The following is a 72,089-nucleotide window of genomic DNA, read 5'->3' on the forward strand; positions in this document are numbered from 1 at the left end:
CTTCAGGATGAATACACTATAAATAGGTATAATTTGGTGTGTTCCATGGAGGAAGTGAGTTCAGGGTCTTCCTACATTGCCATCTTAGACTAGAGCCATTATTCACATCATGCAAGATCCATTCTGGGATGCCTGGGTGGCTCAGTCAGTTAAACATCTGACTTTGGCTCAGGTCACGATTTCAGAGTCCTGGGATTGAGCCCTGGGTCTGTCTCCCAGCTCATCAGTGAGTCTGCTTCTCCTCCTCCCTCTACCCCTACCCTCATTTGTGCTTGCACTCTCTTTCTCTCAAATAAAGAACCATGATTTTTTAAAAAGTCCATTTTGACTATTTTAAAACACACAACTGAATGGCTTTGAATATGTTCACACTATTATGAGTGGTTATGTGGGTATGTGGGTATACTGTACAAACATCAGTACTATCTAAGTCCAGAACATTTTCTCACCCTAAAAGAAATGCCATATTACTCAACTCCCACAGTCACCATCCCTGATGACCACTAAACTATTCTCTGTCTCTATGGATTTGTTTATTCTGAACAATTCATATAAAATGGAATCCTGTATTATGAGACATTTTGTGTCTGGCTTCTTTTACTTAGGATAATATTTTCAAGGTTCATCTATGGGTATCATGTTCAACCAATTCATTCCTTTTATGGCTGATAATATTTTATTGTATGGCTATAGCACATTTAGTTTAACCATTCATTAGTTGATGGAGGTTTGAGTTGTTTCCACATTTTATTTTGAATAATGCATCTATTAATATTTGCGTTCTTTGTGTGTGTGTGTGTGTATGTTCCTATGGTTTTAGTTCTCATGTATATGTGGAATTGCTGGATCATACAGTAACACTATTTTTAATTTAATTTTCTGATGAGCCACAAAAGGTTTTCTACAGTGGTTGTCCCATTTCACATACCCACTCATAATAAATTAAGGTTCCAACATCACATGCTTGCCAATAATGCTGGGTTTTTTTCATTGTTTTAGCCATCCTAGTGGATATGAAGTGGTATCCTGTGGTTTCGGTTCACATTTCCCTAATGATCAATGATGTTAATCATCTTTTAATGTTCTTACTGATTATCTGAAAACATTCTTTGGAGATAAATCCTTTGTTCTTTTTAAAAATTGGATTATTGAGGCGCCTGGGTGGCTTAGTGGGTTGAGCCTCTGCCTTTGGTTCAGTCATGATCTCAGGGTCCTGGGATCAAACTCTGCATCAGGCTCTCTGCTCAGCAGGGAGTCTGCTTCCCCTTCTCTCTCTGCCTGCCTTTCTGCCTACTTGTGATCTCTCCTCTCTGTCAAAATAAATGAATAACTGAATAAATAAATAAATAAATAAATAAATAAATAAAATGTTAAAAAATTGGATTGTTTGTGCTTATATTGTTGAGTTGTATTATTTATATATTCTGGTTATAAGTCCATTATCAGAAATGTGATTTGCCAATATTTTCTCCCAATCTGTTGGTTGTTTTTTTTTTTTTCATTTTCTTGATGATATCCTTTAATGCATAAAAGTTTTTAGTTTTGATAAAGTCCAGCTTATCAATTTTTTTTAATTTTCTGTCTTCTGTTTTTTGTTATAGTATCTAAGAAACCACTGACTGATCTAAGGCAACAGACTTACCCCTAAATTTTCTTCAGAGTCTTATAATTTTAGCTCTTAGATTTAGGTCTTTTTTTGTTTGTTTCAAAATTTTCATTAAATTCTTGTTATCCGGGGCACCTGGGTGGCTCAGTGGGTTAAGCCGCTGCCTTTGGCTCAGGTCATGATCCCAGGGTCCTGGGATCGAGCCCCGCATCGGGCTCTCTGCTCAGCCAGGAGCCTGCTTCCTTCTCTCTCTCTCTGCCTGCCTCTCTGCCTGCTTGTGATCTCTCTCTCTCTGTCAAATAAATAAATAAAATCTTTAATAAAAAAAAATAAATTCTTGTTATCCATCTACATCATTACAACTGACAAGACTTCACTCTTTTGATGGCTGAGTAATATTGCATTGTATATATACATCAGCTCTTCTTTATCCATTCATCATTTCATTGACTTTTTGGGGTCTTCCCATAATTTTGCTATTGTTGACAATCTTGCAATAAACATCAGGGTGCATGTGCCCCTTCAGATCAGTATTTTTTTACCCTTACAGTAAAATTGCTGGTCAGTAGTTCAATTTTTAATTTTTGAGGAACTTCCATACGGTTTTCCAGAGTGGCTGCACCAGTCTGCATTCCCAGCAACATTATAAGAGGGTTCCCTCTTATCCACATCCTTGTCAACATCTACTGTTTCCTGAGTTGTTAATTTTAGCCATTCTAACTGTTGTAAGATGATATCTCATTGTGGTTTTGATTTTATTTCTCTGATGATGAGTGATGTTGAACATCTTTTCATGTGTCTGTTGGCCATCTGGATGTCTTATTTGGAGAAATGTCTATTTATATCTTCTGCCCATTTCTTAACTGAATTGTTTGGTTTTTTGAATGTATTGATTTGATAAGTTATTTATAGAATTTGGATACTAACATTTTATCACATATGACATGTGCAAATATCTACTATTCTGTAGGTTGACTTTTGGTTATGTTAATTGTTTCCTTCACTGTATAGAAGATTTTATCTTGCTGAGGTCCCAATAGCTCATTTTTTTCTTTTGTTTCCCTTGCTTCTGAAGACACATCTAGTAAGAAGTTGCTATGAACAAGGTCTAAGAGGTTGCTGCCTGTGATGTTCTCTGGGAGTTTGATGGTTTCCTGTCTCCCATTCAGGTATTTCACCCATTTTGAATTTATGTTTGTGTATGGTGTAAGAAAGTGGTTCCATTTCATTTTTTGCATGTTGTTGGCCAGTTTTCTCAACACCATTTTTAAAAGGGACTGTCTTTTTTCCATTGGATATTCTTTCCTGCTTTGTCATAGATTAGTTGACAATATAGTCCATTTCTGGGTTCCTTATTCTGTTCCATTGATCTATGTGTCTGTTTTTGTGCCAGTACCCTACTGTCTTAGCAACTACACCTTTATAATATAGCTTGAAGTCTGGAATTGTCATGCGTTCAGTTTTGATTTTCTGTTTCAAGTTAGTTTTGGCTATTCAAGGCCTTTTGTCATCCCATACAAATTTTAGGATTTTTTTTTCTAGTTCTTTGAAAAATGCTGGTAATATTTTGATAGGGATATATTAAATGTGTAAATTACCTTGTAGTGCAGATATTTTAACAGTATTTGTTAAAAACAAATGGATTTGTACCAGTCCATAAGCACAACATGATTTTTCATTTTTTTTATTTTTTTAAAGATTTTATTTATTTATTTGACAGAAATAGCACAGCAGAGGGATCATCAGGCAGAGGGAGAGGGAGAAACAGACTTGATGAGTGGGGAGCACAATATGGGACTCGATTTCTGGACCCTGGGATCATGACTTGAGCTGAAAGCAGACACCACCCAGGTATCCCTGTTTTTTCCATTTCCTTGTGTCCTCTTCAGTTTCTTTCACATATATTTTATAGTAATCAGGGTACAGAAGTTTCACCTCTTGGGTTAGGTTTACTCCTAGGTATCTTATGGTTTTTAGAGCAATTGTAAATGGGATCTATTCCTTGATTTCTCTTCCTGCTGCCTCATTGTTATTATATAGAAATGCAACAGATTTCTGTACATTGATTTTGTGTCATGAGGCTTTGCTGAATTGGTTTATCAGTTCTAAATGTTCTTTTTTTTGGTGGAGTCCTTTGGGATTCCTACATAGAGTATCATGTCATCTGTGAATAGTGAAAGTTTGACTTCTTCCTTGCCAATTTGGATTCATCTTATTTGTTTTTGTTTTTTGATAGCTGAGGCTAAGACTTCAAGTAGTATGTTAAATAACAATGGTGAGAGGGGACGTCCTCACCTTGTTCTAGACAATGGAGGAAAACTTTATTTTTCTCCATTGAGGATGATATTAGCTGTTGGTCTTTCATATATGGCCTTTATGATGTTAAGTTATGGTCCCTCTATCCCTATGTTGTTGAGGATTTGTATCAAGAAAGGAGGCTATACCTTGTCAAATGTTTTTTTTTTTTTTTCTGCATCTATTGAGAAGATCACATAGTTATTATTCTTTCTTTTATTAATGTGGTGTGTCACATCTATTGATTTTCAAATTTTTAATCACTCCTGTAGCCCAGCAATAAATGCCACTCAATTGTGGGGATTAATTCTTTTAAGATAATGCTGCATTTGATTTACTAGTAGCTTGTGGAGATTTTTGTACCATTGTTCATCATGGAAACCAGCCTTTAATTCCCCTTTTTAGTGAGATCTATGTCTGATTTTGGAAACAAGGTGCTGATGGCCTCATAGAATGAGTTTGGATATTTTCCTTACATTTCTATATTTTGGAACAGTTTAGGAAGATTAGGTATTAACTTTTCTTTAAAGATCTGCTGGAATTACCCTGGAAAACCCTCTGGTCCAGGACTCTCATTTTTGGTAATTTCTGTTTATTGATTCAATTTCTTTGGTGGTTACAGGTATATTCAATATTCTATTTCTTCCAGCTTCAGTTTTTTCTGGTTTGCATGTTTCTAGGAATCTGTCTATTTCTTATAGATTATTCAATTTATTGGCATACAATTTTTTCATAATATATTCTTACAATTGTATTTCTGTGGTGTTGGTTGTTACTTCTCCTCTCTCATGTGTGACTATTTATTTGTGTCCTTTTTTTTTAATTTTTTCTTTTTGACAAGTCTGGCTAAGGGTTTATTGATTTTATTAATTCTTTTGAAGAGCCAGCTCTTAGTTTCATTGATATCTTCTGTGGGTGTTTTTGTATTTATATCATTTATTTCTGTTCTAATCTTTATTATTTCACTTATTCTGCTGGCTTTAGGATTTATTTGCTGTGCCTTTTCTAGCTCATTTAAGTGTAAGGTTATATCGTGTATATGAGGCTTTTCTTGCATCTTGAAGTAAACCTATAATGCTATGTACTAGCTGCCTTCCAAGATTTTGACTATCATATTTTCATTTTCCTTTGCTTCAATTTTTCTTTCAAATTTCTTCTTTAATTTTCTGGTTAGACCATTTGTTCTTTAGTAGGATGTTTTTAGATTCCACACATTTTTGTTTTTTTCCCAGTTGTTTCTTGTGGTTGACTTCAAGTTCCATAGCATTGTGGTCAGAAAACACACATGGTATGATTTCTATCTTTTTGTACTTGTTGAGGGCTGATTTTTTATCTAGTATGTAATCTATCCTGGAGAATGTCACATGTGCACTTGTAAAGAATGTGCATTCTACTGCTTTTGGATGAAATATTCTGAATATATATGTTAAGTCCACCTGGTTCAGTGTGTCATTCAAAGCCACTATTTACTTGTTGTTTTTCTGCTTAGATGATCTGTCCATTACTGTAAAGGGATGTGTTTGTGTGTGTTAAATCCCCCTACTATTATTGTATTATTATCAACGTGTTTCTTTATGTTTGCTATTATTTGCTTTATATATTTCATGCTCCTACATTGGCAAAATACATATTTATAATTGTTTGATTTTATTGGATAGACCCCTTTATTATGATATAGTGCTTTTATTCATCTCTTGTTACAGTCTTTGTTTTATTTTATTTTTTTTTAATTTTTAATATTTTATAAACATACATTTTTATCCCCAGCGGTACAGGTCTGTGAATCACCAGGTTTACACACTTCACAGCACTCACCAAAGCCCATACCCTCCCCAATGTCCATAATCCCACCCCCTTCTCCCAAACGCCCTCCCCCCAGCAACCCGCAGTTTGTTTTGTGAGATTAAGAGTCACTTATGGTTTGTATCCCTCCCAATTCCATCTTGTTTCATTGATTCTTCTTCTACCCACTTAAGCCCCCATGTTGCATCACCACTTCTTCATATCAGGGAGATCATATGATAGTTGTCTTTCTCTGCTTGACTTATTTCGCTAAGCATGATACGCTCTAGTTACATCCATGTTGTTGCAAATGGCAAGATTACATTTCTTTTGATGGCTGCATAGTATTCCATTGTGTACATATATATACCACCTCTTCTTGATCCATTTATCTGTTGATGGACATCTAGGTTCTTTCCATAGTTTGGCTATTGTGGACATTGCTGCTATAAACATTCAGGTGCACGTGCCCCTTTAGATCACTACGTTTGTATCTTTACGGTAAATACCCAGTAGTGCAATTGCTGGGTCATAGGGCAGTTCTATTTTCAACATTTTGAGGAACCTCCACGCTGTTTTCCAGAGAGGCTGCACGAACTTGCATTCCCACCAAAAGTGAAGGAGGGTTCCCCTTTCTCCGCATCCTCGCCAGCATCTGTCATTTCCTGACTTGTTTATTTTAGCCATTCTGACTGGTGTGAGGTGATATCTCATTGTGGTTTTGATTTGTATTTCCCTGATGCCGAGTGATATGGAGCACTTTTTCATGTGTCTGTTGGCCATCTGGATGTCTTCTTTGCAGAAATGTCTGTTCATGTCCTCTGTCCATTTCTTGATTGGATTATTTGTTCTTTGGGTGTTGAGTGTGCTAAGTTCTTTATAGATTTTGGACACTAGTCCTTTATCTGATATGTCATTTGCAAATATCTTCTCCCATTCTGTCAGTTGTCTTTTGATTTTGTTAACTGTTTCCTTTGCTGTGCAAAAGATTTTGATCTTGATGAAATCCCAATAGTTCATTTTTCCCTTGCTTCCCTTGCCTTTGGCGATGTTCCTAGGAAGACGTTGCTGCGGCTGAGGTTGAAGAGGTTGCTGCCTGTGTTCTCCTCAAGGATTTGGATGGATTCCTTTTACACATTGAGGTCCTTCACCCATTTTGAGTCTATTTTCGTGTGTGGTGTAAGGAAATGGTCCAATTTCATTTTTCTGCATGTGGCTGTCCAATTTTCCCAGCACCATTTATTGAAGAGGCTGTCATTTTTCCATTGGACATTCTTTCCTGCTTTGTCGAAGATTAGTTGACTGTAGAGTTGAGAGTCTATTTCTGGGCTCTCTATTCTGTTCCATTGATCTATGTGTCTGTTTTTGTGCCAGTACCATGCTGTCTTGATGATGACAGCTTTGTAATAGAGCTTGAAATACAGAATTGTAATGCCACCAACTTTGGCTTTCTTTTTCAATATCCCTTTGGCTATTCGAGGTCTTTCCTGGTTCCACATAAATTTTAGGATTATTTGTTCCATTTCTTTGAAAAAGATGGATGATGGTACTTTGATAGGTATTGCATTAAATGTGTAGATTGCTTTAGGTAGCATAGACATTTTCACAATATTTATTCTTCCAATCCAGGAGCATGGAACATTTTTCCATTTCTCTGTGTCTTCCTCAATTTCTTTCATGAGTACTTTATAGGTTTCTGAGTATAGATTCTGTGCCTCTTTGGTTAGGTTTATTCCTAGGTATCTTATGATTTGGGGTGTAATTGTAAATGGGATTGACTCCTTAATTTCTCTTTCTTCTGTCTTGTTGTTGGTGTAGAGAAATGCAACTGATTTCTGTGCATTGATTTTATATCCTGACACTTTACTGAATTCCTGTATAAGTTCTAGCAGTTTGGGAGTGGATTCTTTTGGGTTTTCCACATATAGTATCATATCATCTGTGAAGAGTGATAATTTGACTTCTTCTTTGCTGCCTTAGATGCCTTTAATTTCCTTTTGTTGTCTGATTGCTGAGGCTAGGACCTCTAGTACTATGTTGAATAGCAGTGGTGATAATGGACATCCCTGCCGTGTTCCTGACCTAAGAGGAAAAGCTTTCAGTTTTTCTCCATTGAGAATGATATTTGCGGTGGGTTTCTCATATATGGCTATGATGATATTGAGGTATGTGCCCTCTATCCCTACACTTTGAAGAGTTCTGATCAGGAAGGAATGCTGTACTTTGTCAAATGCTTTTTCAGCATCTATTGAGAGGATCCTATGGTTCTTGTTCTTTCTTTTATTGATGTGTTGTATCACATTGACTGATTTGCTGATGTTGAACCAACCTTGCAGCCCTGGAATAAATCCCACTTGGTCTTGGTGAATAATCCTTTTAATGTACTGTTGAATCCTATTGGCTAGTATTTTGTTGAGTATTTTCGCATCTGTGTTCATCAAGGATATTGGTCTATAGCTCTCTTTTTTGATTGGATCCTTGTCTGGTTTTGGGATCAAGGTGATGCTGGCCTCATAAAATGAGTTTGGAAGTTTTTCTTCCATTTCTATTTTTTGGAACAGTTTCAGGAGAATAGGAATTAGTTCTTCTTTAAATGTTTGGTAGAATTCCCCCGGGAAGCCGTCTGGCCCTAGACTTTTGTTTGTTTGGAGATTTTTAATGACTGTTTCAATCTCCTTACTGGATATGGGTCTGTTCAGGCTTTCTATTTCTTCCTGGTTCAGTTGTGGTAGTTTATATGTTTCTAGGAATGCATCCATTTCTTCCGGATTGTCAAATTTATTGGCGTAGAGTTGCTCATAGTATGTTCTTATAATAGTTTGTATTTCTTTGGTGTTAGTTGTGATCTCTCCTCTTTAATTCATGATTTTATTTATTTGGGTCCTTTCTCTTTTCTTTTTGATAATTCAGGCCAGGGGTTTATCAATTTTATTAATTTTTTCAAAGAACCAGCTCCTAGTTTCGTTGATTTGTTCTATTGTTTTTTTGGTTTCTATTTCATTGATTTCTGCTCTGATCTTTATGATTTCTCTTCTCCTGCTGGGCTTATGGTTTCTTTCTTGTTCTTTCTCCAGCTCCATTAGGTGTAGGGTTAGGTTGTGTACCTGAGACCTTTCTTGTTTCGTGAGAAAGGCTTGTACCGCTATATATTTTCCTCTCAGGACTGCCTTTGTTGTGTCCCACAGATTTTTTTTTTTTAAAGATTTTATTTATTTATCGGTGGGGGGGAGAGCAAGCACAGGCAGACAGAATGGCAGGCAGAGGCAGAGGGAGAAGAAGGCTCCCCGCTGAGCAAGGAGCCCGATGTGGGACTCGATCCCAGGACGCTGGGATCATGACCTGAGCCGAAGGCAGCTGCTTAACCAACTGAGCCACCCTTGTATTTTCATTATCTTTTGTTTCCATGATTTTTTTTCAATTCTTATTTAATTTCCAGGTTGACCAATTCATTCTTTAGAAGGATGCTGTTTAGTCTCCACGTATTTGGGTTCCTTCCAAACTTCCTTTTGTGGTTGAGTTCTAGCTTTAGAGCATTGTGGTCTGAAAATATGCAGGGAATGATCCCAATCTTTTGATACCGGTTGAGTCCTGATTTAGGACCGAGGATGTGATCTATTCTGGAGAATGTTCCATGTGCACTAGAGAAGAATGTGTATTCTGTTGCTTTGGGATGAAAAGTTTTGGATATATCTGTGATGTCCATCTGGTCCAGTGTGTCATTTAAGGCCTTTATTACCTTGCTGATCTTTTGCTTGGATGATCTGTCCATTTCAGTGAGGGGAGTGTTAAATTCCCCTACTATTACTGTATTATTGTTGATGTGTTTCTTTGATTTTGTTATTAATTGGTTTATGTAGTTGGCTGCTCCCAAGTTGGGGGCATAGACATTTAAAATTGTTATACCTCCTTGTTGGGCAGACCCTTTGAGTATGATATAGTGTCCTTCCTCATCTCTTACTATAGTCTTGGCTTAAAATCGAATTGATCTGATGTAAGGATTGCCACTCCTGCTTTCTTCTGATGTCCATTAGCATGGTAAATTCTTTTCCACCCCCTCACTTTAAATCTGAAGGTGTCTTCAGGCTTAAAATGAGTTTCTTGGAGACAACATATAGATGGGTTTTGTTTTTTTATCCATTCTGATACCCTGTGTCTTTTGACAGGGGCATTTAGCCCATTAACATTCAGGGTAACTATTGAGAGATATGAATTTAGTGCCATTATATTGCCTGTAAGGTGACTGTTACTGTATGTGGTCTCTGTTCCTTTCTGATCTACCACTTGTAGGCTCTCTCTTTGCTTAGAGGACCCCTTTCAATATTTCCTGTAAAGCTGGTTTGGTGTTTGCAAATTCTTTCAGTTTTTGTTTGTCCTGGAAGCTTTTAATCTCTCCTTCTATTTTCAATGATAGCCTAGCTGGATATAGTATTCTTGGCTGCATGTTTTTCTCGTTTAGTGCTCTGAAAATATCATGCCAGCTCTTCATGGCCTGCCAGGTCTCTGTGGATAAGTCAGCTGCCAATCTCATATTTTTACCATTGTATGTTACAGACTTCTTTTCCCGGGCTGCTTTCAGGATTTTCTCTTTGTCACTGAGACTTGTAAATTTTACTATTAGGTGATGGGGTGTGGGCCTATTCTTATTGATTTTGAGGGGCGTTCTCTGAACCTCCTGAATTTTGCTGCTCATTCCCTTTGCCATATTGGTGAAATTCTCCCCAATAATTCTCTCCAGTATACCTTCTGCTCCCCTCTCTCTTTCTTCTTTCTGGAATCCCAATTATTCTAATGTTGTTTCGTCTTATGGTGTCACATATCTCTCGAATTCTCCCCTCGTTGTCCAGTAGCTGTTTGTCCCTCTTTCGCTCAGCTTCTTTATTCTCTGTCATTTGGTCTTCTATATCACTAATTCTTTCTTCTGCCTCATTTATCCTAGCAGTGAGAGCCTCCATTTTTGATTGCACCTCATTAATAGCATTTTTGATTTCAACTTGGTTAGATTTTAGTTCTTTTATTTCTCCAGAAAGGACTTTTATATCTCCTGAGAGGGTTTCTCTAATATCTTCCATGCCTTTTTCGAGCTTGGCTAGAACCTTGAGAATTGTCATTCTGAACTCTAGATCTGACATATTACCAATGTCTGTATTGATTAGGTCCCTAGCCTTCGGTACTGCCTCTTGTTCCTTTTTTTGTGATAATTCTTCCGTCTTGTCATTTTGTCCACATAGGAGTATATGAAGGAGCAAGTAAAATACTACAAGGGTGGCAACAACCCCAGGAAAATATGCTTTAACCAAATCAGAAGGGATCCCAAATTGTGAGGGGGGAGAAATGGAATAAAAACAGGTTCACAAAGGGAGAAAGGAAAAAAAAGAAAAAAAGAAAAAAAAAAGAATTTAAAAAAAAGAAAATGAATAAAGAAAAATATAAAAAAGAAAAAATATATATATTAGATAAACAAGTTAAAAAACGTTAAAAAAGAAAAGGGTAAAAGTTAAAAAAAATTTACCACAAGGTGAGAAAAAAAAATAAAAAATGAAAAAGGAAAAATTAAATTAACTGCAAGACTAAAAAATATCACAGGGAGAAAGCCATGAGTTCTATGCTTTCCTTTCTCCTCTGGAATTATGCTGCTCTCCTTGGTATTTAAACCGCACTCCTTGGTAGGTGAACTTGGTCTCGGCTGGATTTCTTGTTGATCTTCTGGGGGAGCGGCCTGGTGTAGTGATTCTCAAGTGTCTTTGCTCCAGGCGGCATTGCACCGCCCTTACCAAGGGCCGGGGTGAGTAATCCGCTCAGGTTTGCTTTCAGGAGCTTTTGTTCCCTGAGAGCTTTCCATAGAGTTCCAGAGGACAGGAATACAAATGGCGGCCTACTGGTCTCCAGCCCGGAGGAGCCGAGAGCCTGGGTCCCCACTCCTCAGTGCGCCCTCAGAGAAGAGCGCCCAGTAACTCCCGTCTGCCTGACCTCCGGCCGTGCTCCGAGCTCACCGAGCCTGCGACCGGTTCAAGGTAACACCGAGCTGTGATCTTACTGTTGGCTCTGTCTCTGTAGCCGGCTTTCCTGTTCCAATACCCGCAAGCTCTGCGACACTCAGACACCCCCGATCCTTCTGTGACCCTGCGGGACCTGAGGCCACGCTGACGCCGCGTGGACTTCGCCCCGATTTAGCCTCTGGAGCGATGTCCCTCAGCGGAACAGACTTTTAAAAGTCCTGATTTTGTGCTCCGTTGTTCCGCTGCTTGCCGGGAGCCGGCCCCTCCCCCCAGCGTCTATCTTCCCGTCGCTTTGGATTCACTTCTCCGCCAGTCCTCCTTTCAGAAAGTGGTTGTTTTTCTGTTTCCAGAATTGCTGTTCTTCTTCTCTTCGATCTGCCGATGGATTTGCAGGTGTTTTCAATTTTTAGATAAGCTATCTAGCTGATCTCCTGGTAGCTGAAGTAGTCTCAGCCTGCTACTTCTCCACCATCTTGACTCCTCCTCCAGTCTTTGTTTTAAAGTCTGGTTTGTCTGATATAAGTATGCCTAGTCTGGCTTTCTTTTGGCATCCATTAGTGTACTAGATGGTTCTCCATCCCCTTGCTTTCAACCTGCTAGTGTCTTTAGGTCTAAGGTGAGTCTCTTGTAGGCAGCATATAAAAGGTCTTTTTTTTTTTTTTTTTAATCCGTTCTGATACCCTGTGTCTTTTGATGGGAGCAGTTAGTCCAGTTACATTCAGAGTGATTACTGATAGATATGAATATGTACCATTGTATTACCTGTAAAGTCATTGTTTCTAGAGTTTTTTTCTATTCCTTCCTAGTCTTTGTTGCCTTTGTTCTTTCTTTCCCATTCAAAGAACCCTCTTTGATATTTCTTGTAGCACTGGTTTAGTGTTCACAAACTCTTTTTGTTTGTCTGGGAAATTCTCTTTCTCCTTCTATTCTGAATGATAGTCCTGCTGAAAAAATTATTTTTGGTTGCATTTTTATTTTTCCTATCCACGTGATGAATATATCATGTCACTCACATCTGACTTGCCACGTTTCTATGGAGAGGTCTGCTGCTAACCTGATTTGTCTCCCTTGTAGGTTATGGATATATTTTCCTTTCTGCCTTCCCACCAATTTTTATTTAAATTCCTGCTAGTTAAAATAGAGAGTAATATTAGTTTCAGGTATAGAATTTAGTGATTCATCATTCCCATACAATACCCAGTGTCAAGACAATAGATTTGAATAATATAGTTAAGAAGCTTGACCTAATATTTTGACAACTACGTAGAATTATGTGCTCTAATGCAAAAGAACGCACATTCATATCTGTGTCTGAACAATTTACAAAAATTGATCCTGTTCTTTGCCCCCCCCACACATAGACAAATACATGTTAATAAATTCCCAAGTGAAGAACTGATAGCTCACATTATCTAATGAGAATGTTACAAAGCTAGAAATCAACAGTAAAAATACAACAAAAAGTAAACAAAAAATGGGATTTCTTTTTCCATACTTCTTTCAGGAATCTTTATCTACATACTTTGCACATTTTACTATGATATATGTTGATATTTGCTAGTTTTTGTTGATTTTAATGGGAGTTCTCTGTGCCTCCTGGATTTGGATGTCTATTTCTTTTTTTTTTATTTATTTTTTATTTATTTTCAGCATACAGTATTCATTATTTTTGCACCACACCCAGGGATCTATGCAATCCGTGCCCTCTATAATACCCACCACCTGGTACCCCAACCTCCCACACCCCTGCCACTTCAAACCCCTCAGATTGTTTTTTAGAGTCCATAGTCTCTCATGGTTCACCTCCCCTTCCAATTTCCCCCAACTCCATTCTCCTCTCTAACTCCCCATGTCCTCCATGCTATTTGTTATGCTCCACAAATAAGTGAAACCATATGATAATTGATTTTATCTGCTTGACTTATTTCACTCAGCATAAATCTCCTCCAGTCCCGTCCATGTTCCTACAAAAGTTGGGTATTCATCTTTTCTGATGGAGACATAATAGTCCATAGTGTATATGGACCACATCTGCCTTATCCATTCGTCCATTGAAGCACATCTTGGTTCTTTCCACAGTTTGGTGACCGTGGCCATTGCTGCTATAAACATTGGGGTACAGATGGTCCTTCTTTTCACTACATCTGTATCTTTGGGGTAAATACCCAGGAGTGCAATTGCAGGGTCATAGGGAAGTTCTATTTTTAATTTCTTGAAGAATCTCCATACTGTTCTCCAAAGAGGCTGCACCAACTTGCATTCCCACCAACAGTGGAAGAGGGTTCCCCTTTCTCCACATCCCCTCCAACACATGTTGTTTCCTGTCTTGTTAATTTTGGCCATTCTAACTGGTGTAAGGTGATATCTCAATGTGGTTTCAATTTGAATCTCCCTGAGGGCTAGTGATGATTAACATTTTTTCATGTGTCTGATAGCCATTTGAATGTCTTCATTGGAGAAATCTCTGTTCATATCTTCTGCCCATTTTTTGATGTGATTGTCTTTTTTGTGTGTGTTGAGTTTGAGGAGTTCATTATAGATCCTGGATATCAACCTTTTGTCTGCACTGTCATTTGCAAATATCTTCTCCCATTCCGTGGGTTGCCTCTTTGTTTTTTCTGACTGGATGTCTATTTCTTTCCCCAGATGAAGTAAGTCTTCAACTAAAATTTCCTCAAATAAACTCTCTGTCTCCTTTTTGCTCTCTTCTTCTTCTGTGACTCCTATGATAGAAATGTTATTATACTTTATGGAATCACTGAGTTTTCTGAGTCTACATTTGTGATCCAATATTTTTATTTTCCTCTTTTTTTTCAGCTTTGTTATTTTCCATAATTTTATCTTCTATATTACTTACTTGTTCCTCTCCTTCTTCCATTCTTGCAGTCATTACATCCAGTCAGTTTTATATCTTGGTTATAGCTTTTTGAAAATTTTAGTGTGACAAGTTTTAGATCTTTTATCTCTGCATTAAGGGTTACTCTGGTTTCTTCAGTGTTTTTCTTAAGCCCAGGTAGTATTCTTATTATTGTTGTTTAAAATTCTGGTTCAGGCATATTACTTATATCTATTTTGGTTAGATCACCTGCTGTGACCTGACCTTGTTCTTTCTTGTGGGATGAATTTCTGCATCTTGCCATTTTGTTTAGGTCTCTGTCTTTTGTGTGTTAGGAATGCCTGTGCCAGATCCCTTTACCACTAGGGCTGAAGCTTTGTGGCATTCTATGATCAGTAGATTTGGTGTGTACAAGGATTTTGGGTAGTTTTCTGGGGGAGAGAGCTGCTGCTTCTCTGTCTCTCAATCGCACTTGCCATATTAAAAAAGTCATCAGCAGAGTGTAGGGTGAGGGGCTGGTGTAAGTGGCTCAAGCCTCCAGTATGTGCAATGAGCCACTCACTAAAGTACAACTGTCCTGATGGGAAGGGTGAATAACTTCAGCCCACTTTCTTCCCCAATGAGGGGTGTTCTTGGCTGCCACTGTTCTTGGAAGCCCTCACAGAAAAACAATCCATCTCCTCTCTTGTAACCCAAGCTTCGGTCAAATCCTTGCCTCCCCCTCTCTATGAGCCATCTGTAGGCCCAGTGGTACAGTGATCCTATGCTCTATCTTAGGTGAAAGCTGGGTTTTAAAACTAAATTTTAGGGATCTGTCTTGGTGCAGACCTGCACTGATCCTTCAGGGGGTGTCTCACCATACTGTGGCTAGTATTGTTTTGTCCCAGAAAAGCAGTTGCATGATCACACAGGGGCTTGGAGTTTATGGTAAAGGGTAGTATCCAAGTTAGCTGTCTTGAGCAGGCATCTCTGTATGTTAATGAATGGGCAGTTAAGTGGCACTCACCAGCTTTTTTGTCCTCTCAGAGGCAGTGTAGCCTCTCCTAAATGCACTCCAGGAAAGGGAACTGTCTTAACACAAGTCAGGGGATCCTCAGAGTACTCTTGTTCTGAGCCTCTGCCATCCTTCTCCACAGAAGTGCTGCTATGCCTATCAGGCTTGACCCTGGAGATGATGGCAGAATTCTAAATCTTCAGACTTCCATCTCTGCTGCTTGAAAAATCCTGAAATAATCAGCTTCTCTCATTTTCCCAGTCAGTGGTTTGGATAAGTGTTTTTCTTGTGCAACTACCTGTGTGCTGCTTTATTCTGGCCTCTCTCCATAATCAGGGCTCCCTCCCTTTTGTAGCACCTTGTATTCTTTTTTCTTCCCAAATAACATCACCACATCTCTTATCTTCTATCGTGTGACCTCTTTTCTCCCTCTATTGTGCAGTTCATTTTCTCAGTCCTCAGATTGATTTCCTGTATGCTCAGAATGACTTGATAATTATCTAGCTGTGTTCAAGAAATTAGGGCCTCCTACTCTTCCATTTTCACTCCTCCTAGCTACCAGATTTATGTCTCTGAGCCACTTTAAGTTTTTGCATATGGTGTGAGGCAAGAGTACACCTTTATTTTGCATGTGGCTACCCAGTTGGTTCCACACCATTTTGTGAGCATTATTCTTTCCCCATTGAATGTTCTTAATGCCTGTGTTGAAAATTGTTTTGCCACAGATATATGGGTTTGTTTCTGGACTTTAAATTTTATTCATTTGGTCTATGCATCTGTTCTTATGTTAGTGCCACACTATCTTGATTAATATAGTTTTTCATTAACTTTTGAAACTGGGAAAAGTGAGTTCTCCAACTTTATTTTGCTTTTCAAGATTATTCTGGCTCTTCTGGGTTCCTTGTATTTCTAACAATGTTATTCAACATTAAACTATAAAAAATAAAATAACAAAAATAGAAATGATAATTCTGTGGGGAAAATGAGTAATCAATGTAAACCTGTTATATATGATATTGAAATTATTATATAACTACCATATTTTATGTAATATCATACTAGTTCTAGAGCAAATCAGAATGTATGAAAGCAAATCTATACATAAGTATATTTAATATATAATAAAGGTAGCATTTCTTATTAATGAAAAAATGAGTTATTTTATTATTGGAAAATTTATATGCCATCTAAATTCTTAAGCTCATCTAAATTCTTTAAATTCCTAAAGCTCAATGTATACCTCGTTCCTTAAATTTAAAAAAAAAAAAACTAATATGAATTAAAGAGTAAATACAAACATTGAAATATATAAGTATGAGAAGAAAATATTTATAATTTTGAAGTAGGAGAGGTTTTCTTAGACAAGAGATAAAATGCAGAATTAATAAATACAAATGATTACTTGAATGCATTATAATTTAAGTCTTTATTTTAAAAATTAGCAAATATAAAATAAAATTACAAACATGAAAAATTAGCAGCAACATTTAAGATACAGTATTGATGGCTTAAATATATAAACTAACTTTTATAAACCAATAATAAAATAGAAAACCTCAATAATATAATATATTAAATATATAACCAGACAATTCACAAAATCAGAAACACAAATATTCAGCAAGCATTTTCAAAATATTTAGCTTTACTAATACTCAAATAAACATATAATAATCTAAAATCATGGAATTATTTTTGACCAAACATTTTGGTAAAGGCAAAAAATAATAAAATATAATGATACATTGTTAGTTAAAGTGTAAAATTAATGTAAGCCATTATGCAGGATGATTTTTCAATATGTCTTTTTTTTTAAGATTTTATTTATTTATTTGACAGAGAGAAATCACAAGTAGATGGAGAGTCAGACAGAAAGAGAGAGAGGGAAGCAGGCTCCCTGCTGAGCAGAGAGCCCGATGCGGGACTCAATCCCAGGACCCTGAGATCATGACCTGAGCCGAAGGCAGCGGCTTAACCCACTGAGCCACCCAGGCACCCCACAATATGTCTTTTTTTTATTATATTTTATTTGACAGAGAGAAATCATAAATAGGCAGAGAGGCAGGCAGAGAAAGAGGAGGAAGCAGGCTCCCTTCTGAGCAGAGAGCCAGATGCGGGGCTCGATCCTAGCACCCTGGAATTATGACCTGAGCCAAAGGCAGAGGTTTTAACACACTGAGCCACCCAGGAACCCCTCAATATGTCTTAATACTTTAAAATTACATGACTTTAGTAAGTTATCATATTATATTGTAATAAGAGTCTTCTATACAAATAAAAACTACTACAATCCTAAGGGGACAAGATGTTTTAAAATTTCTTGTGTTTATATAATGTTGTACAAGCCTCATAATGGCAGAGTGAAAGAAGGTTTTTAATCCAGCCAGCTGTAAACTAGAATATAGTTATAAGTAATGTGGTTTTGTCAAATCATTCTGAACTTTAATTTCTTTAGCTTTAAGAAAAATATACTAATACCCACTTTGCAGAATTAACAGAATTGGGTGAAGTAATAGTTTCAGCATTCTCTACTGGGTTAAATAGTGTCTTCTTAAATTAAAAATTCATGTCCACTTGGAATCTGAGTGTGAGCTTCTCTAGAATTAGTACCTTTGCTGGTATAATAAGTTAAGGTGAGGACATACTGGATTAGGGTGGTCACTAAATCCAATATGGTGGGTGCTTTTATTAAAAGAGGGAAATTTGGGAACACCCGGGTGGCTCAGTTGGTTAAGCAGCTGCCTTCAGATCAGGTCATGATCCCAGGGTCCTGGGAGAAGAGTCCAGCCCTCAGGCTTCCTGCTTGATGGGGACCTATTTCTCCCTCTGCCTGCCATTCTCCCTCCTTATGCTCACAACTCTCTCTCTCTCCCTCTCTCTCTCTGTCTCTCTCTCTGAAAAATAAATAAATAATCTCTTTTAAAAAGGAGGAAAATTTGGGCAGTCTCAGAGAGTGGAGAAGGCCTTGGGAAGACAAGTAGAGATTAGAGTGATTCATCTGCAAGACAAGGAATTCCAAAGATTGTCAATAATAACCAGAAGGTAGAAGAGGCAAAGAATTCTCCCCACCCCCGGAAACTTCAAAGGGAACATGTCCCTGCCAATACCTTGATTTTGGACTTCTGGCCTCCAGAATTGTAAAAGAAGAAATTTTTATTGTTTTAAGCAACCAAGTTTTAAGTACTTTGTTATGGCAGCCCTAAGACTCTGATATATGTATGTAGCACAGTACTTGCAAAGTTAAGAGCTCATTAAAAGAAAAATATTTTTATTTATTGATGATAAGATTTTTTCTTATACACATATGGTTTATGCTTCTTGTGATGTAGGTGTTTTCATTATTTCCAATTCTCAAAAAAGTAGCAGAATTAGAGGTTACATATTTTGTCTTAGCTCACAAAATTAATAAGTATCTGACATTTGTTTCATATTTACTTGACAAAAAATACTTATTTTTTTTTAATTTTTTATTTTTTATAAACATGTATTTTTATCCCCAGGGGTACAGGTCTGTGAATCGCCAGGTTTACACACTTCACAGCACTCACCAAAGCACATACCCTCCCCAATGTCCATAACTGCATATTTTTTAAAGCATCACTTCACATTCTTACTTTAAATTTCACCTTGAGTGCTGACAAATAATTAGGCAAGCTTGTCTGCAATGAGTTTTGAGCTACATATTGAGGAATTCCAGAATCATCACATGCTTTTAGGTCTTTGTGTAATGCATAAGGAAAAGAGGAAATTCCAGATACTTACAGAATTTTCACTGATCAGGATTAAAGTACCTGATAGACAAGGTTAATAAATGACAACATTTCAAGCTATTAGATTCAAGATCAAAACTACAAGATGATATGAACAATCATGCTTGTGTTGATGTGTTTTATGTGAGGAAATCTTTTCATTAGAGGGAAATAAGCTAAGCTAAGAGGTCAAATTCATATCAATAATTTGCATAATAATGAGAACATATGCAGCAATAATTTTAAAAAATATATTGTTATTGTTTAAATTCCCTAAAATATTTCACCTTGAAATGACACAAAAGAGGAAATTTGAACCAAGAATTCAAAGTACATAAAAGACCTCCTTAAAATTCAAAAATCTCTTCCAAGATATGAATCATGTTATATAACCAGTAAACACATTGCTAATCTTCACGACTCACTCTCCAATAACCACATATTTCCACAAAGTAATAAAAAATAATTAAATCCAAACTTCTTAGCAGCATCTTTTTCTAAAGTTGCATTGGAGGCCATGTTAAGTAAAGCAAGAATTCAACCTCTAGAACATGACCTCAGCTCCTTTCCTATCTATATCTTCATTCTACCTGACAAACAGAAAGGGGAATACTACTTTTCATTCAATCAATCCAATTCAGAGTGACCTTACTTCCGTGAATTACTATTGAGCTTGTGTTCAACACACCTTCTTTCCTAACATCATTGTATACTTACCATATGCCAAATATTTTGAAAGACACATAATACACAGTATCTCGTTTATTGCTCACAAAAAACTGTGAAGCAGGTATTTGGAGGGATGCCATGCCTAATGATAAAAATCCAAATCATGTCAGATTTTATACTTTTCCATATCTCTAGGACCCTAAGCACCAAGACTATTGTCCAGAAACTCAGACAAATAAGCACAATCTCTTTAAGGGTTTCTCAAAGGCAAAAAATAATTGCACTTTTAATAATTTCTACAGAACATCTTATAGTTCTAGGCCCCAAATAGGTACTCTACAAATACTTGTTGAATGATGGATACTAAATACAGAAAGAGGCATGCTACAGTGGAAAGAATATTCTACTGAAAGTCAAGAGCAATAAGTCAAACAGCTGTAACCTTGAGGAAATAATCTCACTGAGCTTCATTTATTTTTTCTAATATGAATGATTCAGATTAAATCTCTGACATTCTTTCTCATTCTGACACTATACTTTAGGCCAAAATGGTCAAGGAACTGTTACTTGGAAAGCAAAGGTTTACCTACAACAATCAAAATAAGCTGGGGATATTTTTAGGATTTATTTAATAATTTGGTGGGGGAGGGGCAAAGGGAGAGGGAGAGAACCAATATGGGGCTCCATCTCATGACCCTGAGATCATGACCTGAGCTGAAACCAAGAGTCAGATGCTGAACTGACTGTACCAGCCAAGTGCCCAGAGCTGGGGAAATATTTTAAGAGCATTTAAAATAATTACATCATAAGACACCACACCCACCATAGCTATAAATAAGCCTTAGTACCAGACAGGGATGAAGGAATACCTTTTAGGTGAAGACAATGTATAGATTTGTTTTTTGTTTTTTGTTTTTGTTTTTTTTTTAAACTTAAAATCAAATAATTAACTTATATTGTATTACTAGTTTCAGAGATAGTTTAGTGATTCATCAGTTGCATATAACACCCAGTGTTTGTTACATCAAGTGCCCTCCTTAATGCTTAACTCACATTTAATCCTCCATCTACCCACCTCCCCTCCAGCACCATTCAGTTTGTTTTCTATAGGTAGGAGTCTCTTATAGATTGGCTCCCTCTCTGTTTTTATGTCATTTTATATATCCTTCCTTTCCCCTGTGTTAATCTATTTTGATTCTTAATTTCCACATATATTGGGCACCTGGGTGGCTCAGTGGGTTAAAGCCTCTGCCTTTGGCTCAGGTCATGATCTCAGGGTCCTGGGATCGAGGCCCACAATGGGCTCTCTGCTCAGCAAGGAGTCTGCTTCCCCCCTCTCTCTATCTGCCTCTCTGCCTACTTGTGATTTCTGTCTGTCAAACAAATAAATCAAAAATCTTTAAATTCCACATATAGGGTGCTGGATGGTTCAGTCAATTAAGCATTTCCCTTCGGTTCAGGTCACTATCTCGGGGTCCTGGGATCAAGCCCCGCATTGGGATCCCTGCTCAGTGGGGGGCCTGCTGCTCCTTCTCCTCCCTCTCTCCCCCACCCCCTTCTCTCTCTCAAATAAATAGATAAAAATCTTTTTAAAAAATCCACAGATGAGTGAAATCATATGGCATTTCTCTGTTTTGGACGACTTATTTCACTTAGCTTTAATACCCCCTATTTTCATCTATGGTGTTGCAAATGGCAAGATTTCATTATTTTTCATGGCTGATATATATGTGTATATATATACACATATATAATTTTTGATGCCTGTATAGGTAGATAGAAGTGATATAGATACATATCTATATATAGATAAATGTATCTCACAGGTATATATATATATACACATATATATATATATCTCAGTCACAGATAGATAGATATAGATATAGATATAGATATGTATCTATTCCACATCTTCTTTGTCCTTTCATCTGTTGATGGACATCTGGGTTCTTTCCAAACTTTGACTATGGTGGATATTGTTGCTATAAACATTGGGATGCATATGTCCCTTCAAATCTCTATGCTTACATCCTTTGGATAAATACTTAGTATAATTGCTGGGTAGTAAGGTCACTCTATTTCAAACTTTTTGTGGAACCTCCATACTATTTTCCAAAGTGTCTGTACAAGTTTGCATTCCCACCAGCAGTGTAAGAGGGTCCCCCTTTCCCCACAACTTTGAAACATTTGTTGATTCCTGACTTATTAATTTTAACCATTCTGACCAGTGTGAGGCAGTATCTTATTGTGATTTTGATTTTTATTCCCCTGATGTCTAGTGGTGTTGAACATTTTTGTTATGTGTCTGTTGGCCATTTCTATGTCTTCCTTGGAAAAATGTTCACATATTCTACCCATTTATTGATATTTTGTTGTTGTTTTTATATTTTAAGTGTTCAGTTTGGTAAATTCTTTATAGATTTTGGATATTAGCCCTTTATCTGATAAGACATTTGCAAATATATTCTCCCACTGAGTAAGTTCTCTTTTAGTTTTGTGGACTGTTTCCTTTGCTGTGCAAAAACTTTTTATCTTGATGAAATTCCAAAAGTTGATTTTTGCTTTTGTTTCCCTTAGCTTTAATGTATGTGTCTAACAATACGTTGTTGCAGCTGAGGTGAAGAGGTTGCTGCCTGTGTTCTCTAGGATTTTGATAGATTTCTGTCTCACATTTAGTTCTTTCATCCATTTTTAAATTTATTTTTGTGTATGGTGTAGGAAATTTGTCCATTTTCAATCTTCTGCACATGGCTGTCCAATTTTGCAAACACCATTTGTTGAAAAGAATGCCTTTTTTCCATTGGATATTCTTTCCTGCTTTGTTGAAGATTGGTTGAACATAGAGTCAAGGGTCCATGTCTGCATTATCTATCCTGTTCCATTGATCTATGTGTTTTGTGTGTGTGTGTGTGTGTGTGTGTGTGTGTGTGTGTAAGAGTTCTATACTGTCTTGATGATCACAACTTTGTAATACAGCTTGAAGTTGGAATTGTGATGCCACCAGTATTGATTTTTTTTTTTTTTTTTGAGCATGCATCTGGATACTCTGGGTCTTTTCTGGTTCCATAAAAATTTAGGATTCATTGTTCCAGCTCGTGAAAAATGTTGATAGTGTTTTGATAGAGATTGCATTGAATGTGTAGACTCCTTTGGGTAGCAGAGACATTTTAACAATATTTCTTCTTCCAATTCATGAGCATGGAATGTTTTTTCATTATATGATATCTTTCTCAGTATCTTTAACTAGAGTTTTAAAGTTTTGTGGAGTAATATCTTTTGAATTTCCACATGATTTCTAGCTATTTTGATATGGAGTCTTTTGGAATTTCCAAATAAAGTATGTCATCTGCAAAGAGTAAACATTTGACTTCTGATTTGAATGTCTTTTATCTCTTTTTGTTGTCTGATTGCTGAGGCTATACTTCCAGGCCTATGTTGAACAAGAGTGGTGAGAGTGGACATCCCTGTGGTGTTCCTGACTTAGGGGGAAAGCTCTCAGTATTTCCCCATTGAGGGTAATATTTTCTGTGCGAATTTTGTGTGTGGCTTTTATGATATTGTTATATTTCCTCTGTCACTACACTGTGGAGAGTTGTAATCAAGAAAGTGTGCTGTAATTTGTCAAATGCTTTTGCTACATCTATTGAGAGAATCGTGTGATTCTTCTCCTTTCTTTTATTAATGTGGTGTATCACATTGATATGCATATGTTGAACTACCCCTGCAACCAAGGAATAAATCTCATTTTGTTGTAATGAATAATTCTCTTAATACACTGTTGAATCCCATTAGTATCTCAGTAGAAATTTTGTATCCATGTTCATCAGGGATATTGGTTTGTAATTCTCCTTCTTGGTGGGGTCTGCGTCTGGTTTTAGGATCAAGGTAATGCTGACCTCATAGAACAAGTTTGGAAAATTTCCTCCCATTTTTATTTTTTAAAACAGCTTCAGAAGAATAGGTATTGATTCTTTAAATGGGTGGAATTCAGTTGGGGGACCATCTGGCCCTGGACTTTTGTTTTTTGGGAGATTTGTGATTGCTGTTTCCATTTCTCTGCTGGTTTGGATTTGGTCAAGTTTTCTATTTCTTTCTGTCTTTATTTTGGTTGTTTATATATTTCTGGGAATGTATCTGTTTCTTCCAGATTGTCTGATATATTGGCATATAATTGTTCAAATATTCTCTTATAATTGTCTTTCTTTGGTGGTAGTGATTTCTCCTCCTTCACTTATGATTTTATTTACTTAGGTCCTTTCTTTTTTTTTTTTCTTTTTGATAAGTCTGGCTAAGGGTTTAACAATATTATTAATTCTTTCAAAGTACCAGATCTTAGGTTCACTGATCTTTTCTACTGTTCTTTTGATTACTATCTCATTGATTTCTGCTCTAATTTTTATTATTTCTCTTCCCTTGCTGGATTTAGGCTTTATTTGCTGTTCCTTTTCTAGATACTTTAGTTGTAAGGTTAGGTTTTGTGTTTGAGAATTTTCTTATTTCTTGAGAAAGGCTTGTATTGCTATATACTTCCCTCTTAAGACCACCTTTGCTGCATTCCAAAGGTTCTGTACTGTCATGTTTTCATTTTAATTTTCTCCATGTATCTTTTTAATTCTCCATTAATTTCCCATTCGACCCATTCATTTTTTTTTTTTTAAGTTGGATGTTCTTTAACCTCCATGTACTTGTGTCCCTTTTAAATATTCTCTAGTGATCAAGGTCAAGTTTTAAAACATTGTAGTTTGAATATATGCATGGTATAATCTCAGTCTTTTGGTATTGGTTGAGAACTGATTGGTGACTCAGTATGTGATCTATTCTGCAGCATGTTCCATGTACACTCAAGAAGAATGTGTATTCTGTTGCTTTAGGATGAAATGCTCTGAGTACATCTGTTAAGTCCATCTGATGCAGTGTGTCATTCAAAACCCTTGTTTCCAGGGTGCCTGGGTGGCTCAGTGGGTTAAAGACTCTGCCTTTGGCTCAGGTCCTGATCCCAGGGTTAAGGATCCCAGGATTAAGCCCTGTGTGGGACTTTCTGCTCAGCAGGGAGCCTGCTCCCCCCCCCCACCTGCCTCTCTGCCTACTTGTGGTCTCTCTCTGTCAAATGAATAAATAAAATCTTAAAAAAAAAAAACTTGTTTCCTTGTTGATCTTCTGCTTAGATGATATGTCCATTGTAGTGAGGAGTGTGTTAAAATCCCCTACTATTACTGTATTATTGTTGATATCTTTCTTTGATTTTGTTATCAAATGGTTTATATAATTAGCTGCTCCCATGTTAGGGGAATAGTTATTTAAAATTGTTAGATATTCTTGTTTCATAAACCCTTTAAGTATAATATAGTATCCTCCTCATCTCTTATAATTTTTGGTTTAAAATCTAATTTGTTTGACACAAGGATTGCCACCCCAGCTTACTTTTGATGTCCGTTGACATGATAAATGGTTTTTCACCACTTCACTTTTAATCTGGAATAGTCACTGTGCTTAAAATGAGTCTCTTGTAGACAGCATTATTAATCAGTCTTGTCTTTTTATCCAATTGTTACCCTATGTCTTTTGAAAGGAGCATTTAATCCATTTAAATTCAGAGTAATTATTGGAAGATACGAATTTAGTGTCATTGTATTACCTGTAAAGTCAAAGTTTCTGCAGGTTGTCTCTGTTTCTTTCTGATCTTTGTTACTTTTGGGCTATCTCTTTACTCATAGGCTCCCCTTTAATATTTCTTATGGGGCTGGTTTAGTGTCATAACTTCCTTTAGTTTTGTTTCTCTGAAAACTCTGCTATTCTGAATGAGAGACTTGCTGAATAAAATATTCTTGCTTGCATAATTTTCTCCTTTAGCACATTGAATATATCATGCCAGTTCTTCTGGCCTGCCAGGTCTCTGTGGACAGGTCTGTTGCCAGATTTGTGTATCTACCCTTGGATATTAAGGACAGCTTTTCCCAAACTGCTTTCAGGATTTTCTTTTTATCTCTGAAATTTGCAAGCTTCAACATTATATTTTGAGTTGTTGACCTATTTTTCTTGATTTTGAGGGGTGTTATCTGTGCTTCCTGGCCTTGAATGGCTGTTTCCCAATTAGGGATGGACTCAGCTATAAGTTGTTCAAATAAACCTTCTGCTTCCCTCTCTCTTCCTCTTTTGGGATTCCTGTTACTTGAACATTATTTTGCTTTATGTTATTGCCAGTTTCTCTAATTCTTCCTTCATGATCCAGTAATTATTTTTCTCTCTTTTTCTCAGCTTTCTTATTCTCCATCACTTTGTCTTCTATACTTCTAACTCTCTTTTCTGTCCATTTATACTAGCAGTTACACCCTCTATTTTAGCTGCATCTCAGTAATAACATTTTTAATTTTGGCCTGATTTGATTTTCCTTCTTTTATTTCCACACTAACGGATTCTCTACTGTCTTAGATGTTTTTTCCAGTCCAGCTAGTGTCTTTATAATAACTGTTTTGAATTCTAGTTCCAAAATCTTATCTCCATGTTGACTAAATCCCTGGCAGTGAGTACTGCCTTCTGTTCTTTTATGGGGGGTGAGTTTCTCCAACTCATCTTTATGTACAGAAAAGGAGAGACAAAAGAGAGAGAAAGAGAAAAATAACAATAGGACAATAGAAAAATGTAAATTAAAAAAAAAAAAACAGAAGAACACAGAAATAAAACAAAATGAGAAACAATCAAGTGAGAAGTAAAATAGAACAAAACAATAAAGTAGATCTTGAGGGTATTTTGGTCTGTTTGCAAAAGAAACTAGTCCCAAAATAGGAAAGAAAGAAAAAACATATAAAAAAAGAAAATACAATATAATGAAAGGGAACCAAAAAATATATATATAACATATAAAACTAAAATTTTAAAAAATAATTAAAGAATAATTGATAAAATAAGAAAATAGCTGAAAAGGTAAAACTGTAAGACTAAAGAATGATAACAAGAATAATAATAAAACATGAATTTATATCCTGTTTTCCCCAAGAGCTGACATTTTGCAATTCTCTATGATCTGTAAACTTGTTAGCTGGTTATTCCTGCTGGTCTTTTTGGGGGACTACATGTTTCAGCAATATTCAGGTGTCTTTTCTCAGATGGAATTGATTGTGACCCTCCTTGCCAGGGGGCCAGGTTCAGTGTAAGTGGCTCTTGATTGCAAAATGTGGCACTTTTTTGCTCCCCAAAGGCTTCTAGCACTCAAGGTGGGGGATATAAGTGGCAATGCCCCAATGTCTAAAACTGGAACTGAACGTTCACACCCCCACTCTTCAGTGAATCCTCACAAACAAAGTAGTCAATCAATCTTGTCTCCCTAGTTTCCATCCTGACTCTGTGTTCACCCAGCCTGCCACTGAAAATTTTTACCTCAGGCACATCACCCAGTTTCCAGTCTCCAAACGTTATGAACTTCTGCAGTGTGGGCTCATGCTATTCTTCCCAGGGGATGGAAATGTGTCTTTCTCTGGGCTCCTACCTAGGGAGCAGTTGCTTGACTGTGCAGCAGTTTTCAGCAGTTTATGGCAACACCAAGCAGAAAATCACTGCCTAGACTCATTGTTTTCAGTCAGCTTCCATCTTCCAATTCTTGGGAACTCTGTTGTTCTCAGGCACCCCTCCTCTTTTTTGACTCTAGGGATCCTGAGACCATGCTGTCCCACCTGGGATTCCACCTCACTTCACCACCCGAGCACTTTTAAGCCAGGGAAATCCACAACTGTATCTGACTGCTAAAAGTTTTGCTTTTACACTCTGCTGCTTATACTTTCTGGTAGCCTCCTTATGTAAGCTTGACCCCTCCATGGTTTATCTTCTTGTATTTCACCCTGGATTCCTGTCTTTGTACTTCTTACTTAGCTAAAAATGGTCATTGTGTTATTTGTAGAATTGCAACAATTCTTTTCACAGATCTCCAATTGATTTTATAGGTGTTCAGAATGATGTGATAACTATCTAGATGAATTCCAGACACCAGATGAAATTATGTTCCCCTACTCCTCCACCATCTTAACTCCTCCCTCAGATTCAATTTTCCTAAAGGCATTGCTGAGACATACTCCTGATAAATTCTCCTGTCTTGCTTCCAGTCTTTGTTCCACAGTATAACCAGAGTGGTATTTCTACAGTTACAAACAACTCACTTTATCAGCCTGGTAAACTCTTCAGTGGTTTTCAGGTGCTCTTCAGAAAAAAACATAAAATCCTTAAAATTATCTCTTCGGCCTCCTTGTATCTGACACCTACCTAAAATTTTAACCTCAACTTTCACTACTCTATGCTTCAGAATCATTATTCTTGGCTTCCAACCATACTCAACTTTTTTTTCAGAACCCCAAAAGGGCCACAAGCATACTCCTTTGTGGGTTTTGGGACAGACTCATCAATTAAAAATGCTAAGGATATATCACGTGTGAAAAAGCAATTGAATGTTCTTAGCAGTATTATTTGCAATAACAAGAAAGTGAAAAACAAAAACAAATATTCATTAACTAATGGAAGGATAAACAAAAATTTTACTATTGATACACTGTATTTGCCATACAATGAAATATTATTCAGCTGTAAAACTGAATTTATATGAAATATCCAGAAGAGGCAAATCCATAAATATAAAAAGTAGACTGGTTTTTCCCAGGTTCTGGAGTGAGGGATAGTGGGGAGTGACTAATAATGGGAATGATATTTATTTTTGGGGTGATGGAAATGTTCTAATTTTCTATTTTAGTTATGGTTGCATAACTCTGAATACTGCCAAGCATTAAATTGCATCCTTTAGATGGATGAAATACATAGTATTTGAAATATATTTCAACAAAACTAAAAAATGCAATTGAGTATGCTTTGAAAGTTACTATTGAAGTGGCAGAGAAACAGGGTTGTCTAGTCCAAGAAAAAGTAATAATAATAATAACTGAATTTAGGTTGGAGTTTTGGCATCTCAGCTTGCTGGCTGTGTGAACTTGGATAAATCATTTCTCAGTCTTTACCTGTACAATGTTTAAAAATACAATGAATGTTAGCTTGTGTGAGGAATAAATGAGATAGTGTAGGTAAAAATGCTCTGTGAACTGCAAAATACTATTCAAATGTAAAATCTCATAAGATAATACATAATTACATTGTGTAATTTTTATTACAATATATAGTAGGTTTGTGAAGTTTAGTAATTGACACTTGTATTTTTCCTCTTAGTCCCCAAAGCTCCCTTAATACTTATAAAAATAACTTTAGATAAAGAAAAAATATCTTAATTATCCCCTTTTAATTTTAGAAAATGAAAAATTACTCTAATATATTTCATTCATACTTAAACAAGCAAGTTTTGTTCATGAGTCTCTAAATACAAAATTTTCATCTAATTCTGACACTCTTAAGAAGGCAACTTTTTCGGGATGCCTGGGTGGCTGAGTTGGTTAGGTGACTGCCTTTGGCTCAGGTCATGAACCCAGCGTCCTGGGATCGAGTCCCATATCAGGCTCCTTGCTCGGCAGGGAGCCTGCTTCTCCCTCTGCCTCTGCCTGCCACTCTGTCTGCCTGTGTTCGCTCTCTCTCTCTCTCTCTGACAAATAAATAAATAAAATCTTAAAAAAAAAAAAAAAAGAAGGCAACCTTTCTTCATAAAATCCAAACAGGATAACTCCATGGAGAAGATTTGAAAGCCAATCTTTATAATATGACATTTAGGAGGTAAGAAAGAAAAACAGGAGGAAGGATGCTTTTTTTTTTTTTTAATTAATTTTTACTTAAAATCTTGAGGTGGGTGCCAAAAAACAAACATCTGTAAGGTTTCTTTTCTTTTTTTTCTCCTTAAATCTAAAGGACAGCTGAAAAGGAATCTGTTGTTTGTATAAAAAGAAATGCTAGTAAAAGAGGAAGAAAGTACACTTGGGAAAACATCTGCTATGAGAAACCACTTGAAAAGTAAGCATGGGGAAACATTTATACAATATACACTATACTCCGTGTTGCAGAAATGAAAAGAGAATAATGCAAGAAAGATCTGCATGTATAAATATATGTAGCATAGGGAAACAAGTAAGAATACAATATATTGACTATTTTCCTCTTCATAAGTAGTTATAAAATATAATTTAAGGCTAGGCTATATGGGTCATGATCAATAAAACACAGTAACTATGAATGGCATCTATTGTTCTAGCATAAGTCAACCCTCCATCTTCCTTATGATATGCTCATTGTTGTAAGCAGAGTCAAAAGAAGGAATGTTTTCCCTGCTATTAACAAACTATTGGTTGACTTAAGGAGACATAGTCATTGTCTAAAGAGGTCATATTGACATATACAACACCATAGAAATAAATATAAATATGAGGTCAAGAACACACACAAAAATAACTACAAATAATACATACATACATACATGCATACATACATACACACACATATATATCTATACAAAATAATATATTATATATTATACAGAATATGTTATAAATATATACATATATACATGTATAATATATGTTATACAAAATTATATATAATATTAACATGTTAATATTATATATGTAAGAATGTATGTATTTATAGTAACCAGGACTAACTAGAGCTAGTCAAAAAAGATCTGAGATCTACCACTGGCTGTCCTTGAACCAAATCCAACCAAATTTTCTGTTTGTCTTGATTTGGTTTGTGCACATACTCAGACTCACACACACTCACATCATATTAAATATTGAACATTTGAGAGACTTCCCATAAGAATTCAGACTCCTGGTTTCTTCTGAAAAAGCAGATAATAAAAAAAAAATAATAATAATAAATAATAAACAAAATGGTGGATGAGTAAGAGAATGAAATATTGTCAGGTCAGAAGTTCAGCTAGATAGTTATCAAACCATTCTGAACAGCTGCAAACTCAACAGGAGATAGAAGAAAAGAGCAGTAATTCTAGGAACAGAAAATCAAACACTTTCCAGAAGGTAGGACGTGTGAAGTTGTGAATCTGAAGTGAAGATAGACCGCGTGGGGGAGGGATTGGATCCTGGCAAGTGAGAGAGCATGGAGCACAAAATCAGAACTTTTAGAAGTCTATGCCACTGAGGGGCATTGCTCCAGTGACTAAGTGGTGGGTGGGGCCCTGGCGGGGACTGTGTGGTCTCAGGACCCACAGGGTCACAAAAGACTGGGGGTGACTGAGCGTGGCAGAGATCCCAGGTATCAGAGCATGGAAGCCAGCTACAGAGACAGAGCCAAGGAGTGGGCGCTCAGCTCAGGGTTACCATAAGCCATGATCTGAGGCACAGTTAGGCCACTGCTCTTCAAACAGAGACCACACACTGCTCCTTCCTTCTCCAGGAGGAGCAGCACAGGAGTGTGCAGCAGGAATCTTCTGGGTTTAGAGACTCCAAATGGACCTGTGCACCAGAGATAGAAATGTTTGGTCACAGGGCAGGTATGCAAGGAGTGCAGATGGAGACCAGGGAGATGGGAAGGATTGACTGCTTTTCTCTGAGGGCATACTGGGGAGTAGAGCCCCAAGCTCTCAGCTCCTATGGGCCAGATTTGGAGGTTGCCATCCTCATTCCCATCCTCCAAAGCTGTACAGAAATAGTTCAGGGAACAAAAGCTACCAAAAGCGAACATGGGCAGATTAATTAGCCTAGCCCCTGGCAAGAGCAGTACAATTCAGCCTTGGGCAAATACATTTCAGAACCACTGCAACAGGCCCATCCCCAGAAGATTAGCAAGAACATCCAGCCAAGATGAAGTTCACCAATCAATAAGAATAGCAGAACTCCAGAGTAAGGCAAAAGCAACACATAGAACTCATGGCTTTTTCCCCAAGATCCTTTAGTCTTTCAAAGTTATTTTTTTTTAATTTTACATTTTTTCTTATTCTTTTTTTTTAACTTTTGCTCTTTCCCATTTTAACATTTTAAACTCTTTTATCTTATAAATGTCTTTTTTTTAAATCTATTTAAAGTTTCATTGTTATAGTCACATTTTATCCCTCTGTTGTATTTAACCTTATTTTTTTTGTATACATATAGACTTTTCTTTCTTTAAAATTTTGGGATACAATTTCTTTTAATAGATCAAAATATACCTTAAATCTAGTGCATGGCTTTGTTATAGTCTTCAGCCTGATCAAACTCTCCCTCCTTTTTTTTTTTTTTATAACTTTTCCAATGCTTATTTTATCAATTCCTTTTTTAGAATCATTTTTAATTTGCAGTCATATTTCATCCTTTCATCATGTTTACCCTTTTCTAGTGTACATGGAACATTCCCCAGAATAGATCACATCCTGGGTCACAAATCAGGTCTCAACTGGTACCAAAAGATTGGGATCATTCTCTGCATATTTTCAGACCACAATGTTCTGAACCTAGAACTCAATCACAAAAGGAAAGTTGGAAAGAAATCAAACAGTTGGAGGCTAAAAAGAATCCTGCTAAGGAATGAAGGGATCAACAAGGAAATTAAAGAAGAATTTTTAAAAATCATGGAAACAAATGAAAGTGAAAACATAACTTTTCAAAATCAAAAATGAACTATTGGTACTTCATCAAGATCAAAAGCTTTTGCACAGGGAGACAAGATGGCGGGGAAGTAGGAGGAGGCGCCGTTTCAACCTGTACCCTAAAGTGAGCTAGAACTCCAATCACCCACGAAATCAGCCTGAGATCAGAATTATACACATCTGGATCTCTACAGGAGCAGAAGATGCCAGTGGGCAGGTAAAGTTGAGTGGGAACATTGGACTCATATTGGAAGATAAACAAAAGCGGGAGGGAGCCACCAGAGGTGACCCATTGGAAAGTAATATCCCAATAGGAGAATGCCCTGCATCTGGGGACCAGCATTAACTTGGAGTCTGGTAGAAAGCACTCAGAAAGAGCAAAGGATCGTGGCGGGGGGGGGCAGATTGTGGGAATCAGGGCAGCTAGGGACAGGGGCTTAAGTCCCCAGACCCAGGACAGCCACCCCTGGTGCAGAGCCAGAGAGAGTGCAGCAGAAAAACCAGGTCTTGGTCCCTGAGCCACCAGTGCACCTGAGAGTGTGTGGGGTCTGGCTCCCGTGAGGGGCTGGAAGCCTTGCCAGCCTGCAGAAGCACAGCCGCTTTGCAGTCCTCACGCAAGTGCTAAACATTTTTTCTGGTGGAGGCATAATACTCCATAGTGTATATGGACCACATTTGCCTTATCCATTCATCTGTTGAAGGGCACCTTGGTTCTTTCCACAGTTTGGTGACCATGGCCATTGCTGCTATAAATATTAGGGTACAGATGGCCCTTCTTTTCACTACATCTGTATCTATGGGAAAAATACCCAGTAGTGCAATCACAGGGTCATAGGGAAGCTCTATTTTTAATTTCTTGAAGAATCTCCACACTGTTCTCCAAAGTGGCTGCACCAACTTGCATTCCCACCAATAGTGGAAGAGGGTTCCCCTTTCTCCACATCCCCTCCAACACATGTTGTTTCCTGTCTTGCTAATTTTGGCCATTCTAACTGGTGTAAGGTGGTATCTCAATGTGGTTTTAATCTGAATCTCCCTGATGGCTAGTAATGATGAACATTTTTTCATGTGTCTGATAGCCATTTGTAATGACTGTGTATAATTGATTGTGATTGTGGATTTACAACTTCAAACATACTAAAAACCATTGAATTGTACAGTTTATTTTTTCCTTCCATCCCACCCCCAGCCTCCTTAAATGGGTGAATTGTACGTCAAGTATATTTCAATAAAGTTTTTAAGAACAAAAAAAATTTCAATTATGACACTAATGTATATTCTGTAAGATTAGCCTTTATAAAATTTTATAATAAAATTTTAAACACTCTAAATACTAGTTTAGTCTTTATATCCTCATGAAGAAATGTATTTTGTATGCATATGCTATTTGTTTGACTTATCCCATATTTTAAATAAAAGAATCACATCAGTTGGGTGAAAACTATAGCCTGTAGGACAGGTTATAATATAATAATTTTATTAATTTCAGTATGCCAAGAATTCTGGGTTGAATTTTAACTAGCATTCATTAATATCATGGTATATAATTTCTTCAACTAGTAGAAGCTGAATGATAAAGGCTAATTTGCTATAAACAAATCCTAATCTACACTGAGAAGTTTAATGTGTCCAGAAACCCCTCATTTCCAAAAGGGACATTATGTTATGTTTATGTTACTATAAGGGAAGAATTACAAATATACTAATAACAGGTTTGACTAATAAATCTAAAGTATTTACTTTCATGATAAAGCTTTTCAGTTTTACATTTTTATGTGTTTACATAATGGGATATATGTTTAAAAACTCAAAATAAGGAGGTACCTGGGTCACTCAGACAGTGAAGCATCTGCCTTCAGCTCTGTCCATGATCTTAGGGCCCTTGAATGGAGCCCTGCATCAGGCTCCCTATTCAATGGGGAACCTGTTTCTCCCTCTCCCTCTGCACCTCCCTCATGTTTTCTCTCTTGCTCATTTTCTTAAATAAATAAATAAATAAATGATTTTTTAAAGCTCACAATAAAAGAATCAGATTGCATAGATCAAAACAAAAATGTTGAAATGAACAATTCTGAAAAATAATGACATATTTATTTAAAGAATTTACAACCTTTCAGCTATGCCAATTTGGTTTCCAAAGTTAACCCAACTACACTGGAGAGACATTCAAATGTATTTGCTTAAAGCCATCAGCTCTTCACTTTCTTTGTGAAGATTATGTATCATAGGCAGCTGTCCTAACTTGGGCTGGAATAAAACTACTCCTTTTCTATTAAAAAAAAAAAAGCAAAACAAATAAAAACAATTAGCTCTTAATTGATGTTTCAAGTCAATCAATGTTTTTTTGGCACTTTTCTTTTCAAATAACAGGATGCAACTTGTTTTGGCATCTTGGAATGCCAAACTTGGAACCTACTTTTGGCTCCTCCTATCCTTCAGTTAATTACATGTAACTGCAAATTTATGCTAGAAAATTCTTTTTATGCATCTTATATATGATTAGCTTAGGTTGCTCAGGTTATCACTCTTGATGTCTGTGTTTTCTATCTTTTTGTATGTTTTCAAAATTGTTATGAAGTCTACAAAAGAGAAATAAGAAAGGGAAATAAGGTAGGAGCAACAAGTAATATCTAAGATGTTTATTTTCTGGTTATTTTCACGTTTCTTCACATTATATAATATTTCAACATTCGACCTGACATATTGCAAAACTTGCATATCAATTAGAAAAAGTGAGAGAGGGAGAGAATCTTTTGAAAATACCTGAACTTTATAGGAAGCTTAATGTTCATTTTGAGAAATGACACCCGTTCATTTTCACTCAACGTTCAGTACACAATGTACTCAGAATCTTCTTCAGGCCATAATGAAATGGTATGCAAAGCTGATGTTTTATTCATTTTTAAATGGAAAATATGAGAATCTATAAGCTGCCACAAATAAATTGGTGACAAGTAAATTATTTGTTTTAAAATGTATCCAAAGTAAGTATGACTGATTGTTTTCCTCCTCATTGAATTGTCAGGATTATCTCATTTTTTGTGTGTGTATATGTATGTATATAGACATACATACATACATATACATATACATATAGACATACATACATATACACATATATAATAGTATATGTGGTATTTCATTTTATATAATATGTACATATACTATTATATAGTATAGTACATATAGTATTTTATTATATATAATATATAGCATTGAATATTATATCAATATATTTAACTACATGTATAATATGTATTTCTACATTAATATATGCATTTTTAAACTTTTTGGAAATCAAGGATACTGATCCAAATTAAATACAATTTTGTATACAGGCATTTTTTTAAGATTATTTATTTATTTATTTGACATAGAGAGACAGATCACATGTAGACAGATAAGTAGACGAGAGTGAGGAGGAAGCAGGCTTCCTGCTGAGCAGAGAGGCCCATGTGGAGCTCAATCCCAAGACCCTCAGATCATGCCCCGAGCCAAAGACAGAGGCTTAACCCTCTGAGCCACCCAGGCACCCTGTGTACAAGTATTTTTAATTAGAGTTTTGTAAAGAACAGGTGAGTCAAGAAGTCCATTTTCTAGAATTGGAAAATTAATATCCAGGGTCAGTCTTCCAAAGACCATGTTAGATGTTAGGAAATATCGTAACAATGGAATACTTAGCTAATGTTAATATCAGACATAAATATGATTTTATTCATTGTACTGTTACTTCTTTTAGACATAAAGTTCATAATAAAATTGTAACAACCGAAGGTTTAAATCAGATCCTGTAACAAATGCTTTTGCATTATACTATAATTAAATCCCTTGACTCACCTCTGATTTCAGCTTCAGTTTCTTTGGTAGTTCCCAGTGAGCTCACTTTCAGCTTACACTTGGCATCTCTACTTTTTTTTTTTTTTTTTTTACTTTTTCTTCTTGTTTATCTCACAGCTCCTTCTCTGAAGTCAATGAGGGAAAGAAAACTAAATCATCTGGTTCAACTCTAATTCTACAGAGTATGTTTCTTTGTGGTCACCAAACATCATGGAACGATGTTTTGGACAAATTCACATCACACAGTACAAGTTAGGAACAGAGTATTGCAAAAAAAAAAAAAAAAAAAAAAAATACAACCCAAAATTCAACAAGAAAAGTATGCATTCCCACTCCTTCCATTTTTAAATAGTGTCCATTATACCACTCCTAAATTTTACAGATGGAGAAATCTGAAGCTCAGAAATCTTGTCCAATTAATGCCAAACCACCCAATAACTTAATGGTAGACTCCATTTTAAAAGTGGATCTTCTAATTCCAGATTAATATTAATTTCCTATACCATTAGCTCTGATAGTATGTCCTTTTTACTTATAAAAATACAGGTGCCTGAGGTGCATTCCATCTTTTTCACTGTTTTTCTGTTCCACATATTTGAAAACATTAATATAATAAGTTCTCAGGTTTTACAACCTCCTAAAGAAAAATAGCTGAGGAAAAATTGATTGACCCAACTTAAATAAGATATTTACCCAGTATCAATTAATTGGCAGATAGAAAAAAGACATTTCCACATTTAAGGAGAAATTTCTCCCAAAGCCTAGAGGTTAGAGAGATATGAGGCATTTGCAAGGAAGGAATAATTAAATTTGAAAAGAATTTAATGTTTACATAGCTGGAAAAATAAGGAAGAAGTGCCTTTGAATAGATTATGACAGGTTTTTTATGTCAGATTGATTAGTTTGAACGTCATTCAGTAGATAAAGGAAAATCATTAATAATTGTTTTAGCAGAAAGCAATATGGTAGAATTATATTAGGGTTAATCTTCCACCAGTGAGTAAAGTGAATTTGAGTTGGGATGGATAAGAACAGTAGTTCTCAAAGTTATGTGTGTATAAGAAATACTTATGATGCTAGCATAAAAATGCATATTCTGGTCACCGGGCCTCAGAGATTCTAGTTCTGGCATACATTCCAGGAAATGGTATTTATAATCAGCACCTCAAATACTTCCTACAAAATGTACACTGAGGCCAGGTGTTTCATGCAGGAATAGACATACATATATACATACTAAAAGGTTTCATAGTGGCAAATGTTCCTTACTTATATAGTATTTGAGAGCTACTGCTTTGATTTGTGTTTATGCCAAATTTATGTTTATTAACTTGACAGAGAGATAGAGAGAGAGAGTTAACGTAAGCAGAGCAGCAGGTAGAGGTAGAGAGAGAAGCAGGCTGTCTAATGAGCAGGGAGCCCAATGCTGGGCTCCATCCCAGGACCCTGGAATCATGACCTGAGCTAAAGGCAGCCACTTAACCAACTGAGTCACCCAGGATTCCCTTATGCCAACTTTCTTAACCAATGCACTAATGATGAAATTTGAGTGGGAGAATTATGGTAGGCAGAACTATACATCCTGTCTCCAAGCAGGCAGCTATGACTCAGGTCAAACCAAGTATTGCCATGTGAGAAAGTCAAACCTGTTTTTTGTTTTTTTTTTTTTGTTTGTTTGTTTTTTAATTTCATTAATATATAATGTATTGTGTGTCCCGGGGTACAAGTATGTGAATCATCAGGCTTACACATTACACAGCACTCACCATAGCACATACCCTCCCCAATGTCCATAACCCAACCACCATAACCCTACCCTCCCACCCCCACCCACCCTCAATTTTTTTCATGAGATTAAGAGTCTTTAAATGTTTGTCTCATTCTCACTCTCATCTTGTTTTATTTTTCCTTCCCTATGCCCCACAATCCCAAGTCCTGCCTTTCAAATTCCTCATATCAGAGAGATCATACAATAATTGTCATTTTCTGATTGACTTATTTTGCTTAACATAATACCCTCTACTTCCATCATCATTACAAATGCCAAGATTTCATTTTTGATGGCTGCATAATATTCCGTTGATTTATATTTTTATATACATATATACATATTACATCTTCTTTATCCATTCATCTGTTGATGGACATCTAGATACTCTCCAGAGTTTGGCTATTGTGGACATTGCTGCTATAAACATTCAGGTGTATGTACCCTTTAAGATCTCTACATTTGTATCTTTAGGGTAAATACCCAGTAGTACGATTGCTGGGTCATAGGGTAACTCTATTTCCAACTTTTTGAAGAACCTACATACAGTTTTTCAGAGTGGTTGCCCCATCTTGCATTCCCACCAACAGTGTAGGACAGTTCCCCTTTCTCCAAATCCGCACCAATACCTGTTATTTCTTGACTTCCTAATTTTAGCCATTATGACTGGTGTGAGGTGGTATCTTACAGTGGTTTTGATTTGTGTTTCCCTGATGCTGAGTGATGTGGAGCACCTTTGCATGTGTCTGTTGGCCATTTTGATGTTGTCTTTGCAGAAATATCTGTTCATGTCCTCTGCACATTACTTGATTGGATTATTCTTTGGGTGTTGAGTTTGGTAAGTTCTTTATAGATTTTGGATAAAAGCTTTATCTGATATGTCATTTGCAAATATCTTCTCCCATTCTATCAGTTGTCTTTTGGTTTTGATGACTGTTTCCTTTGCTGTCCAAAAGCTTTTTTTTTTTTTCTTTCAATTTTTTCAATTTATTTTCAGTGTAACAGTATTCATTGTTTTAGCACCATACCTAGTGCTCCATGCAAACTGTGCCCTCTCCAATACCCACCACCTGGTTCCCCCAACCTCCCTCCCTCTGCCCCTTCAAACCCCTCAGATTGTTTTTCAGAGTCCATAGTCTCTCATGGTTCACCTCCCCATCCAATTTCCCTCAACTCCCTTCTCCTCAATAACTCTCCTTGTCCTCCATGCTATTTGTTATGCTCCACAAATAAGTGAAACCATATGATAATTGACTCTCTCTGCTTGACTTTTTGCACTCAGCATACTCTCCTCCAGTCCCATCCACGTTGCTACAAAAGTTGGGTATTCGTCCTTTCTGATGGAGGCATAATACTCCATAGTGTATATGGACCACATCTTCCTTATCCATTCATCCATTGAAGGGCATCATGGTTCTTTCCACAGTTTGACGACGGTGGCCATTACTGCTATAAACATTGGGGTACAGATGGCCCTTCTTTTCACAACATCTGTATCGTTGGGGTAAATACCCAGTAGTGCAATGGCAGGGTCATAGGGAAGCTCTATTTTTAAATTTTGGAGGAATCTCCACACTGTTCTCCAAAATGGCTGCACCAACTTGCATTCTGACCAACAGTGGAAGAGGGTTCCCCTTTCTCCACATTCTCTCCAACACATGTTGTTTCCTATCTTGCTAATTTTGGCCATTCTAACTGGTGTAAGGTGGTATCTCAATGTGGTTTTAATTTGAATCTCCCAGATGGCTAGTGATGATAAACATTTTTTCATGTGTCTGATAGCCATTTTTATGTCTTCATTGGAGAAGTCTCTGTTCGTATCTTCTGCCCATTTTTTGATATGATTGTCTGTTTTGTGTGTGTTGAGTTTCAGGGGTTCTTTATAGATCCTGGACATAAACCTTCTGCCTCTACTGTCATTTGCAAATATCTTCTCCCATTCTGTGGGTTGCCTCTTTGTTTTGTTGACTGTTTTCTTTGCTGTGCAGAAGCTTTTGATCTTGATGACGTCCCGGAAGTTCATTTTCACTTTTGTTTCCTTTTCCTTTGGAGACATATCTTGAAAGAAGTTGCTGTGTCTGATATCGAAGAGATTACTGCCTATGTTCTCCTCTAGGATTCTGATGGATTCTTGTCTCACGTTGAGGTCTTTTATAAATTTTGAGTTTAGTTTTGTGTATGGTGTAAGAGAATGGTTGAGTTTTATTCTTCTACATATAGCTGTCCAGTTTTCCCAGCACTATTTATTGAAGAAACTTTTTTCCACTGTATATTTTTTCCTGTTTTATTGAAGATTATTTGCCCCTAGAGTTGAGGGTCCATATGTGGGCTCTCTACCCTGTTCCACTGGTCTGTGTGTCTGTTTTTATGCCAGTACCATGATGTCTTGGTGATCTCAGCTTTGTAGTAAAGTTTGAAATCAGGTAACATGATGCCACCAATTTTATTTTTGATTTTCAACATTTCCTTAGTGATTCCGGGTCTCTTCTGATCCATACACATTTTTGGATTATTTGCTCCAGCTCTTTGAAGAATACCAGTGGAATTTTGATCGGAATGGCATTAAAAGTATAGATTGCTCTAGGCAGTATAGGCATTTTAACAATGTTTATTCTTCCGATCGAAGAGCATGGAATGGTCTTCCAAATTTTGTGTCTTCTTCAATTTCTTTCATGAGTGTTCTGTAGTTCCTCAAGTACAGATCCTTTACCTCTTTGGTTAGGTTTATTCCCAGGTATCTTATGGTTCTTGGTGGTATAGTAAGTCAAATCGATTCTCTAATTTCCCTTTCTGTACTTTCATTGTTAGTGTTTAAGAAAGCCACTGATTTCTGTACATTGACTTTGTATTCTGCCACATTGCTGAATTGCTATATGAGTTCTAGCAGTTTGGGGGTGGAGTCTTTTGGGTTTTCCATATAAACAATCATGTCCTATGTGAAGAGAGAGAGTTTGACTTCTTCATTGCTAATTTGGATGATTTTTATTTCTCTTTGTTGTCTGACTGCTGTTGCTAGGACTTCTAATTCTATGATGAACAAGAGTGGTGAGAGTGGGCATCCTTGTCGTGTTTCTGTTCTCATTGGGAAGGCTGCGAGCTTTTTCCCATTGAGGATGATATATGCTGTGAGTCTTTCATAGATAGATTTGATGAAGTTCAGGAATGTTCCCTCTATCCCTATATTTTGAAGCGTCTTAATCAGGAACTGATGCTGGATTTTGTCAAATGCTTTTTCTGCATCAATTGAGAGGGCCATATGGTTCTTCTCTCTTCTCATATTAATTTGTTCTATCACACTGATTGATTTGCAAATGTTGTACCATCCTTGTAGCCCAGGGATGAATCCCACCTGGTCATGGTGGATAATCTTTTTAATGTGTTGTTGGATGCTTTTGCAAGGATCTTGTTGAGAATCTTAGCATCCATATTCATCAGGGATATTGGTCTGAAATTCTACTTTTTGGTAGGGTCTTTGTCTGGTTTGGGGATCAAGGTAATGCTGACTTCATAGAAAGAGTCTGGAAGTTTTCCTTCTGCTTCAATTTTTTGAACCAGCTTCAGGAGAATAGGTGTTATTTCTTCTTTGAAAGTTTGGTAGAATTCCTGAGGGAATCCATCAAGTCCTGGGCTCTTGTTATTTGGAAGGTTTTTGATTGCTGCTTAAATCTCGTTACTAGATATAGGTCTATTCATGTTGTCATTCTGTAGATTGTCTTCCTGGTTGAATTTTGGGAGTTTATAGTTTTCCAGGAATGCATCCATTTTATCTCGGTTGCTTAGCATATTGGCATATAACTGTTGATAATAACTTCTTATGGTTGTTTCTACTTCCTTGATGTTCGTTGTGATCTCTCCCTTTTCAATCATAATTTTATGAATTTGGGTTTTCTCTCTTTTCTTTTGGATTAGTGTGGCTAATGGTTTATCAATCTTATTGATTCTTTCAAAAAAACAGCTTCTAGTTTCATTGATACGTTCTACTGTATCTCTGGTTTCTACCTCATTGATCTCAGGTCTAATCTTGATTATTTCCCTTCTTATGTGCGGAGTTGGTTTGACTTGTTGATTCTCCAGTTTTTTATGGTGTAGAGACAGCTGCTTTCTTCTGGATTTTTGAACTTTTTTGAGGGAGGCTTGGATGGTTCTGTATTTCCCCCTTAGGATCACCTTTGCTGTATCCCATAGGTTTTGGACTGAAGTGTCTTCATTCTTGTTTGTTTCCATAAATTGTTTCAGTTCTTCTTTGATCTCCTGGTTGATCCAACCATTCTTAAGCAAGGTGGTCTTTAGCTTCCAGGTGTTTGAGTTCCTTTTCAACTTTTCCTTGTGATTGAGCTCCAGTTTCACAGCATTGTGATCTGAGAATGTGAAGGAAATAATCTAAGTCTTTTGGTATCAGTTGAGTCCTGATTTGTGAACCAGTATGTGGTCTATTCTTGAGAAGGTTCCATGTGCACCTGAGAAGAATGAGTATTCTATTGTTTTAGGGTGGAATGATCTGTATATATCTATGAGGTCCATCTGGTCCAATGTGTCATTCAATGTTCTTGTTTCTTTATTGATTTTCTGCTTCGATGATCTATTTCTGAGAGAGGTGCGTTAAGATCTCCTACCATTAATGTATTCATATCAATATGACTCTTTATCTTGATTAACAGTTGTCTTATGTAATTTTCTGCTCCCATATTGGGGGCATAGATATTTACAATTGTTAGATCATCTTGGTGGATAGGCCCTTTAAGAATTATGTAGTGTCCTTCTGTATCTCTGACTACAGTCCTTAGTTAAAAATCTAATTTGTCTGATATGAGAATCGCTACCCCAGCCTTCTTTTGAGGCCCATTGGCATGAAAGATGCTTCTCCATTCCTTCACTTTCATTCTGGGTGTATCTTTAGGTTCACAATGGGTCTCTTGTAGACAACATATGGATGGGTCCTGTCGTTTTATCCAATCTGTAACCCTGTGCCATTTTATGGGCAGCGAGTGATTATTGATAGGTACGTTTTTAGTGACATCGTGTTACCTTTGATGTCTTTCATTCTGTATATTGTCTCTATATTTCCATTCAATGCTATTCTTAGGACTTTTCCTCTTTTATAGACCCCCCTTAATATTTCCTGCTGTGTCGGCTTAGTGGTTGCATAGTCTTTTAAGCCTTGCCTTTCTTGGAAACTCTTTATCTCTCCATCCAATTTGAATGTCAGTCTTGCTGGATAAAGTATTCTTGGCTGCATGTTCTTCTCATTTAGTGCCCTAAATATATCTTGCCAGCCCTTTCTGGCTTGCCAGGTCTCTGTGGACAGGTCTGACATTATTCTGATGGCCTTTCCTCTGTAAGTAAGGAGCCCCTTTGTCCTAGTGGCTTTCAAGAGATTGTATCTACAATTATGATTCCTCTATTTGACTACCAGGTGCCTTGATGTTTTTTTTGGAATCTATAATCTTGGGTGGAGACTGTTCAGCCTCTAGTACATTAACGTTGGTTCCACTCTCAAGATTGGGGAAATTTTAATAAAGAACTTGTTCCACTATATCTTCTAGACTTCTTTCTTTCTCCTCCCCTCAGGGATTCCAATAATTCTGACGTTGGAATGTTTCATGGCATCATTTCTTTCCCTGATTCTGTATTCGTGGCTTCTAAGCTGTTTGTTCCAGGCTTCCTCCTGATCATTTATCTCTATCTGTTTGTTCTCCAGATCACTAATTCTATCTTCTGTCTCAGTTACCCTAGCTTTGAGAGAATTTAGATTAGATTGGAACTCATTGAGAGCATTGTGAACCTCATCCCTGGTAGCTTTCAGCTCTGCCCTAACATTGTGAACATCATCTCTGGTCTCTTTCATTTCAGCCCTAAACAATTCTGTTTGGTCATCCATGGCTTTCCCAAACCTAGCTATTGCCTGGATAATTGTTAGCCTGAATTGTCTTTCCACCATATTGTCTATGTTGATAGCCATTAGCTCTGTTGCAGAAGGCCCATCCTCTGTATTTTTCTTCTCTTGGGCATTCCTCCTTTTTAGTCATTTTGGTGAACAATGGGCGAATGGATGTAGCTGGATGTATTGACCATGGTGCAGTCAAGGTGCATCCTGGAACGCTTCTGAGAAATCAGGATTCCCCATCCAAACGAAAGAAAAAGAAAAAGAATAAAAGAGAGAGAGAAAATAAAAGGAAGATAAAAGAGAAGGTTCAGCCCAAATGGGCCCAAGGTAAGATTTATGAAGTATACAAACAAAAACAGACAAAAGTATATGATAAGAGAAAAAAATAATATATATATATAATATAATATATAATATATATATATATTATTTTTTCTCTTATATTATATATAATATAATATAATATAATATATATTATATTATATATTATTTTTTTCTCTTGTCATATATATATATTTATATATATATATATAATATATATATAGAGAGAGAGAGAGAGAGAGAGTCAAATAAAGGAAGAACCTCATCAAAATGAACCCCAATTGTAAGATTTATATACTATCAGGACAAACACAAAAACACAGAAACAGTGGTGGAAGAAAAGATGGGAGAGTGGTTATAAATTCTCAGTGTGGGTGAGGAAGGTTATTTTGATTCTTCTTGGTGTATCTTGATATCTTTGTTAAAGGACTCAACTTTCCTAAGATAAAGGGGGATTAAAAACTGGTTTACCTATAGTGGTAGCTTTGACTGGGGAAATGGATTAAACCTTTAATGAGGTTTAAATCTATATGAATATTAGAAAATAAAAAATAAAAATAAAAAAGGAATAAAAATAAAATAAATAAAAATAAAATAAAAATTAGTTTACCTATAGTGGTAGCTTTGATTGGGGAAAGTGGATTAAACCTTTAATGAGGTTTAACTCTATATGAATATTAGAAAATAAAAATAAAAATAAAAATAAAAAAGGAATAAAAATAAAATAAATAAAAATAAAATAAAAGTTGGTTTACCTATAGTGGTAGCTTTGATTGGGGAAAGGGGATTAAACCTTTAATGAGGTTTTACTCTATATGAAAATTAGAAAATAAAAATAAAAAAGGAATAAAAATAAAATAAATAAAAATAAAATAAAAATTGGTTTACCTATAGGGGTAGCTTTGATTGGGGAAAGGGGATTAAACCTTTAATGAGGTTTAACTCTATATGAAAATTAGAAAATAAAAATAAAAATAAAAAAGGAATAAACTAGACTAAACTGAACTAAAATTAAAAAAAAAATTAACAAAATACAAAAAAAACACAGGTGTATGTCTCAAAAAGTTCAGGTTAGAAGGTTATTTTGGAATTTGATGTACTGGACATCTCATTGTGATGTTAAATAGGTTAAAAATTATCTATATATATACATAAAAAAATGAGCCAGAGTAGTGGGAACGAATTAAAAATAAAAGTTGTCCTATGAAGTAGTGGTGGTTGTTCTCTTGTCCTTTTTTTTTTTTCTTTCCTGTTTGGTTTTCTAGGGGAGGGGCCTGCCACGTGGGTTTTCAGTCAATTATATTCTCTGAGTTAAGTCCTCCCATTCCCCTCAAGGGGGTGGGGTCTGAGGAAACTGTTTTTTTCAGGATTTTGTTCTCTGGAGGATTTTATGTTTTTTCACTTTTTTTTTTCTCTCTCTCTCTCGCCTTGACTGCCTTTGATGGTTTTTGTAGGTTTAGAGGAAAGCTAACTGCTCCCTGACCTCCCTCTCAGAGAGAAGCCTTGGTTTGGCTGCAGAGCCCAAATAAATTCCCCCTTGGCTGCTGGCAGAACAGGTTCTGAGTCGTGGTCCCTGGGGACACAGGATTTTTTGCTTGTATCCAAAACCATGGCAGCGATGGCTGTCTGGGCAGCTCCAGACCGCCAGAGAGGTTCCAAGCAGTGATTGCACACTGAGATTTTCCCGCTGGCCCGGGCTGGGAGTGCCTGGTCTTTCTGGGTCTGAGAGCACTGAGCTGGTGTCTGTGTGCACCTCTCTCAGGGAAGGGCACGGGGCGTGACTCAGACTTTCATAGCACGTACCCCAATGTTTATAGCAGCAATGGCCATGGTCACCAAGCTGTGGAAAGAACCAATATGCCCTTTAATGGGTGAATGGATAATTAAGATGTGGTCCATATACGCTATGGGGTATTATGCCTCCACCAGAAAGGATGAATACCCAACTTTTGTATCAACAGGGATGGGACTGGAAGAGATTATGCTGAGTGAAAAAAGTCAAGCAGAGAGAGTCAATTATCATAGGGTTTCACTTATTTGTGGAGCATAACAAATAGCATGGAGGACAAGGGGAGTTAGAGAGGAGAAGGGAGTTGAGGGAAAATGGAAGGGGAGGTGAACCATGAGAGACTATGGACTCTGAAAAACAATCTGTGGGTTTTGAAGAAGTGGGGGGTGGGAGGTTGGGGGAACCAGGTGGTAGGTATTAGAGAGGGCATGGATTGTATGGAGCACTGGGTGTGGTGCAAAAACAATGGATACTATTACGCTGGAAAAACAAACAAACAAAATACTCAATCCTTCCTTCCCTTCTGTTCTAGACAACTACTAGTATATATTTTATCTCAGATATGCTTTTATAAAAATTCAATATAAATGGAATCATTCACAATGTGTTTTTTTGTGATTGGTGTTTGTCATCTACCATATTTTTAAGGCTCATCCATGTTGTAGCATGTATCAGGACTTCATTGTTTCTTTTAACTAAATAATATTCTGTTGTGAGGATATACCACATTTTTTGTAAGAATATACCACTATTTGATGCACATTTGATGCAAATGTACATTTGATGCATTCATCAGTTGATGGATATTTGGGTTGCTTCCATTTTTGGGGTATTATAAGTAATGCTGTTATAAATATCCATGTAGAAGTATGTGTATAGCCATATCATTTCAATTCCTTTGGTATATATCTAGGAGTAGAATTGTTGGGTCATATGGAAACTTTGTTTAATTTTGAGGGAAGTATGAGGGAACACTCTAATTGTAAGGGACATAAGATATTTCACATATTGTATCACATATCACATATCACATATTTTAAAAATTGGCAAGACTAAGCTATAATTTTTAAGGATACAAACTTGGCTAATAAAACCATCAAGAAAAGCAAAGAAATAACTCTAGAAGTCAAAATGGTGGTATTTTTTAAGAAAGAATAGGGACTGTGATAGAAATAAAGCACAGGGTGGGAATTCTTGGATAAATGAACAAATGCTATTTCCTGATACATGATATATGTGGTGGTTATAAAAGAATATTTGTTTTATACTACATGATATAGGAAAGAGGATGTTAGGGATCAAAGCCAACAGCCAAGAAAGAATTCTTGAGAAATATTTGGTGTATAAAGATGGTTCTATTAAAGCACGGGACAGGACAGTGGGCAGAAAGAGCCACAATGAGGTCTTGAGGAATGGCCCATTTTATACTTTCAAGTTGGAACGGCATCAGAGATATTTTAAGTCTCTAAGGAATTTTGGAAACAAAGTTTCCAGGACCTTGACGGGGACAGCTATTGTTGGGAAAGGGTCAATTCTGACTATCTCGTAAAACCTAAGTCATGAGACCCTTCAGATGTATATTGGTGGGTCATATGCTTGGGGTATTATTGCCACCATGTATCTTGAGGGTTTCGAGACAAAGAAGTTTCCAAAATACGTTAAAACAGACTTACAGGATCATGGTGGTGGGGGTAGTTTAGGATTTAGGATGACCTTTTGTCCTTAGAAAAGTGTTAAGAACAAGGCAGTTGAGTCTGCAGAGCACTGTCCCTATGCTTGTTTCAAGGACCTGTCAATGTAGGTAGTAAGGCAATTTAATAATTTTCTTCTGTTTTTGTTTCCTACATCACTATATATTTGTTTAATGTGATTTTCTTTATTTCATTGTACTTTAAAATAAAAAGAAAAAAACAATTTAAAAATATAAATAATAAAAATAAAGGTGCAATAAGTTCATTTTTTTAAGAGATAAAAACGGGGGGCGCCTGGGTGGCTCAGTGGGTTAAGCCACTGCCTTCGGCTCAGGTCATGATCTCAGGGTCCTGGTATCGAGTCCCACATCGGGCTCTCTGCTCAGCGGGGAGCCTGCTTCCTCCTCTCTCTCTCTGCCTGCCTCTCTGCCTACTTGTGATCTCTCTCTGTCAAATAAATAAATAAAATCTTCAAAAAAAAAAGAGAGAGAGATAAAAACGGGATTTTTTTTTTTTACCAGCAATTCCACACTAAAATAATTAAAGGTAGGTTTTTGAAAGAAGGAAAATGATCTCAAATGGAAGTTGAAAAGGCAGAAGGCAATGTTTAACACCAAGAGGGGCAAATATATGAATAAATATAAATGAATATTGACTCTTGCACTAACAACTGCAATGTTATAAAGAATTTATAATATATTTATGAAATAGGGTAACAAGAGGGTAGATGTAAAGTGACTTAAATATTCTATATTTCTGTAAGTGTAAAGGAAGTGGTTAGAAATGCCAAATTTTTATTGCATTCTGACAAGTAAGGTATATGTATTGTAGTCTCTAGGGTAATTGTTATAATAGTAAACTATAAAGCTAAAAAAAGTAAAAAACTATCAAGCATAAAGAAATAAAAAAGGAAAGTAAAGTAAAGATTAAAGTAGAAATCAATGAATTAGAAAGGAAGCATAAAATAGAGAAAAATCAGTAAATCTAAATATTGTTTTTTTAAATACATTAATAGGAATGATAAATCTCTAGAAAGATTGATCAAGAAAATAAAAGGGAGAACATAGACTTCATTACAGATTCTACAGATCCATCAAAATAACGAGAGGTCAATAGAGTGAATTTATGTAGATTCTTTATGTAGATTCTTATGTAGGTTCCTTATGTAGATTCTTTCAACATTTTTCATAAAATAGAATGGTCTTCAAAAAGCTCAAACTACCAAAACTGAGAGACTATTAAAAATCTTTATAAACTGACTTCTACTGAAGTGATTCTGTTAAATTCTTTCATATGCACATGCACATAAAAACACATGCATACATAAACACACACAGTTTCACAGGCCTTTATTAATAAATTCTTCAAATATTTAGGAAATAAATACCACCAATTTTGTATAAACTCTCAGAAAATAGAAGAAGGAGCACCTCTTTAATATATTTGTTAAGGACAGCATAACCTAAATTATATAATCTGATATTACGGCAGAAAAGAAAAAGTACAGATCAGTCTCTCTTTTCTACATATATGTTACAATAATAAAACATTAGCAAATTGGGTATATTAAAAGAATAAGACATTGTTTACAAATAAGTTTATTTTGTTTGTTCATTTGTTTTAATCTATAGCTGCTAAAACAAACTTAGCACAAATTTAGCAGCCCCCAAAACACATATTTATTATCTCATATGTTCTATGATCAGAAGTCTGGGTGGATTTGGCTGAAATTAAAACATCAGTCAGGCTGAGTTTCCTATCAAAAGCTCTGGGAAAGGATCTGCTTTCAGGCTTATTCAGGTTTTTGGAAGAACTCAGTATTTCAAAAGCAAGACTGAGGTTTCTATTTCCTTGATTGCTATCACCTGGAGGCTGTCCTTACCTTCTAGAGGTCTCAGTCTTGTCCTTGTAAATAGCTCCAATGCAATGATGTGGTGAACACTTCTCATGCTTAGAATCTCTTGGTGTTCTTCTGCTGCACTTCTCCTGCCTTATCTTTCACCTTCTTTCTGGAACTCTAGACAGAAATATTCCTCTATTATTAAAGGCTCATGAAATCAGATTGGGCCACCTGGATATTCTCATTATTTAAGCCATGTAGTCCTTTTTTTATTAAGATTTTATTTATTTATTTGACAGACAACAATCACAAGTAGGCAGAGAGGCAGGCAGAGACAGAGAGAGAGGAAGCAGGCTCCCCACTGAGCAGAGAGCAGATGCAGGGCTTGATCCCAGAAGCCTAGGATCATGACCTGAGCTGAAGGCAAAGGCTTTAACTCACTGAGCCACCCAGGTGCCCCAACAAAATAGTTCTTAAAACAAAGACTGTTACAAAAGTTAAAGAAGTACACTATGTAATCATTAAGGGAACAATCAGACAAGAAGAAAAAAAGTTGTATATATTTATATACCCAAAATTAGAGAACACAAATAAATAAAATTGTTAGTAACAAATATAAATGAAGTAATTGGTAGTAATAGAGTAATATTAGGGGACTTTAAAGCCCCACTGACATTGATAAACAGATCATATAAAGAGAAATCAACAAGAAAACAATGACTTTGAATGACAAACTGGATTGAAATGGACTTAATTGATACATCCAGAACATTCCATTCTAAAACAGCAGAATACACATTCTTTTCAAGTGCACATGGGACGTTCTCCAATATTGATAACATATTAGGTTACAAATCAGGCCTTAACTAGTACAAAAGGATTAAAATCATACCACGTTCCTTTTTTAATCACAACACTATGAAACTTGAAGTCAACCAAAGGAAAAACATTTGGAAAGACCAAAAATACAGGGAGGTTAAGGAACATGCTATTAAAGAATGAATGGAATTAAAGGAGAAATTAAAAAGTACATGGAAACCGATTAGGAGACAAGACGGCAGGGAAGTAGGAGGAGGCGCTGTTTCAACCTGTACCCTAAAGTGAGCTGATTACCTACCAAAGAACTCTGATCACCCATAATCAGCCTGAGAACAGAATTACACATGTCTGGATCTCTACAGGGGCAGAAGACACCAGTGGGCAAGTAAAGCAGAGGGGGAATGTCGGACTGATATCAGAAGATAAACATTTTGAGGAACCTCCATGCTGTTTTCCAGAGTGGCTGCACCAGCTTGCATTCCCACCAACAGTGTAGGAGGGTTTCCCTTTCTCAGCATCCTCGCCAGCATCTGTCATTTCCTGACTTGTTTATTTTAGCCATTCTGACTGGTGTGAGGTGATATCTCATTGTGGTTTTAATTTGTATTTCCCTGATGCCGAGTGATATGGAGCACTTTTTCATGTGTCTGATGGCCATCTGGAAGTCTTCTTTGCAGAAATGTCTGTTCATGTCCTCTGCCCATTTCTTGATTGGATTATTTGTTCTTTGGGTGTTGAGTTTGCTAAGTTCTTTATAGATTCTGGACACTAGTCCTTTATCTGATATGTCGTTTGCAAATATCTTCTCCCATTCTGTCGGTTGTCTTTTGGTTTTGTTAACTGTTTCCTTTGCTGTGCAAAAGCTTTTGATCTTGATGAAATCCCAATAGTTCGTTTTTGCCCTTGCTTCCCTTTCCTTTGGCGTTGTTCCTAGGAAGATGTTGCTGCAGCTGAGGTCGAAGAGGTTGCTGCCTGTGTTCTCCTCAAGGATTTTGATGGATTCCTTTCGCACATTGAGGTCCTTCATCCATTTTGAGTCTATTTTTGTGTGTGGTGTAAGGAAATGGTCCAATTTCATTTTTCTGCATGTGGCTGTCCAATTTTCCCAGCACCATTTATTGAAGAGGCTGTCTTTTTTCCATTGGACATTCTTTCCGGCTTTGTCGAAGATTAGTTGACTGTAGAGTTGAGGGTCTGTTTCTGGGCTCTCTATTCTGTTCCATTGATCTATGTGTCTGTTTTTGTGCCAGTACCATGCTGTTTTGATGATGACAGCTTTGTAATAGAGCTTGTGGTCCGGAATTGTGATGCCACCAACGCTGGCTTTCTTTTTCAATATCCCTTTGGCTATTCGAGGTCTTTTCTGGTTCCACATAAATTTTAGAATTATTTCTTCCATTTCTTTGAAAAAGATAGATGGCACTTTTGGGTATTTACCCTAAAGATACAAAAGTAGTGATCCAAAGGGGCATGTGCACCTGAATGTTTATAGCAGCAATGTCCACAATAGCCAAAATATGGAAAGAACCTAGATGTCCATCAACAGATGAACATGGATCAAGAAGATGTGGTATATATACACAATGGAATACTATGCAGCCATCAAAAGAAATGAAATCTTACCATTTGCGACAACATGGATGTAACTAGAGCGTATCATGCTTAGCGAAATAAGTCAAGCAGAGAAAGACAACTATCATATGATCTCCCTGATATGAGGAAGTGGTGATGCAACATGGGGGCTTAAGTGGGTAGGAGAAGAATCAATGAAACAAGATGGGATTGGGAGGGAGACAAACCATAAGTGACTCTTAATCTCACAAAACAAACTGAGGGTTGCTGGGGGGAGGGGGTTTGGGAGAAGGGTGTGGGATTATGGACATTGGGGAGGGTATGTGCTTTGGTGAGTGCTGTGAAGTGTGTAAACCTGGTGATTCACAGACCTGTACCCCTGGGGATAAAAATATATGTTTATAAAAAATAAAAAAATTAAAAAAAAAAAAGAATATAAACAAAAGGGGGAGGGAGCTACCAGAGGCGACCCATTGGAAAGCAATATCCCTAATACGAGAGTGCCCTGCTTCTGGGGACCAGCATTAACTTGGAAACTGGTTGAAAGCACTCAAAAAGAGCAAAGGATCATGAGGTGGGGGGGGATTGTGGGAATCGGGGCGGCTAGGGACAATGGCTTAAGTCCCCAGACCCAGGACAGCCTCTGCTGGCACTGAGCCAGAGAGAATGTGGTGGAGAAACGAGGTCTTGGTCCCTGAGCCACCAGCGCGCCTGAGAACGTGTGGGGTCTGGCTCCTGTGAGTGGCTGGGAGCCTCGCCAGACTGCAGAACACTGAGCCGTGCTAACAGAGCCTGAGACGTGTGCACTCCTTACCTTCCCTTGGCAGAGGTGCGCAAAAGCCCAGCCCAGCGTTCTTAGACCTGCACCATTCTACCAGAGCCTGAGACACGTGCGCACCCCAAAGCTTACCCTGAGAGAGGTGAGCGAAGGCCCAGCCTGGGACTCTCAGACCTGCACTCTGCTACCAGAGCCTGAGATGAGCCTGTGACCCACACCCTCCCCTGAGAGAGGTTCAAGCAAGCCCAGTGCTCTTAGACCCAGAAAGATGAGGCATTCCCAGCCCCAGCCAGTGGAAAAATCTCAGTGTGCAGTCGCTGCTTGGAACCTCTCTGGCGGTCTAGAACTGCCCAGACAGCCTCCGCTGCAGTGGTTTTGGGTACAAACAGAAGATCCTACGTCCCCCAGGACTGCGACTCAGAAGCTGCTCTGCCAGTGGCAGAGGGGGAATTTATATGGGCTCTGCAACACCCACAGGGCACCAGATTGAGGGTTCTCTCTGAGAGGTAGGTCAGGGTGCAGTTTGCTTTCCTCTAAATCTAAAAAAAAAAAAAAAAAAAAATCAAAAGCAATCAAGGTGAGAGGAAAAAAAAGTGAACAAACAAAAACTTTCAGAGAACAAAAGCCTAAAAGAATGATTTCCTCAGAGCCTACCCCCTTGAGGGGGGCGGGAGGACTTAACTCAGGGAAAATCATTGACTGAAAACCCCCATAGCAGGCCCCTCCCCAGAAAACCAACCATGAAAGGAAAAAAAAAAAAAAAGATGATAAGAGAACAACCACAACTACCTCATAGGACAACTTTTATTTTTAACTCGTTCCTACTATTCTGGTTCACTTTTTGTTTACATAGACAATTTTTTTAACCTATTTACCATCACAGTGAGATGTCCAGTACATCAAATTCCATAATAACCTTCTAACGTGAACTTTTTGATACATATACCTGTGGGGGGTTTTTGCATTTCTATTTTTTAATTTTTTTTTAATTTTAGTTTACTTTAGACTAGTTTGTTCCTTTTTTATTTTGATTTTCTAATATTCAAATAAAGTTAAACCTCAAGGTAATCCCCTTTCCCCAATCAATACTAACCCTATAGGCAAACCAATTTTTAATCCTCCTTTATCTTATGAAAGTTGAGTCCTTTAACAAAGATATCAAGATACATCCGGGAAGAATCAAAACAAACTTCCTCACCCACACTGAGAATTTATAACCACTCTCCCATCTTTTTCTTTTGCCAGTGTTTCTGTGTTTTTGTGTTTGTCCTTATAGTATATAAATCTTATACTTGTGGTTCTTTTTAACAAGGTTCTACACACACACACACACACACACACACACACACACATATTTCTTTTGTCATATACATTTATCAGTCTTTTTGTTTGTCTGTTTTTGTTTCTATACTTCATAAATCTCACCTTGGGGCCCATTTGGGCTGAAACTTCTTTTATCTTCCCTTTTTTCCCTCTCTCTCTCTTTTCTTATTCTTTTCTGTTTTTTCTTGTTTGGGTGGGGAATCATGATTGCTCAGAAGTATTACAGGGTGCACCTTGACTGCATAACGGTCGATACATCCAGCTACATCCATTCAGTCATCTCTCACCTAAATGACTAAGAGGAGGAATGCCCAACAGAAGAAAAATACAGAGGATATGCCTTCTGCAACAGAGCTAACAGCTATCAACATAGACAATATGTCGGAAAGAGAATTCAGGCTAACAATTATCCAGGCAATAGCTAGGTTGGAGAAAGCCATGGATGACCAAATGGAATTGATTGGGGCAGAACTGAAAGCAAACAGAGATGATGTTCTCAATGTTAGGGCAGAGCTGAAAGCCACCAGTGATGAGGTTCACAATGCTCTCAATGAGTTCCAATCTAATCTAAATTCTCTCAAAGCTAGGGAACCTGAAACAGAAGATAGAATTAGTGATCTGGAGAACAAACAGATAGAAAGGATCAAGAGGAAACCTGGACAAACAGCTTAGAAGCCCTGAAAACAGAATCAGGGAAATAAATGATGCCATGAAATGTTCCCACATCAGAAATATTGGAATCCTTGAGGGGAGGAGAAAGAAAGAAGTCTAGAAGATATAGTGGAACAAGTTCTTCATGAAAATTTTCCCAATCTCGTGAATGGAATCAGCATTAATGTACTAGAGGCCCAACAGTCTCCACACAAGATTATAGATTCGAAAAAAACATCAAGGCACCTGGTAGTCAAATTGAGGAATCACAATTGTAGATACAATCTCTTGAAAGCCGCTAGGACAAAGGGGCTCCTTACTAACAGAGGAAAGCCAATCAGAATAACATTCAGACCTGTCCACAGAGACCTGGCAAGCCAGAAAGGGCTGGCAAGACATATTCAGGGCACTAAATGAGGAGAAATGCAGCCAAGAATGCTTTATTCATCAAGACTCACATTCAAAATAGATGGAGAGATAAAGAGTTTCCAAGACAGGCATGGCTTAAAAGACTATGCAACCACCAAGCCGACACTGTGGGAAATATTAAGGGAGTTCTATAAAAGAGGAAAAATCCTAAGAATAGCATTGAACAGAAATAGAGAGAGAATCTACAGAAAGAAAGACTTCAAAGGTAACACGATGTCAATAAAAACATATCTATCAATAATCACTTTCAATGTGAATGGCCTAAATGCACCCATAAAATGGCACAGGGTTGCAGCTTGGATAAAACGACAGAACCCATCCATATGTTGTCTACAAGTGACCCATTTTGTTTTTTTTTTGTTTGTTTGTTTTTGTTTTTTTTAAGATTTTATTTATTTATTTGACAGAGAGAAATCACAAGTAGATGGAGAGGCAGGCAGAGAGAGAGAGAGAGAGGGAAGTAGGCTCCCTGCCAAGCAGAGAGCCCGATGCGGGACTCGATCCCAGGATCCTGAGATCATGACCTGAGCCGAAGGCAGCGGCTTAACCCACTGAGCCACCCAGGCGCCCCTACAAGTGACCCATTTTGAACCTAAAGATACACCCAGACTGAAATTAAAGAAATGGAGAAGCATCTTTTATGCCAATGGGCCTCAAAAGAAGGCTGGGGTACCGATTCTCATATCAGATAAATTAGATTTTAAACTTAAGACTGTAGTCAGATATACAGAAGGACACTACAAAATTCTTAAAGGGACTATCCACCAAGATGATCTAACAATTGTAAATATCTATGCGCCCAATATGGGAGCAGCCAATTACATAAAATGACTGTTAGTCAAGATAAAGAGTCATATTGATATGAATACATTAATAGTAGGAGATCTTAACAAACTTCTCTCAGAAATAAACAGATCATTAAAGCAGAAAATCAATAAAAAAGAGCATTGATGATACATTGGACCAGATGGACCTCATAGATATATAAAGAACATTGCACCCTAAAACAACAGAATACTCATTCTTCTCAAGTGCACATGGAATATTCTCAAGAATAGACCACATACTGGGTCACAAATCAGGACTCAACCGATACCAAAAGACTGAGATGATTCCCAGCATATTGTCAGATCACAATGCTTTGATACTGGAGCTCAATCACAAGGAAAAGTTCAGAAGGAACTCGAACACCTGGAAACTAAAGACAACTTTGCTTAAGAATGCTTTGATCAACCAGGAGATCAAAGAAGGATGGAAACAATTCATGGAAAACAATGAGAATGAAGACACTTTGGTGCAAAATCTATGGGATACAGCAAAGGCGGTCCTAAGGGGGAAACACCTAGCCATCCAAGCCTCCCTCAAAAAAACTGAAAAATCCAGAGCACACCAGCTGTCTCTACACCTTAAAGAACTGGAGAATCAATAACAAATCAAACTAACACCACACATAAGAAGGGAAATAATCAAGATTAGAGCAGAAATCAATGAGGTAGAAACCAGAGATACAAGTAGAACATATCAATGAAACTAGAAGCTGTTTTTTTGAAAGAATCAATAAGATCGATAAACCATTGGCCACACTAATCCAAAAGAAAAGAGAGAAAGCTCAAATTCATAAATTATGAATGAAAAGGGAGAGATCACAATGAACACCAAGGAAGTAGAAACAATCATCAGAAGTTATTATCAACAGTTATATGCCAATAAGCTAAGCAACCTAGATGAAATGGATGCATGCCTGGAAAATTATAAACTCACAAAATTGAACCTGGAAGAAATTGACAACCTGAATAAACCAAAATCTAGTAACAAGATTGAAGCAGTGATCAAAAACGTCCCAATAACCAAGAGCCCAGGACCTGATGTATTCCATGGCAAATTCTACCAAACTTTCAAAGAAGAAATAACACTTATTCTCCTGACGGTGATTCAAAAAATTGAAGCAGAAGGAAAACTTCCAGACTCTTTCTATGAAGACGGCATTACCTTGATCCCCAAACCAAAGACCCTACCAAAAAGGAGAATTTCAGTCCAATATCCCTGATGAATATGGATGCTAAGATTCTCCACAAGATCCTAGCAATCAGGATCTAACAGCACATTAAAAAGATTATCCAGGGCGCCTGGTTGGCTCAGTGGGTTAAGCCACTGCCTTCAGCTCAGGTAATGATCTCAGGGTCCTGGGATCAAGTCCCGCATCCGACTCTCTGCTCAGCAGGGGGCCTGCTTCCCTTCCTCTCTCTCTGCATGCCTCTCTGCCTACCGGTGATCTCTCTCTGTCAAATAAATAAATAAAATCTTAAAAAAAAATAAAAATAATAATGAAAAGATTATCCACCATGACCAGATGTATTTGATCCCTGGGCTACAAGGATGGTTCAACATTCACAAATCAATCAATGTGACAGAACAAATCAATAAGAGAAGAGAGAAGAACCACATGGTCCTCTCAATTGATGCAGAAAAAGCATTTGACAAAATCCATCATCCATTCCAATTAAAACGCTTCAAAGTATAGGGATAGAGGGAACATTCCTGAACTTCATAAAATCTATCTATGAAAGACCCACAGCAAATATCAGCCTCAATGGGAAAAAGCTTGGAGCCTTCCCGTTGAGATCAGGAACCCAAGGATGCCCACTCTCACCACTCTTGTTCAACGTAGTATTAGAAGTCCTAGCAACAGCATTCAGACAACAAAGAGAAATAAAACGTATCCAATTTGGCAATGAAGAAGTCAAACTCTCTCTCTTCACAGAGGACATGAGTCTTTATATGGAAAACCCAAAAGACTCCACCCCCATATTACTAGAACTCATACAGCAATTCAGCAACTTGGCAGAATACAAAGTCAATGTACAGAAATCAGTGGCTTTCTTATACACTAACAATGAAAGTATAGAAACAGATAGTAGAGAATCGATTCCATTTACTATAGCACCAAGGACCACAAGATACCTGGTAATACACCTAACCAAAGAGATAGAGGATCTATACTCGAGGAACTACAGAACACTCATGAAAGAAATCGAAGTAGACACGGAAAGATGGAGACCATTCCATGCTCTTGGATCGGAAGAATAAACATTGTTAAAATGTCTATACTGCCTAGAGCAATCTATACTTTTAATGCTCTTCTGATCAAAATTTCACCAATATTTTTCAAAGAGCTGGAGCAAATGATCCAAGAATTTGTATGGAATCAGAAGAGACACCAAATTATCTAGGAAATGTTGAAAAACAAAAATAAAACTGGGGGCATCACATTACCAGATTTCGAGCTTTACTCCAAAGATTTGATAACTAAGACAGCATTGTTCTGGCATAAAAACAGACACATAGACCAGGGGAACAGAGTAGAGAACTCAGATATGGATCCTCAACTCTATGGGCAAATAATCTTCAACAAAACAGGAAAAATATACAGTGGAAAAAAGACAGTCTCTTCAATAAATGGTGCTGGGAAAACGGGACAGCTACATGTGAAGAATGAAACTCAACCATTCTTTTACACCATACACAAAGATAAACTCAAAATGGATAAAAGACCTCAACATGAGACAGGAATCCATCAGAATCCTAGAAGAGAACATAGGCAGTAACCTCTTCAATATCAGCCACAGCAACTTCTTTCAAGATATGTGTCCAAAGGCAAAGGAAACAAAAGAGAAAATGAACTTTTGGGAATTCGTCAAAATCAAAAGCTTCTGCACAGCAAAGGAAACAATTAACAAAACAAAGAGGCAACCCACAGAATGGGAGAAGATATTTACAAATGACAGTACAGACAAAGGTTTATGTCCAGGATCTATAAAGAACCCCTGAAACTCAACACACACAAAACAGACAATCATATCAAAAAATTGGAAGAAGATATGAACAGACACTTTTCCAATGAAGACATAAAAATGGCTATCAGACACAGGAAAAAATGTTTATCATCACTAGCCATCAGGGACATTCAAATTAAAACCACATTGAGATACCACCTTATGCCAGTTAGAATGGCCAAAATTAGCAAGACAGGAAACAACATGTGTTGGAGAGAATGTGGAGAAAGGGGAACCCTCCTCCACTGTTGGTGGGAATGCAAGTTGGTGCAGCGTCTTTGGAGAACAGTGTAGAGATTCCTCAAGAAATTAAAAATAGAACTTCCCTATGACCCTGCCATTGCACTCCTGGGTATTTACCCCAAAGATACAGATGTAGTGAAAAGAAGGTCCATCTGTACCCCAATGTTTATAGCAGCAATGGCCACGGTAATCAAACTGTGGAAGAAACCAAGATGCCCCTCAATGGACGAATGGATAAGGAAAATGTGGTCCATATACACTATGGAGTATTATGCCTCCATCAGAAAGGATGAATACCCAACTTTTGTAGCAACATGGACGGGACTTGAAGAGATTATGCTGCGTGAAATCAGTCAAGCAGAGAGAGTCAATTATCATATGGTTTCACTTATTTGTGGAGCATAACAAATAGCATGGAGGACAAGGTGAGATGGAGAGGAGAAGTGACTTGGGGGAAATTGGAAGGGGAAGTGAACCATGAAAGACTATGGACTCTGAAAAACAATCTGAGGGTTTTGAAGGGGCGGGGGGTGGGAGTTTGGGGGAACCAGGTGGTGGATATTATAGAGGGCACGGATTGCATGGAGCACTGGGTGTGGTGGGAAAATAATGAATACTGTTTCACTGAGAGAAATAAAAAAATTAAAAAAAATCTAGCTGGTAGTGGGTATTAATGGGGGTACGTATTGCATGGGGTACTAGGTGTGATGCATAAACAATGATTCATGGAACACTGAAAAAATAAAATAAAGCTATTTGTTTTAAATACAAAAATAAATAAAATTTCTGTCTTATTAAAAAATAAAAAAAGTACATGGAAACTAATGACAATGAATACAGAATGGGCCAACTTTGAACAATGGCCCAAAATGTTTGAAATACCGCAAAAATGGTCATTTGAAGGAAGTATATAGCAATATAGGCCTACCTCATTAAGCAAGAAAAATATCAAATAAGTAATGTAAACTTACAGCTAAAGGGACAAAAAAAAAAAAAACACAAAATCTGAGCTCTAAAAACCATCAGAGGAAGGGAAATGATAAACATTGGAGCAGAAATAAATGATATACAAAAAAAAAAGAATTAAATGATATACAAACTAAAAACAAAACAAAACAGTAAAACAGATCAATAAACTCAAGAGCTTTTTCTTTAAAAAGAATAAAATTGATAAACTTCTAGCCAGACTATCAAAAGGAAAAAAAAAGGATCCAAATGAATAAAATCACAAATGCGAGAGGAGAAATAACAAAAACATTACAGAAATGCACACAATTATTATAGAATATTATGAAAAACTATGTGCCAACAAATTGGAAAACCTGAAAGAAATGGACAAATTCCTCGAAGCATATTAGCTAGCAAAACTGAAACAGGAGAAACAAAACTTAAACAGACTGATAATGAGCAAGGAAATTCAATCAGTAATCAAAAATCACTCAAGAGACACAAGACCAGGGTCACATGGCTTCACAGTGGAATTCTACCAGACATTTAAAGAAGAATTAATACTCATTTTCAACCTTATCTGAAGAATGGAAAAGGAAGAAAAACTTCTAGATTTATTCTATGAGATCAACATTACCAGGATACAAAATCATATGAAGATTCCACTAAAAAAATTATAGGCTAATATTCCTGATGAACATGGATGCAACAATTCTCAATAAAATACTAGTAAATAGAATTCAACAGTACATTAAAAGAATTAAGTAGGTTTATTCCTGGGTGCAGGGGTGGTTCAATATTCACAAATCAACCAATGTGATACACCACATTAATAAGAGAAATGATAAGAACAATATGATCTTTTCAATAGATGCAGAAAAAAAACATTTGACCAAGTACAGCATCCACTCATGATAAAAACTTTCAGTATATTAGGTTAGACGGTGCATAGGTCAACATAATTAAGGCCATTTATGGAAAAAACATAGCTAATATCATCCTCGATGGGGAAAACTGAAAACTTTTCCTCTATAGTCAGAAACAAGACAGGAATGTCTGCTCTCACCACTGTTATTCAACATAGTACTGGAAATCCTAACCTCAGCATTCAGACAATGAAATGAAATAAAAAGTGTTCAAATTGCCAATGAAGAAGTCAATCTTTTACTATTTGCAGATAACATAATACTCTATATAGAAAACCAAAATAAAATAAAACAAAAAGTTTACACCAAAATATTGGTTGAACTGATTCACGAATTCAGTGGTCACAGGATACAAAATTGATGTACAGAAATTTGTTGCAGTTCTCTACACCAAAAAATGAAGCAGCAGAAAGAGAAATCAAGGATTCAATCCCATTTATAATTTCTCTGTAAACCATAAAATATCTAGTTATAAACCTAACTAAATATGTAAAAGACATGTATTCTGAAAACCATAAAACACTGTTGAAAAAATTGAAGATGGCACAAAGAAATAGAAAAAAATTCCATAATCTCTATACTACCCAGAGCAATCTGCACATTTCATGCAATCCCTATAAAAATGTCAAGTGTTTTTCACAATTCACCCACTAACCCTACTATACTGAAGGTTTTTATCATGAATGGATTCTGTACTTGGTCAAATGTTTTTTTCTGCATCTTTTGAAAGGATCATATGGTTCTTACCATTTCTCTTATTAATGTGGTGTATCAAGCTGGTTGATCTGTGAATATTGAACAGCCCCTGCACCCAGGAATAAATCCTACTTGATTCTGGTGAATAATTCTTTTAATGTACTGTTGAATCTGATTTATTAGTATTTTATTGAGAATTTTTACATCCACATTCAAACAATCCTAAAAATTTTCATGAAACCACAAAAGATTTCAAATAGCCAAAGCAGTTTTGAAATAGAAAAGCGAAGCTGGAGGCATCTCAATTCTGGGCTTCAAATTATATTACAAAGCTGTAGTGATTAAAATATTTTGGTGCTGGCACAACATTGATGCATACATTAATGGAACAGAATTTAAAAAAATGAAATCACAACCATATGGTGTCAGTTAATCTTTGACAAAGCAAGAAAGATTAGCCAATGGGGAAAAAAATACTGTCTCTTCAACAAGTAGTGTTGGGAAAGGTGGACAACAACATGTAGAAGAACTGAACTGGATTGCTTTTCTATACCATACACAAAAATAAACTCAAAATGGATAACGACCTAAATGTGCGGTAGGAAACCATTAAAATTCTGGAGGGAAATAAAGGCAGTAACCTCTTTGACATCAGCCATAATAACATATATATATATATATATATATATATATATATATATATATATATCCTGAGGCAAGGAAAACAAAAGCAATAATACTACTGGATTTCATCAAGATAAAAAACTTCTTCACAGCAAAGGAAAGAACCAACAAAACTAAAAGAGAACCTACAGAATAGGAGAAGATATTTGCAAATGACATATCTGATAAAGGATTAGTATCTAAAATACATAAAGAACTTATCAAAATCAACATATGAAAAATAATCCAGTTAAGAAATGGGCAGAAGAGGGGGCGCCTGGGTGGCTCAGTGGGTTAAGTCTCTGCCTTCGGCCCAGCTCATGATCTCAGGGTCCTGGGATGGAGCCCTACATCAGGCTCTTTCCACGGCAGGGAGCCTGCTTCTCCCTCTCTCTCTGCCTGCCTCTCTGCCTACTTGTGATCTCTCTCTGTCAAATAAATAAATAAAATCTAAAAAAAAAAAAAAAAAAGAAATGGGCAGAAGACATGAACAGATATTTTTCCAAAGAAGACAGCCAAATGGCCAACAAACAATGCTTTAATTCCTTTTGTTTTATAATACATCTTGATATCTAATAGTTTACATTCCCAAGCTCTGTTTTCTTCTTCAGAGTACCTTTGGCTACTCTTGGTTCTGTGCATTTCCATTTGAGTTTTAGGGTCACCTTAGTAATTTCCTCAAAAATGGTAATATTTTCATTTGATTATATTGAATTTATGAATAATTTGGAAGAACTGGCACATTTATACTATGGGATTTTCCATTCCAGTATGATGTATTTCTCTACAAATATTCCTTGGCTTATGGTAAAATAATCCAATAAAACTCATTATAACTTAAAAGTATTATAAGTTAAAAAAACATTTGATGAACTTAACCTACTCAACTTCTTGGTGTAGCCTAGCCTACCTTAAACATGCTCAAAACACTCACATTAGCATATAGTTGGGCAAAATCACCTAACACAAAACCTGTTATATAAAATGTTGAATATCTCATAATTTATTGAATGCTGTGCTGAACGGGATAAACAGAATGGTTGCATAGCTACAGAATGGTTGTAAATGTATCAGTTGTTTACCATTGTGATCCCATGGCTGCCTGGGAGCTGAAGATTGCTGCCATTGGCCAGCATCATGAGAGTATTGTACTGCATATCCCTAGCTCCAGGAAAAGATCAAAATTCAAAATTTGAAATATAGATTCTATTGAATGTATGTTACTTTCACACTATTGTAAAGTCAAAATATTATATTGAACTATTGCAAATTGGGGGTCATCTGTAGATATTTCTTAGTTTCCCTCATAATGCCAATTTTTTTTTTAGTTTGTTTTTAATGTAGAGGTCTTATACATCTGTCATTTGATGCAATCCTAGATATTGATATCGATATCTATAGATATCAACATTGATATCTATATCTATATCTATTTATTTGGGGGGGTACTATTTTTTTAAGATTTATTTATTTATTTGGGGGAGAGGGGCAGAGGGAAAGAATCCCATACAGACTCCCCCTAAGCACAGAACCTGGAGCAGGCTTAATCTGAATATCCTAAGACCTCAGCTGAAATCAAGAATTGGACTCTCAGCTGACTGAGCCATCCAGGCACCTCATGTTTTGGGGTAATATTTTATTAGTTTTAACTTTTCTATTAGGGTAAAATATACATAACATGATATTTACCAACTTAATACTTTTTAAGTGTAGAGTTTAGTAGTGTTATATATAGTCACATTGTTGTGCAACCTATCTTTAGAACTCTTTCATCTGTCAAAACTGTGCCCTTTAAATAATCTCTGATGAGCTCTTTTCCCCAGTCCCTGGTAATCACTGTTTTATTTTCTGTCTCAATGAATTTGAGTATTCTAGATAAGTTATATAAGTATACTCATTCAATATTTGTCCTTTTGTGTCTGGCTTATTTTATTTAGCATAATATCTTTGTGGGTCATCCATGCAGTATCATATATCAAAATTTCATTCCTTTTTATGAATGAATAATATTCCATAATATTCCATACACACACACACACACACATACACATACATATACACCATTTTTTGCTTATCCATTTATCTACTGATCTACCAATGGATTCAACTTGTTTCTACACTTTGGCTATTGTGAATAGGCTGCTGTGAATATCACTGTATAAGTAATCTGAGTCCCTGCTTTCAGTTCTGTTGGGTATATACCTAGAAGTAAAATTACTGAATCATAAGGCAATTCTACACTTACCTTTCTGAGGAATGTTCAAAGTGCTTTCCAAAGTGACTTCACCATTATACATTCACACAAGCAATGTTGGATGCAACTTTTTTAAAATTCAAGAAAAAAAATTAATTTCACTTTTATTTCAATGTAGGTAATATACACACTGTAATTAGGTTCAGGTATACAAGAGTGATTCAGTAACTTCACATATAATGCAGTACTCGTGAAGGTAAGAGTACTCTTAATCCTATCACCTATTTCAACCATCCCCTATCCACTTCCCTTCTGGTAACCCTGCTTATTCTCTGTGGTCAAGAGTATGTTTCCTGGTTTCTTTCTCTTTGTTCCCCTTTGTTCATTTCATTTACATCTTGAATTCCACATACAAGTGCAATCATAGGGTATTTGTCTTTCTGTAACTGGCTTATTTCACTTAACATTGCACTTCTTAGATCCATACATGTTTTTGTAAATAGCAAGATTTAATTCTTTTTTGTGGGGGCCAATTTGAGATTCGTGGTCATCAACTTAGAGTCCTACCAAAATCCTTGTCATATTGTTTCCCCTGGCAGTGATCATTTGCCTGCATGTAGGTGTCAAGATAATGGGTATTTGGTTTTATCTAGGGTTGGGAATTTTGCTGGATAGTTAGGAACAGAAGATAAAGGAGAATGATGTTTTCTGGTTTGGCAGTAGTTACATTGAAATGACAGGCAATGACATGTAAACTGGATATAAACGCAAGTTAAAACTATATTGTCAAGAAAGTTAGTAAAGGAGACGCATGTGTGGTAAGTCAGCTGGAGCATCTGCCTTCAGCTCAGGTCATTGTCCCAGGATCCTGCGATTGAGCCCTGCATTAGGCTCCCTGCTCAGAGGGAAGCCTGCTTCTTCCTTCCACTCTCCTCCTGCTGTGTTCCCTCTCTTGCCATCCCTCTCTGTTGAATAAATAAATATAATCTTAACAAAAAAGATAGTAAAGAAAAAATGCATACGTTCTTACAGCTATTTTTTTAAGTCTGTGTTTCCTTAGCAAGTCTTTAGCCATATGTATGTATATTTTACATCATTTAAGCATACTGAGCCTTCACTTTTCTGCTATCTCTTTACTTAGTAATTTTTTTTTCATTTGCTACAATATTGCTTAACATTTTCAATAGATGCTTTGCACATTTGATGTAGTATAATCTACTTAATCCTTCTCTGAGGAACCATTAATGTTGTCTCCAATTTTCTAATATAAACCTAAATATATTTGTATATAAGGATTTTTTAAAAATAGATATTTTAGAGTACATTTTGGAATGAGATTATCAAAAGAAAGGGTATGAGCAATTTTATGTCTCCTGATATGTTGATTAAATTTCAAATTGCTAGCCAGAATAACCATCCTAATTTACCTATCAGAAAGGAGTGATATGCCAGTTTTCTCCCATTACCAGGCTTTTCAAAACTACTTACATTTTGGGGGGACTTCACCAAGATCAAAAGCTTCAGAAGACCAAAGGAAACAGTCAACAAAACAAAGAGGCAAACCATGGAAGGGGAGAAGATATTTGCATATGACACTACAGACAAAGGGCTGATATTCAAGATCTATAAAGACCTTCTCAAACTCAACACCCAAGAAACAAATAAGCCAAAAAAATGGGCAGAGGACATGAACAGATATTTCTCCAAAAGAAAAGTCTGCACAGATGCATCTACAAATTTTAAGCCTAAATAAAGTAAGTGAACTGAAAACCAAGACACTAATACAGAGTATTTTTCAAAGCATGTTTCCTTCATATTTGTATTGATCTAGCACTAAACAGAATTTAAGAGACTTTATAATTATCAAACCTTGAGCTACTCTTCTTTAGAGCTGTGTTGGATATATTTAGGAATTATTCTTTCTTTCTTTCTTTCCTTTCTTTCTTTCTTTCTTTCTTTTTTTCCTTAAGATGTAGTAATCATTTCTAGGAAAAAGGAATATATAATATTTAAAGTAGTGGGTTGGAAATGACACATATGAAAGAAACCAAACTGCACTGAAGAGGGAAATAGCATATCATAAGGAATGCAAATGCTTGAACTAAATCCTGATGCATGTTCCAAAATTATAATATTCAATTGAAAAAAAGAAGTCAGAAGCTGTTTTTATTAAGATGTACCACAATCTCTTATATTTCATTTACCATAACATCTCTTAGCATCCATTCTTTTGGTTTTGTATGTGATTCATTGCAAAATATACTATCCGATTTTAAACAACTTTGCATTCTAAGTAGCTTGTAATTTGAAAACAGAAAATGTATGGGAGAGTGTAGGGGACCTCATTTAATCTGTTCCCTTGAATTTAGCTAGATAATTATCAAAGCATTCTGAACACCCATGAATTCAACCTGAGATATAAGAAAATAATTGCTGGAACTCTACAAGTATAAAAGTGACCACTGTTTATGCAGTAGAAGGTGCTGAGAAGTGAATCTGAGGGGAGATATCAGAAGATAAATAGCAGGGGGTAGGAAGTGTCCATAAACTGACTACAGGAAAGTTATACAGTCCCAGAACACAAAATTGAACCCTAGTAATCTGTTCCAGTGAGAAACATCCCTGCCTGAAAGCTGAGCGCTTGCTGAATTGGGGAAGTATCTTAGGTGGGACAGTGTGGTCTCAGGATCCCTGGAATCACAGAAGGAACTGGGATGCTTGAGCTGGTAGAGTTCCCAAGCACAGGAGCGGGAAACCTGTTTAGGATCAGTGAGCTTGGCAGAGGGCTCTCAGCTTGGTTCACCACAAACTGTGAGCTGTGGCCCAATCAGGCAACAGTTCTCTCTGCTAAGGGACCTACAAGGTACAGAAATATAGGACTCTCTGCCTTCTACTGGGAGGACTGGTGTAGGACTAGTGTAGCACAGGAGTTTGCAGAGTTTGGCACACACAAAAGTAAATACTCTTATCCCTGAGGGTTCACTGAGCAGGGCATACTGTGATCTTTTGGTTCTGGTTCGGAAGAGTGGGAACAGCCATCTTAATTTTGATCCTTTAAAAAGGCATGGGAAGACTTTAGGGAACAAGAGCCACACAGAGAAAATAAAAACAGCTTCGCTGAGCCTGGCCTCATGGCAAGGAGTAGTGCAACTCCACCTAGGCAAAGACATCTGAGAATCAGCACAGAAGACCCCACCCCCAGAAGACAAACTGGAAGAATAGATGAACAGCAAGTTTACAGACAGGACTGCAAAACTCCAGCACTATAGGAAAATAGTATGCAGAATTAAGGTATTTTCTCACTATTTGTTTATCTTAGAGTTTAAAATTTTCTATTTTTTTCTTTCTCCCTTTTCAACTTGTTTCTTATATTATCAACTCTTTCTTTTTAAGACTTCTGAACTTTCATTTTTTACATTTACATTTATAGAGATATTTCTTCATTTGGAGCTTCCCTTCATTCTATTCAATTTTATTTTTGTATATACATAAGTTTTGCTTCCTTTACAATTTTGGGATTTAGTGTCTTCTAACACAAAGACCAAAATACACTGAGAACCAAGTGAATCACACTGTTTTGTCCACCCTATGAGATTAAATTCTTTCTCCCCCCCTTTTATCTTTCCCATTATATTTTTCTTTGTCATTTTCTTTTCCTTTTTCTCTTTGGATTTGTGTAGTGTGTATTTCACTTGGGTCATAGTTGATATTTTTCTTATTTTGTTCACTTATGCATCTATTCTTCTCTAGGCAAAATGACTAGGAGCAAGCCACCACAAAATAAAGAACCAGAGGTAATACTCTCTGCCAAAGATATGATCAATATGGTTATAAATAAAATGTTGGAACTGGAATTTAGGATAATGATTATAAAGTTACTAACTGGGGTTGAAAAAAGCATAAAAGACACTAGAGAATATTATACTGCAGAAATAAGATTGAATCAGGCTGAAATTAAAAATGTTCTAACTGAAAAGCAGTCTAAAATGGATGTTCTAAAAGCTAGGGTAAATGGGGCAGAATACAGAATAAGTGACACAGAAGACAAGTTGATGGAAAGGAAGTAATCTGAGGAAAAGAGAGAAAAAGAACTAATGGACCAAAAAGGGAAGCATTGAGAAATCAGTGATGCCATAAAAAGAAATACATATACATATACATACACACACATGTATATTACATACATACATATACATACATACATACATGTATATATATATGTGTATGTATATATATATTTCTATATATTTATATATATAGAAAGAATAGATGAACATATATATATATATAATAGATGAACATATATATATTATAGAATATATATATATATATTCTATACTTCCATACATATATATATTCTATATGTATGGAATACATATATAGAATACATATATACAGAATACATATATAGAATATATGTATGGATATATATATATATATATATATATATATATATATATATATATATAAATTTGGGGGGTCCCTGAGGGAGAAGAAAAAGAGGGCCAGAAGGTATATTTTAGCAAATCATACCTGAGAATTTCTCTAATCTGAGGAAAAAAAGCAGGCATTCAAATCCAAGACATAGAGAGAACCCCTCCAAAATTCAAAAAAAATTGATCAACCCTCCAACCTATAATAAAGAGGCTTGTAAATTTCATAGATAAAGAGAAAATCTTGAAAGCAGCTTGATACAAGAGGTTCTTAATTTACAGAGGTAGGAACATTAGTCTGGCATCAGACCTATCCACAGAGACCTTGCAGGCCAGAAAGGGCTGGCATGATATATTCAGGGCAGTAAATGAGAAAAATATGCAGCCAAGAATACTATATCCAGCAAGGCTATCATCCAGAATGGAAGGACAGATAAAGAGCATCCAGGAAAGACAAAAGCTAACAGACTATGTGACCACTATACCAGCCCTGCAAGAAATATTAAGGGGTAATCCCATAAGCAAAGAGAAAGCCCAAGACTAACATATACGAGAAAGAAACAGGGACAAGCTACAGAAACAGACACTTTACAGGTAATGCAATGGCACTGAATTCATAACTTTCAATAGTTACTCTGAATGTAAAAGAGCTACATTGAAAGAAACCAGGTATCATATTGGATTTAAAAAAAAATCCATATGCTGTCTAAAAGAGACTCAATTTAGACCTTAAGTCACCTCTAGTTTGAAAATGAGAGTGCATGGGGAATGATTTATCATTTTAATGGATATCAAAAGAAAGCTGGAGTAGCAATACTCATATCAGACAAATTAGATTTTAAATGAAATATTGCAGTAGGGGATGAAGAGGGAGACTGTATCATACATAAAGGGTATATCTAAAAAGATCTCACAGTTATAAATATTTTTGCCCCTAATTTGGGAGAAGGCAATTATATCAACCAATTAATAACCAAATTGAAAAAAAGCACATTGATAATAATGCCATAATAGTAGGGGTCTTCAACACCCCACTCACAGCAATGCACAGATCATCTAAGATCAACAAGGAAACAAGGGCTTTGAATGACACACTGGACCAGATGGACTTCACAGATATGTAGAGAGCATTCCATCATAAAGCAACAGAACATGCATTCTTCTTGAGTGCACATGGAACATTCTCCAGAATACATCACATACTGGTTCACAAATCAGTTCTAAAGCAGTACTAAAATATTGGGATAATTCTTTGAATATTTTCAGACTGCAATCTGAAACTTGAAACTTTAAAGCTTTGAAATTTGAAATCAATCACAAGAGGAAATTTTGAAGGGATTCAAAGACTTGGAGGTTAGAGAGCATCCTACTAAAGAATGAATGGGTCAACCAGGAATTTAAAAATTAAAAAAAAAAATCACGGCAACAAATGAAAATAAAAACACAACTGTTCAAAACTTTTGTAATACAGCAAAGGTGATCCTAGGAGGGAAGCACATTGCAATACAAACCTTTCTCAAAAATTATAAACATCTAAAATACACAGGCTAATATTACACCTAAAGATCTGGAGAAATAACAGCAAATAAAGCCTAAACCAAGCAGGAGAGGAGAAATAATAAAGATTAGAGCACAAATTGATGAAATGGAAACCAGAACAGTAGAACAGATCAATGAAACTAGAAACTAGTTCTTTGAAGGAGCTAATAAGATCAATAAACTTCTAGATAGACTTATCAAAAAGAAAAGAGAAAAAACCCAAATTAATAAAATCATGAATGAAAGAGGAAAGATTACAACCAACATCAAGGAAATACAAACAATTTAAAAACATATTATGAGCAACAATATGCCAACCCAAATTGGGCAATCTGGGAAAAAAATGGATGTCTTCCTGGCAACTTCTAAACTACTAAAACTAAAATAAAAAGAAATATAACACCTGATCAGAGCAATAACCTTCAAGGAAATTGAAGCAATAATCAACAGCCCCACAAAAAAAAAAAAAAAAAATAGGAATCCAGGGAGAGACCACTTACCAGTGGAATTCTACCAAATATTTACAGAAGAAATCATACCTATTCTATGGATGAAGAAAAATAATTTGACAAAATACAACATCCTTTCTCTTTTTTAATTTTTTATTTATTTTTATTTTTTTATAAACATATAATATATTTTTATCCCCAGGGGTACAGGTCTGTGAATCGCCAAGTTTACACACTTCACAGCACTCACCAAAGCACATAACCTCCCCAATGTCCATAATCCCACCCCCCTTCTCCCGATCCTCCTCCCCTCAGCAACCCTCAGTTTGTTTTGTGAGATTAAGAGTCACTTATGGTTTCTCTCCCTCCCAATCCCATCTCGTTTCATTTATTCTTCTCCCACCCCCTTAACCTCCCATGCTTCATCACCACTTTCTCATATCAGGGAGATCATATGACAGTTGTCTTTCTCTGCTTGACTTATTTTGATAAGCATGATACACTCTAGTTCCATCCACATTGTCACAAATGGCAAGATTTCATTTCTTTTGATGGCTGCATAGTATTCCATTGTGTATATATACAACATATTCTTTATCCATTCATCTGTTGATGGACAACTAGGTTCTTTCCATAGTTTGGCTATTGTGGACATTGCTGCTATAAACATTCGGGTGCACGTGCCCCTTCAGATCATTACGTTTGTATCTTTAGGGTAAATACCAGTAGTGCTATTGCTGGGTCGTAGGGTAGCAATAATTTCAACATTTTGAGGAACCTCCATGTTGTTTTCCAGAGAGGTTGCACCAGCTTGCATTCCCACCAACAGTGTAGGAGGGTTCCCCTTTCTCCGCATCCTCACCAGCATCTGTCATTTCCTGACTTGTTAATTTTAGCCATTCTGACTGGTGTGAGGTAGTATCTCATTGTGGTTTTGATTTGTATTTCCCTGATGCCGAGTGATATGGAGCACTTTTTCATGTGTCTGATGGCCATCTGGAAGTCTTCTTTGCAGAAATGTCTGTTCATGTCCTCTGCCC

This window comes from Mustela lutreola, chromosome X, assembly GCF_030435805.1.
Source record: "Mustela lutreola isolate mMusLut2 chromosome X, mMusLut2.pri, whole genome shotgun sequence".
NCBI classification, from domain to species: Eukaryota; Metazoa; Chordata; class Mammalia; order Carnivora; family Mustelidae; genus Mustela; species Mustela lutreola.